General features: G+C 41.6%; 4 protein-coding genes across 5 annotated transcripts; 3 read left to right on the top strand and 1 right to left on the bottom strand.

Moving 5' to 3' along the window:
* Positions 1 to 5,324: 5,324 nt before the first annotated feature.
* sdc4 (syndecan 4) lies at positions 5,325 to 17,540 on the top strand. Of its 2 annotated transcripts, none has more exons than XM_033966182.2 (5): positions 5,325 to 5,636; positions 14,135 to 14,318; positions 14,408 to 14,451; positions 14,533 to 14,731; positions 14,931 to 17,540. In XM_033966182.2, the coding sequence occupies exons 1-5, from the start codon at positions 5,583 to 5,585 to the stop codon at positions 15,080 to 15,082; spliced, it is 633 nt and encodes a 210-aa protein (XP_033822073.1). In that variant the 5' UTR covers positions 5,325 to 5,582; the 3' UTR covers positions 15,083 to 17,540. The 2 variants fall into 2 exon arrangements, with proteins under 2 accessions (XP_033822073.1, XP_033822072.1); XM_033966181.2 differs by having other exon boundaries at positions 5,362 to 5,636; positions 14,132 to 14,318.
* A 28,743-nt stretch (positions 17,541 to 46,283) lies between these two features.
* oser1 (oxidative stress responsive serine-rich 1) lies at positions 46,284 to 48,869 on the bottom strand. Its single transcript, XM_033966005.2, has 4 exons — positions 48,486 to 48,869; positions 47,945 to 48,054; positions 47,744 to 47,860; positions 46,284 to 47,510 (listed from the first exon to the last, which is right to left on the bottom strand). The coding sequence occupies exons 2-4, from the start codon at positions 48,019 to 48,021 to the stop codon at positions 46,643 to 46,645; spliced, it is 1,062 nt and encodes a 353-aa protein (XP_033821896.1). The 5' UTR covers positions 48,022 to 48,054; positions 48,486 to 48,869; the 3' UTR covers positions 46,284 to 46,642.
* A 4,333-nt stretch (positions 48,870 to 53,202) lies between these two features.
* manf (mesencephalic astrocyte-derived neurotrophic factor) lies at positions 53,203 to 55,928 on the top strand. Its single transcript, XM_033966006.2, has 4 exons — positions 53,203 to 53,426; positions 53,896 to 54,023; positions 54,724 to 54,865; positions 54,947 to 55,928. The coding sequence occupies exons 1-4, from the start codon at positions 53,339 to 53,341 to the stop codon at positions 55,129 to 55,131; spliced, it is 543 nt and encodes a 180-aa protein (XP_033821897.1). The 5' UTR covers positions 53,203 to 53,338; the 3' UTR covers positions 55,132 to 55,928.
* Positions 55,929 to 56,192: 264 nt separating this feature from the next.
* rbm15b (RNA binding motif protein 15B) lies at positions 56,193 to 60,407 on the top strand. Its single transcript, XM_033966004.2, has one exon. The coding sequence runs from the start codon at positions 56,432 to 56,434 to the stop codon at positions 58,919 to 58,921; it is 2,490 nt and encodes an 829-aa protein (XP_033821895.1). The 5' UTR covers positions 56,193 to 56,431; the 3' UTR covers positions 58,922 to 60,407.
* Positions 60,408 to 71,238: the final 10,831 nt, after the last annotated feature.

The raw sequence follows: 71,238 nt of genomic DNA, 5'->3' as shown, positions 1-71,238 counted from the left end.
ATCTTTAATGTACAGTTTTATTTTCAGATGAACAAAACAAAACAAACATAAGACTCAGTGGATCTGCTTCAGTCCCAGCACTACAACAAACTACAAACTACAAACTACAAACTACAACTACAAAACTACAACTACAAACTACAAAACTACAACTACAAAACTACAACTACAAACTACAAAACTACAACTACAAACTACAAAACTACAACTACAAAACTACAACTACAAACTACAAAACTACAACTACAAAACTACAAAACTACAAAACTACAAACTACAAACTATAAAACTACAACTACAAAACTACAAAAGTACAAACTACAAAACTACAAACTACAAAACTACAAACTACAAAACTACAGATGTGAGACACTGATGTGGTTCTTTTTAAAATATAAATGTTACTGTTTGTTTTGTCTCTGTCCTCGTCTGTTTTAAAAATGGACCATGAGTCTGGAATAAACATGAAATGAATTGAAATTTTAAACAATAATAAACAATAATAAACATAATTAGTCTGATTTTTTAGTCTTATCAAATAAACATGTGATAAATAAACCACTTTATTTGATTAATAAAACATGAAGTGAAGATCTGACCTGCTGTGAGTTTATTTATTTGTGGCCTGTGCACATTATAAAGTAAATGTTATGTTCTGTTCTGTTGTGTTTCACTCAGGCACAAAAACAGTCAGATCATTAATAAAACGTGATTTCATAAACATCATCCCATTTACCAGCTGATTTCACTTTTCTGCCTGCTGTTTTAAACTCTATTCAGTGTTTTCTATTACATTTACAGCTCTAAAATGTGAGTAATGGTGTGAGAGTTTGTGGATATAGAGCGCCACCTACAGTTTGTACATAATATACACACAAACAGACACTAAACAAATGCTCTGAGCTCTAAGTTTATCACAGAGGGACAGAACACTGCAGCAGATTTTTGCAGTAGATGTTTTTTTTTTCTTTTTTAGTACAAAGCAGAGCGTTATTAGACTCTGCACATGTTCATGAAACACATCAGGGACTAAACTGTTTCTGGTTTATTCCAAATGAACACTCCTCCTCAGAGTTTTTAGTATATGCATGTGTAAAGAGACAATTAAAACTGCATTAGTATTTATTATTTACATGGCAGAATTACAGTCTGTTGATGAGGCACTTTATTCTGCAGGAAACTTTGAGACAGTGTAAAGGTTTTGAGCAGGTGATTAGATTTTACATTTGGTACGTTTTACAGATTAAGAAATGTCTTTATTGTTAAGCTTTAAAACTTTCAGTTCTGATCAAAGAAAAGTCCCAAAACAACTGAAAAACTGAGGAAAAACTTTTAAAAGTACAATGGCCACTTTCTGCTGTTGTGACCGTGTGTGACCAGAGGAGGGCGCCCAAGAATCACAGACTGTGTCCTCTCCAGGTCTGAATAAATGAATAAATAATATAAATAAATATAAATAATGTAAAATAAATTAATAATACAAATAATATAAATAATGTAAAATAAATAAATAATACTGATAATATAAATAATGTAAAATAAATAAATAATACAAATAATATAAATAATGTAAAATAAATAAATAATACAAATAATATAAATAAATATAAATAGTGTAAAATAAATAAATAATACAAATAATATAAATAATGTAAAATAAATAAATAATACAAATAATATAAATAATGTAAAATAAATAAATAATACAAATAATATAAATAATGTAAAATAAATAAATAATACAAATAATATAAGTAAATATAAATAGTGTAAAATAAATAAATAATACAAATAATATAAATAATGTAAAATAAATAAATAATACAAATAATATAAATAATGTAAAATAAATAAATAAATAAATAATACAAATAATATAAATAATGTAAAATAAATAAATAATACAAATAATATAAATAAATATAAATAATGTAAAATAAATAAATAATACAAATAATATAAATAATGTAAAATAAATTAATAATACAAATAATATAAATAAATATAAATAATGTAAAATAAATAAATAATACAAATAATATAAATAATGTAAAATAAATAAATAATACAAATAATATAAATAAATATAAATAATGTAAAATAAATAAATAATACAAATAATATAAATAATGTAAAATAAATTAATAATACAAATAATATAAATAAATATAAATAATGTAAAATAAATTAATAATACAAATAATATAAATAAATATAAATAATGTAAAATAAATAAATAATATAAATAAATATGAATAATGTAAAATACATTAATAATATCAATAAATATTAATAATATAAAATAAAGAAATTATATAAATAAATATAAACCATGATCAAATAAAAGGGCATTAAAATAAGATAAATAAACTTTTCTACAATCTCATTTTAAATTCAGACCTATTGACTGTGTGGTATTTTCCACCTCCAGAAGGTTACATACTATGACTTTAACTCACTCACAATGACTCATCTATGAAGTATTGGTCATGAGCTTGTTCCTTTTTTGTTTTCCTTGATATTTGTAATTTCTTCAGTTCTTGTTCTTGTTTCTAAATCCTGAGCTCAGTTCCACTTTCCACATTTGACATGAAGATAAACCACTGACCTTCAGCAAAAGCAGATGCCAAAAGGTCACATCACAAAGAATTATTTATTTTTTGTTCCAGTTGTAACTTAGTATTTTGTTGTATAAATGTTACAAGACATTTAAAAACACACAAAACTGTTTTCATATTTATGGAAATATCACAAACATTTGCACTTGCACTGCACGTATCATGTTATGACTTTAAATTCTGATCCTTTTGGGTGTTTCCCTAACATTCTGAAAGTTTTATTCTTTTAAAATTACTATACAAATATTAATTTCTAAATCTAAATTGTTGTGATTGTTTATTTGTTAGTTGCCATTGTCTGAAGTTTTATCTAAAAAGCAAAAAAACAGATGTATATTTTTTTTATCCTTTTGTTCTTAATTGTTGTGTGAATTTCATCAATTTCAACCATGTCAATAACCAGTTTATCTCACATCCAAACCCTCTGTCGTTACACCCACAGAATCTGCAGCCAGGACTAATCAGATGATGAAATTAAAGAGGAAGTAAACACAGGGAAATGGTGTTTTCTGTGACGTGGCTGTGGGTTTTACTCATTAGAAATGCAAATAAACAGCAGGTATTATGCCGTTTCATAACCTTAGGTAAATAGAAATAGGCTTTGCCGGTGGAAATTTAAAAGTGCAACACGACACTTGGACTCTTCTGTCACACGTTTAATGAGACAGACTCGGGTTTTCCCAGCTCTGTTAGATCAATGCTGTGTTTGTTGTAGAATAAAGCTCCTAATGCAACATGGGAATTAATGGAAATCCCCACCTTTAGGGCACAATGCAGCATGAAAATAGTAAACTTGCTCCAGTGTTTATGTGTTTTTGTGTGTGTGTTACTGAATTTGTCAACCTCAAATATCTTCAAGTTTTCAGTAGGATAATTGTATCAAAATATACAGTGAATAATAAACACAAATAGAAATATTAAGGCAGCGGAAAGGTTAAATAATAAATACGTTATACAGCCAACACATTATATTATTAGTCAATTAAAACCATTAATTGGCTTATAATATAGTGAATGGGTTTGAAAACATGGGACTATTGTGTGTTTCATCATGACAAATCCTCGTTCATCATCGTTTTATTCCTGAATGATGAAAGGAGATCATGCAAACAGGGATTATAAAAGGCAAATGTGTTTCCATGACAGATATTTGAAGAAAATGTGGGCTAAATGTGTGATAAAAATGTTTTTTATTGGATTAAAGTGTGATTAAATGTGAAAAGAGCAGTTTATTGACATGTGTGGGTCAACCAAACATTATTTTCTATCTACAGTTGACAGAATAGATTTTTTTTTTTTTTTTTTTTACTACAGATATTTTTACAGATATTTATTTATTTATTTATTTATTTATTTATTTATTTATTTATGTGTGGGTCAACCAAACATTATTTTCTATCTACAGTTGACAGAATAGATTTTTATTTTATTTTATTTTTCTTTTTTTTCACTGTAGAACAACCTGGATGATGGAGGGATCACACAGATATTTATTTATTTATTTATTTATTTATATGAAAATGTAGGCTACATGTGTGTTAAATAAGTTGTTTTTTTATTGCATTAATGTCAAATATTCACTTGTGATTAAAGTGAAACAGATGTTGACTTTAAGATGATTTAAGAGAGTGTTTTGTGTTTTGGATTTTCCTGATTTTTATGCATAAAGTTGATGAAGTAATAATAATCTTCTTAATACTTGTATTTTGTTTAGTCTAATAAAAGAAGAATGGTCCACAGCACAGGTTTGAGGAAAGGAAAGAGGATCAACAGGAATAAAAAAAAACAGAAAGAGACGTTTTTTGCATTCCGTAGAGTTTAGAAAGTGAAATGAAACATGTGTTAGAGTGAGTGCTATTCATAGAAAAAAGATCCAGGGTAAGAACCAAGAGGAAGTTTGCAGGAGGAGGGACTTTTACCGGAACATGACGTCACAGCCAAAGCCTTTCCATGTAACAACAAAAAAAAGTCCCCAGGGAAAGTTCATTCCCGAAACGTTTTTATAGAAAAAAAAAAAAAAAAAAAAAGCATGCCGGATGTATATTGTTAGATGTATATTATCTTGATCAACATGGATTTTCAATGATAAAAAGCATAATAATAACTACTATAGGAGTGATTTGTCCCATAAAAGTTAAGGTTAGTATATAAAAGATGTGTTTACAGCTGCTGGAAAAGATAAACAGATAATTTTCACTTTCACCATGCGATTAAACGTGAAAAGGCCAGGTTATAGGAGCGTGTGGGTCAACCAAACCAAACATTCTATCAACATCTACAGTTGATAGAATAGATTTATTTATTTTTTATTTATTTATTTTTTTTACTGTGGATCAAACTGGACGATGGAGGAGTCACGTCGATATTTATTTAGTTATTTCTTTATTTCTTTCTTTATTTGTTTGTTTGATTGGGACAGTGCACGTTAAGGACAGACGTACGTGTTCACTTCAGCGCGAGCTCTCTGCGTACTTCCCACGTGCTCACTTTTCCTCGTTGAATATTTTAATAATTGAATAATAACCTTTAATAATCTAATCGTATCTGTTAATCATTTTTCTTGGTCACCCGGTGTATTTTTATTAAAACAGTTGGGGTGGAATAACCAAAGGAATCTGCTGAACGTAACGAATGTACTTCCCGTAAGCGTGCTGACGTCACGCCGAGGCAACGCGGCCGCTGATTGGCTGAGAGGCAGGAGGAGGAGGGGGGCGTGCGCGTGAGATATAGCCCGTGATGATTGTGTGTAGTTTAGACTGTTCAACGCCCCGAAAAACACACACCCGCTCCTCCTGCTCAAAGTTTGAAGAAGTTTGGAGGTTAACCGAGCAAATTGGACTATATTTTTCCTCACAGAAGGGCTTCGTGAACCAGCCGTGCCTTTGTTAAAGCCTAAACGTAACGTGCCTCCGAGTTTGTGCTCTTTTTGTTGTTTTTTTTGTTGCTTTTCCACTGCTAGGAGCCATGCTGAAGCTGTTCATCGTGCTCTTTTTGTCCACCGCTGTTCTTTCCGAATCGGTAAGTTGTTTACTGAAAGTTTCTTATCATGTGAGCTCTAAACTTTGCCTTAGGTGTGGTGTGGTCAGCCTCGAGAGCGCTGGGATTCGCTCCTGCAGATTCGACTGTGATTCCTGTCGACTTGGAGTGATGTGAAGTGATTATTTGTGGATTAAATCGGCGTTTTTTTTAGTGAATTTGTGAAGGAGGTGAACATATCCAGCTGGGGCCCACACGGGGAGGCTCCAAACACAGAGTCATGTGGATCTTCTGTCATAAATCTGTGGCAAAGACAGTGATTTCCAGTTTATTCTGTGATATTTCTCTTTAAAAGTCACAGGCGTTACTCAATCTCATGTCAGGAGCCAATGTACAGTCCATGGAAGGAGACAGTCTGTGAAATGCTCCAGTCTGACTCAACTCCCAAAGAATGTGTGCACCAGGAGTCACTCAACTGGAAGTGGCTCATATTTGTGAATGTTATTTCACAAGGAGCTGAATCTTTTCCGCTTCTTATCGTTATTTCTCTTAAGACTACAGCCTTTGTTAAACTGTAAAGCGTTATCCTATATCCTATACACATGAAAATAGTTAATAGTTATGTGACAAACGACTAAACATTGTGTCGTGTCCCCTCGACTTTTGCTAAAGAAACTCGCACATTTGACTTGTTTCACTATAATAACAGATTAATCATTGCCGTGTCACTCTTCATTAGGATTCTCCAGACTGGTTGTCTCTAGCTGTTGTTTATGTTGTCCTGATACCACCCACATTCAAACAGCACCCTGCCCCCCAGTTAGTCCCAGTTGCTCAGTCACTACATGTGCAGTGAAGAGGCAAAGCACAATGATTTTACCGGTAATGTGGATTAAGCACGGTACTTAGCAAACAAATAAGACGCTCATAATGGAGATTTAGGGATGTGTTTGAAGAGGTCACATGTGCTGGCTGTAACATGAGGTTCTCACCTGATGTCAGCAGCTCCGACCTGTGGCACTAATCCCAGATTGGAGTCTGTCTTGAGGCTGTTCTTTTAGGACTCGTTCTGTCATGAGCCAGTGGCCACTCGAGCAACACACACTCTTACATTCCTTGCAGTAATGTAGTTTCTGCTTGCTCACTGCCTCATCATGTTGTCCAACTTCTCCTATGGCTCTTTTTTGATTGCTCTCAGGAATGTGACCTCTGCTGACCTTGATCAGACCTCTGAGGGATTTTGCACACTTGGAAGGTTCTCAATAGGGCCAAGGGGTCTTTTCATAAGCCAAACTCTGTTCTACGCTTGCAAACTAGCCCAAAATGAACTTACTTTCCACTCAAACATGCTTTTAGACCTCTAAATTCTCTTTTTGGCCACTGTCCTTTGCCTTTCTGTGATCAATTGTCCTTCTGGTTTCCTTTGGTCCCTTTTTGCCCCTTTATCCCTTTTTGCATCACTTCGCTTTGATGGATACTTAGCCTCTGAGCTATGACAATTCATCTTTTCACCTCCCTCCCTCTCTCTTTCCAGCCTTTTCTTATCCCTACCCACTAAGGTCATTATTGGAATGCGGGTTTGTCGTTCCCATCTAATCGATAACAATGTTCTGCTACTGGACAAAGGGGCCGCTCTTGATACAGAGACATTTTTGGGAGTCCCAGGTATGATTGGAATGTTTTTATCATCTCTAAGCTGCTGATTCAATTCTTCAGTTCAGTGATGGTGGACCAGACCTCTTCTCTTTTAACTTTTAGTCAGTTTTTCAGCTAAACCAACCACATTAACGTTAAAAAAATGTATTGTTCAAGAATAAATACTAATCAGATTAAGTGTTCATTTAATTTACACAATGTTCCAATGTTGGGGAGGTAATTAATGGAGCAATAAGAAATCCTCTTTCCATCAGAGTTAATCCATGTTCCTACTTCCAGATCTCAGCTTGTTGCCTTTGGCGTCTTGGGGTGTGTGCCCATTTGTCATATCTTGTTGGAATGTGACTGGTTTAGCCCCCCAATCATTTGCAAGAGAATGAGCTTGGTTTGTAGGAAGTTTTTTTTTGTCTCTTTTTGCATGATGGGGTGCACTGAATGACTGTGCAGTGAAAAGAACACAGGGAAGGAGGGAGGAACCACGGAGCATGATAAATAGTATCACTAGGATGTAATAATGGTTCCTGCATTGCTGTCCGCTGGTCTATAAAATCCCTTTGGGCCATGGAATGTTGGCACAGAGAGAGGAGGTTTTTGTCCTTCCTGCTTGGGATGGAGAGCTGTTGAGAATCTGATTCCCCCTGGCCTCCTCCCGCCCTGACCGCTACATTTTCTGGCGCTTGTAACAGGAACTATATGAAAGCATTTCGGGCAGGAGTCAATCATGAAATCCCTGCTGTGTTGTTATATCACTTCAACACATTTCTAGGAACCTTCTGTTCTTGCACGACACCAGGGACTGCAGGTGTCCTCAGACTTTTTAACCCCTTCACAACAAATAAGTTGAGTGAATATGAAAGCATGTGGGCACGCTAAAGCTACCAAACCTGTTTCTTCACTTTCACCTCCCCCACACCGCTGAAGACTGGCGCTTGTGGCTTTGTGGTGTGAAGTAGAGTTAAAGGACAGGAATATGAGCATTGCCATGTTTCCATAGGGGAGTCGTATCATTGAGCCCAGAGGGAGGCTGTTTGAAGTCAGGCTGAAGTCCCCTGTCTCAGGTCGCCCTGTCGTATGAAAACAGATGGATGTCCCAGGCCCCAAGCCAGGCTCCTAGCAAATGTCAGCCATGATGTACTCAAATGGCCTTTCCCAGGCAGTATGGGGCCGCTTCAAACATTTTTATAGATGAGCTCAAATCTGCTACTATCTCTTGTTCGGTCTTATCTTGGTGGCTGTTCTTTGGGTTGCAGCATATACTGTTTTGTATCTTGATGTACAGTATGTTTCATGTGATGTTATCAAAAAACTGACTGAGGGATTACACAGACATTTTATCAAAAACAAAACAAAAAATAAACATTCTCAGGTGATCGTCCCCTAGCTAGAAACTAGTTAACAAAATCTGTTATTCAGTGGCTTGTATGTGTTTGTTGTGCCTAAAACATTTGTGCCTAACCAAGTGGATGTGTTCAGGACATGGTGTAAATGCAGTAATCTGGCTCACGTTTGTCTGTATGAACATTTGCACACATGTGACATGGACCTGTGTGTGGGGTCTGGAGTAGACCACCAAAGGCTCTGTGTGCCACATGGGCACCACTCTCCTGTCAACAACACAGTGGAGTGTTGCTGTTAATCCACAACTTTGCTCTAGTTTGTTTCTTCTTAAGAAATCAGACGTCTTTACATGGAAATTCTTGCTCACATGTTTAGTAAAAATGTTGTTTTTGTCTTTCGCTGAATTATGATGCAATATTAATTTGTTGAACAGAGTCTGTTTATCTTCATGAGGAAAATGGTGCTTCTGTAATGAAACATTCACATTATTTCCCATGAACAGCTTTGTAACCAAATTTCCACTTACAATAAAAGACATCGTCATTGCACTGGACACCCATTTGTTTTCCATGTAATTTGTGTTATTTTTAGAGATGGTTCCTGTTTTCTCGTTACTCTGGCCTCAGTCCGGTCCTGTAGACGATAACTTTCCAGTAGCGTACATTTGGTCTGTTTGCTTCTTAGATCCAAGTCGGTGATATACTGCCCGGAGGGGCTGACTTCAAAGAGCAGGAACACAAGAGGAAGACATTCAAGCGTTTGGAATGAGAATGTGAAGCTGACTGTTGTCTGTCAGAACTGCAGATAGTTTGGACATTACAGCGTTGTCTGAATGGTATTGGGTAATTATTCGGGTATCATCTAGGCGTCCCATAAAACACAGGTGCTTTTGAGAGAGAAGCACTAAATCATTCACGTCTTTCACATGTGCATGTTCATTTATAAATTGCAACTGTTCGTCAGCTGTCTCTGTTTAAACTTCAACTCTTTATCGACCTACGCTGCATCTGAAAGCCGCTCAGGATCAAAGTTGTTGTTTGCTTTGTTGCCATAGAGTCTCACACAGGCTGGTAGGTGGAAACTGTGCTAAACTTAGACGCAGTGTAGGTAGAAGGAATCTAGAGGTGGTCTGTCAGAGCAAAGCTTGGATTTCAGCCCTGCGCCAGGTGTTTATGGGAAGGCAAATGAGGCCTACATGCAAGCAGTCAGACATGAGGACTTTGTAAAGGTGAAGAACATAATGATCCTAACATAGACGCTCATGTGCCCCCCTCAGTGTGTGTAATCTCTGTCTGGAGTGGTCACTCTCTGCTGTGTCACTAGTCACAAGTTCATCTCTCCACAGTCGACGTGGTTCAAATCCTGTGGAGTTTCATCTGGCACTAGGCTAAGAGATAAGTGGAATCACATTTGTACACGATACTGTTATTTAATCATATCTAAAGTGGAAATCTGTGTTGTGAACAAAATTGGATGGTTACGTTTTCTTTTTCTGGAAGAGGTCAAAAGATTGCAGACATGACAAAGAAGAAGGAAGCACATTCCAGCGCTGGTGCCCCTTTTCTTCCTTTTCAGGGTTTGATCCTCCTCTGAGACGCCGTGTGAATGGAGCAGATGCCTCTGTGTCGGCAGATGGAGGGATTGTTTGGGCAGCCTAATGAAGGGAGGCTGGGCCGGGCCGATTCGTGGTTACCTTGGTCATTGATATGCTCTTGAGGCGTCCATGGGTATTGTTGGGCCTCAATAGAAGGGACAGAGCAAAAGGCCAAGTGGCGGCTGGTCCAACAGAATGTCAGTAACTATAGTCTAAAGGTTTAGCATTTATGAAAACACTCGTCACCGCGTCTTTTATCATGTTTGTTAAATGTAGTGTTTTCTCATGGTTCACCTCCAGCACGCTACAAAGAATTAATGTCGTGTTTTGCTATAGCGCTCTGTAAAGCAATGTATACAATGTCCTTATGTCCCAATTTCAGACAGAAGCTCGGGCCAAACTTTTGTTGTGTCGATGCTTCTAAGCAGGAATCCCTAAAGTGCATGTGGTTAACTAAAACTTTGCTTCACATTAAGGAGATTTTATGACTGTTGAAAGGGCAAAATGTTGACCTGAGGGAAAAGTGGCTTTTTAAAAATGGCTGAGGCAGGACGTGGTGAACCTTTGCACAAATAATGAGCCACAGACTCTTTAGATGAGATGCTCAGGTTTTGGTCGATAAATATCAGAATATATACAGAATGTACTGTATTTGAGTACAATGGGTTTACGTGGATGTGTTAATCCTGTTTGTGCAAATACACCACATGTTGTGTGCTGCTCCCAGGGGCTGGCTCTTGTGCTCACGTTACAGGGTGTGTGTCGTGTGTTAGGTTTGAGTTGGATTAAATAACTATGATTTTGATTCTGTGGTTGTGTTGTCTCAAATGAAAACTTAATCTAGACAAGACTGATCAAAGTAAGCAGTTCACGTTGAGTCGGCCGTGTTTGGATCACACTCGCTCTCTCCTTGTTGGCCAGTGAAACCAGGAGACTGATTTTCGTGCTTTCTCTGTTGCATAACCGCAGCTCTGGCACGGGCAGCAGGCCTGTGTTCTTTACCAGTCTCAGCTGGTTTAGAGAATAGTCGGTCTGAGCCGGAGGATTTGATTTTGATTAGATTTTTTCAACTTTTTCCTCACTAGTGACTCAATATCTGACATAAATATGAAAGCTGTAGTTCAGCAAGTGTTTGTAATGAAAAAATGCATTTCCTCGTTGCTTATTTTGCTTTTACATGAACAAAAATCCCCTTTCTCCATCTGCTGTAGAGCCCTAACCTGTCCAGACAGGCCGTAGTGTGCCTGAAGGACAGTACAGTGTTGTCTGATCTCCTCCGTCATCATGAGGCCATCAGATCATCATCTTTATCAGTCGGGGGTAAACGAGACGCCTCTGCCTGATACTCACAAGCAAATGCCCCTCTGAGGCACACTCTGAATCTGTGCAGATTCTGTGCCCAAGGGGGCTGTAAACCAGAGAGTATAAAACCAGTGACTCATGTTGACTGACTCACTCAAAACTCTTTAACTTTTGTGATTCCAACAATGTGACTCCTGCAGCAACATGCTACAGGAAGCAACATGCTACAGGAGCAGCCTGGATCTGACCTGCCCTGTGCCTTTATCCCTGAGCCACTGCTGCCAAAAGTGCAAACTCAGGAACCTTTTAAACATTTTTATTAAAGGACTGATTGATCATGAAGCTGTTGGTGTCGACTTGGGCTCTGTTATTCTGTCCATACTTAAGAAACATTGACCATATTCTAATTCTAACATATTTTGAGCTTGTCTTTAATATTTTACTTCATTGTTCCGTGTTACTGGTCACTATGTCGAGTCTCTGTAAAAAGACGCGGCTGGGAGGCCCTCTCCACCACTTCTTAAGCAGGCTTAATTTTCAGGGTTTACGAGACTCACATGGAAGTAATTATGAGGTGCGCTCATGATGTCATCGGCGTGCTGTGAGAAATGGATGTGTGGGATGTCCTGGCAAGACTCCCAACGTGAAGTCAGGTCATTAAGCAAATGAAGGATTATTATTGAAATACTTTTGTAGGGTTCCCCCGTTAAATGATGATGGCTTTTCATCAGGCGTCTTTTAAGCTAGAGAAGCAAACATTTCACTTTTTCAAATAAACGTGAGTAATATTTCAGCAGAAGTGAATGGTTTCGGTGGAATTTCTCATGGAGACGCATCGTCCCGACTGACCTGTGGGGAAACGAGTCATTAGTCATGTGTGTGTCCTGTGGGGGTGGCACTGGGTCATGTGACATGTTTTGGAAAAGAACAAAATGAACAACAGAGTGTCCATTGTATCGTCTTTTTCTCAGGCCAATATTTCATCCATAAAACCTAAGATTTTGTTCTGAAATTGCAGAATCTGCTGTCACGCCTTCCATAAAATATGCTTTTATTTCTAGTGTGCGCCTGTAACGTGGTTTAAACTTGTCTAGGAAAATACAGCACACTTTAATAACTAAACTAAACTTTAACTGAAATGTCGACTTTCAGTTTGGTGCCACTGTCTGCACTGACCTCGCTGATAATGGGCAAAAGTTACAGTGTTGGCCGTGATCCAGAAGAAGCGTCTCGGAGCTTTTCTCACCTCGTTTCACCTCCACGGTTTTGTGCTTAATGTAATGCTGATTAGCCTTCAGTACACACAGAGTTTTAATCCCATTCACACTCCTTACAGAGCAAATGGTCAATGAAATTAAGTGTGTTAATGTGATTAAAGGAGCTCCATGACTCTTCATTATGTGAGCTTTCACAGTGATTAAACGAGCTCCACACTGACAGTTGGGGCTCGTCCTTTTCAACAGGCCACACACACAGATAACTTTATCGCCAAGAGTCTGCACTTTTAATGGCAGAGGCACATGAGTCAGCTCCTCCTGGGCGCTGAAGCATCGTGTCATGGTGGTTACTGTCCTGGACAAAAGGTTAGCTCCAAGTCTTTGAAGTTTAGGGCCATAACTCGCCATGACCTCCTCAACTTTTGACACGAGGAGTTTATTTTGAGAACAGTGAAGGTAACGTTCAATTATTAGAGCCAAGCATGAGTGTGCAATGTGTCTGTGCAACGTCCACATGCAATAAAAGAGTATTAAGATTTGAGCTGGATGTAATGACTCTTAACATGACTCTATAGCGCCACCTTCAAATTTATTAACTCATAACAGGAACAATGTCCTTCTAAATGTTATCGTTTGAGTGTAAAAAATGGAAGAACAAATGGTATTATTATTCCTTTCCACCAAGTCAATCGCACCTGAAACAACAAAAATATGCTCCAACTTGGGTCGTCCAAAATCTTGACTTCGTACTTTAACAAACTTGTCGTAGGGTTTTGATCCGACGAACTTCAAACTGAGACGGCATCATCAGGACGTATGGGGTCAAAAGTTGTTAAAAAAAATGTGATGTTGGTAAATTATAGCTGCAGGCGGAACTTAAAGTGTTTGACAGTCGCCCTTTAGGTGAGATTCCCAGACAGTTTTGCAGAGCTCCAGGCACAAACTCATTTAACTTTCTCATTGTCCTCTTGTGTCTCTATATCGTAACCAACAAGTGAAAATATCCTCTCGACGCTGTGCTGTTGGTGCCGCTCGTCTGGAGACAAACTATTTACAGATACTGGAAATGTCTGTCTTGAATTTGAATCAAAGAAGTTAAAATGGGGACCAATTTAGTTCCTAAAATGCTTAACAGTGCTGTGTTTGTGGTGCTTAAAAGTGCATTTGGGTTAGTAATATATGTTTAGCTGTGACAGAATTTCCGGGTGTCTTGACGTATGTGACTACGGCGCAGTTGGGCTCAGTAATTACTGTTTTTCTCCTTATTCATGTGCTTAACAATGTAGCGACGGAAATGGCCTTCTCCTGCCTTCCTAAATGTTTGGTTTGTGGTTGTACAGACTCTTAATGATCTGGTTTTGACTCTTTTCTGTGGCTCATTATAGTAAATGTTAAATGTTTCTCTGACCCGGGGTGTCTCTGTGTCCTAGCAGGTGAGGGAGACGGAGACGTGGATGCCCATGAAGACGACACAGAAGGCGTCCATGTCCTCGCATGAAGACATGGAGGCGTCAGGAGACTCCCACAACGGATCAGACTTTGGCTTTTCAGACGATGAGGATGATGATGACGTGTCTGACCCCTATGACGAAGAGTTTTCTGGCTCCGGAGATGGAGGTGTGTGTCTCACATTTCTCAATCTTTTATAAATCTGTAGCTTTTATTTGACATAATTATAACTTGGCATCTTTGTTTTCCATCTACAGAACCAACAGATCCACCTAAACCCGAGGGAAGACCATCAGAGAAGGTAACAAAAAGATCTTAAATCACACTTAAATGACTTTAAACTTTTGAGGATATGTATCTAAACGTCTTTGTACCGTTTTAGCCATTTGTGAACGACAACAAGATCCCAGATTTGGAGCGTCCGGTGCGACCCACTGTGGACGAGAAAGAAATCATCAAAAAGAGCAACGAAATCCCAGGGCACAGAACCAAAACGGAGCCCGGCGAGGACCATCCATCCAACGTTCTCATGTCCCACGCCACGGAAGACAGCATCTTCAACAAAACAGAGGTTCTTGCAGGTCGGTAGCAGATCGTTTGTGTTAGAAATAGTTCCAGATTGTTGCAGGTCCATGTTAAATTAACGAAAACCTAGTCATTTTAATTGAGTTACAGCTCATTGAAGGTGTTTGTAGTCGTCTCTAGCCCGGCACTGATGAAAACGTGCTTCATTTTAACCCATTTCCAAATCTAACCATGCGTTTTTGTCTCGTTTTGCAGCTTTGATTGCGGGCGGTGCTGTGGGCCTCATGTTCGCCGTTCTCCTCATCCTCCTGCTCATCTACCGCATGAAGAAGAAGGACGAGGGCAGCTACGTGGTGGGGAATAAACCCATCTACAAGAAGGCCCCTACCACAGAGATCTACGCATAAACTCTGGCCGCCTCAAGAAAAAAAAACACACACCCTGACCCTTTAAAAAAAACCCAATCATGGCCAGTGTTGTGGCCGACAGTGCCTCATCTTCATCGTAACCATACCTCTTCCTCCTCATCCTTTCAGCTGACCGCACGCAGCCTGGTCAGCGACGCGGCGCTCGGTAACCAATCGGGAGGAAAAGCCCCATCGTCACAATCAATTGACTGACTCCTACCTTGGTGCTGTTTTGTCCAATCAGAAGCCTTGACGGTCCTCGTGTCCCTCTGTTTCTGCTCGTGGAAAAGAAGCGGGGACTTTTTTCAACTGCCACTTCGTGCGGTACAAAGCGATTTTGTTTTTTCTCCTGTAATTTTTTTTTTCTCCCCAGTCGCAGAGGACTCAAAAAACCCTTTAAATCGCTTTCTGTTCGTTTGGTTCCAGTTAAAACACTAAACACTGTGCAATGTTTTGTCTCGGTATGGTAGTCCTCACCAGTCCAGTTATTTATTTTACCGTTTTGTTCGTATTGTATCGACCCCGTTTCCTCCTCACGTCTTCCTCGATCCGATTCCTGGACTCTGATTCAGTACTGCGACTTCAAACTTTGCTGTAGCATGTGAATTTAAGTTAATTTTGTTTTTTGTCTTCTTTTTTTTTTTAACAACTCCTTGTAAAGCAGAGAGATTTCATATTTTAGATTTTGTATTAAAGATTTCTCATGATGGGAAAGATCAGATTGTTCGGTGAATTTTATTCTTCACAAACAATCAGTATTTCACTTTGTTAATGGTACTTTTTTGTTTATTGTAGTTTTTCCACGCAGTCTGTTGGATATTGTGGCCTAAAGTAAAAATGACTCACTGAATATTTGTTTAAAGGTGTCAGATTGTGATTGGACCCTGAGCCGCTTAAGCCCAAGGGCCATAAATGTGAGACGGGAATGAGATGTACAGTATGTATGTAAAGTACTGTGTAATACTATATAAAATACTATAAAAGGGCGACGTTACAGTTTAAGTAAAAGCGCTAGCCTAAACTAATCCATGTCACCTGGTATGTGCAGTCGTCCTATGTAACAAAAGTCCATCCCCAGACGTGTAGGACCAGATAAACCAGATCAACTCATAATAAAAAGGGGATTTGCCAACTCGCCCGTCACACTTCCTCTGCAGCGTGTTCTTCTGTACTTCCACATCAAAAGCCTAACATACAGTTTGTTTTACTTCTGTACTAATTGCCGCCGTGGCTCCGGGGTTCTGTGATTTACCAAAAACCGAAATAGTCGACGGCCCGACACACCTACATTCCACGTGAAGCGTAGTTCAGGCTAGTGTCGAACGCCTCTAACCGCAATACAAGCTGATCTTTGCTCTGTCGTACTCGCCTTACTCTTCATATAAATGGTTAACTTAACACACAAATCAAACCTCTATGATCGGACAAGCTGGTAGTGACCTTTAAGAATAAGCTACAGTTTAAAGTTCTCCATTTTTCAGGTGTAAGAGCGGTCTATAAAGTCAGTTTGTTCACATTATGTAGTCAAAAGCTTGTAAATAGTAACTAAAAAAAAGGTACTTAGCCACGTTCTTGGCAGCCAACGATCTACCAAATATTTAAAGCCAAATGTTTTTCTCCATCATCTGACTGTGCAGGAAGGTGTCCGAGTCTAACGCACCTCGTCTTTCATTCAACTTGTCCCTTTTGTATTAATTTAACTGTCAAATTATTTTATTGCATTCTTTCAGGTTGGGGTACTGTCCCCTTAAGCTGATGTACATGTGATTTAAAGTTTTATATATACATTAGTTTGGGATTTCAGAAGACAATAGTTTTGAAACTTTTTGTAAGAATTTCTATCTTTTAGACTTGTTTGCTTTTGTATTTATGTTTTTGTTTGTAGAAGAATTGTGGTTGGCTGTCGTCCCGTCGGTCGGGGGGCGGGGGGGATGAGCCGATGAGCCGTGCTGCCTGAATTGCGCTGGGGTTGATCACCATGAGAAACTTAGGCCAAATAACGAAAGAAATCTGAATTATGGAAACGTCTAAGTGCTAAACTGGTCTGTGTGCGCTCAAAGCTGTTAATGCACATGTAAAACGACACAAGGATAAAGACGTACAGTCGCTGGCTTTTACCCGAGACCGTCGATTATGAAAGTTTTGGTGCCTCAGTGCGACGATCTGACGGCCAGCGTTAGCAAATGAATCGGATCCTTTGTGTCAGTGTGGGACCAGGCCTGCTATCTGGAGTGGGCTAAGCTGACCCAGAATAGAACAAGGTGGAAGCATTTCAAATGGTAATCAGCCTCGGCTCTGCTCTCTTAGCATGGGGGAGATATTACTGCTGCTTAATGTCACAAACACCACATGTGAATCACCAGTGGAGTGGAGAAGCCAATGAATCATTGGTTTCTGCACGCATGTTTTGATTTATAAATGGAAATAAAGCTATTTTTATGCACACAAATATTTTAAACCATCGTCTTTGTCTCGTTCTTTGTACAGTCCATCACTTAATGCAAGGGATGGGTGCGGTACCAGTAATACCAGTATGAAAACGTGTGAAACTTAAGGTATATTTCATTTATTTATTCATTTCGAGCACACGTATCAAAGCACATCTCACTAATTAGTTCCTATACAAGCTCGATAAGGAGTAGGAAGAAGAAAACGTGTTAAATCCCACTGGTTTCTTCCATTAAAACACAAATTAAATGCTTCTTTTATGCTTCCTATTCCTACATTTGATAAAGTCTGCACACTCTACATCATATAAACTCAACATTTCAACATAATTCAAGTATTTTTTCATTCAAAACCAGCAGCTCAACATCCTGTAATCCACCAGTAACATCTGATTTTAGCATCATCAGCTATTTTCTCGTCTTGTTTTAGTTCATAAACTTCCGTGTGATGACTTTCCCAGCTCCCTGACGCCTTCTCGGTGTCAGATTTCCTGCGTGTTCTGCCCACAGCTCACCTGGGCCTCTTTGTGTCCTATTGGCTCGCACACAAAGCGACATGCAGGCGTCCGATTCATAAGATAATGCAGTAAAACAGGCTGGATCGTGTTTTTTTACGGTTATCGCCACCTCCTGGGACGCCATAACCGTCGCTATGGTGTCCCAGTCCAGGGTTGGCAGATTTTTAGACGGAAATAAGTGACAAAACGTTTGGGGAAAAGTCTCAAACAAGGAACCAACCCCAGCCTCATTCAAATAAGTGAAAAAAACATCATCAATTAGTCAAACGCTGTTGTTTTTCTGCTAAACAAGAGCTAATAACACATTTAACACTGCAAATTGCTTTAAAATCCACATTTAGCAGCTTATGTTTCAGTATTTCCTGGGTTTGTTATTGTATAAAAATGAAAAAAACGCAAAAAAAATCACATCTTGACATGAAAATGCAGCTCAGGAACAAGCCACAATTAGCGAGAAGTGACTTTCCAGAAAAAGAAGCCCAAAGTCGCTATAAAATCAGAAGCGGACTGCGGTGGAAAGGAGATCTTAAAATGCTATTTGTGTCGTGTGTTTCAATATATAAATAAGCTTTTGATAACTGTTCATGCACATAAGGCTTTGATGCAGAGAAAACTCACAGTGAAGTTTTAATTACTGCAATATTTGTCATTTGCTGTTAAAAATAATCGTTTAACGTGGTGTGTAAACCAATAAAGGTTCTGTAATGTTGGAAAATAGATGATATTTCCAGACCAGGAGCGAAAAATGTCCCAAATCTGTGGTTTTAACTCATATTTTGTGCAAAAAAAACAACGTGAAAACCCCTTTACAGCTCCAGAGCCACTACATTGCCCTTTATTTAATGTTTTGTTGTTCCGATTACATAAACTTCAAATAAAAAATCAGATGTTACTCGACTTTTCACAAATACTCTTCTACTTTTACTTAAAGCTGAGATATTATACAGTTTTGTTGCAGATTTCTACCATGTTTATACAGTAAATTTCCTTCTTAAAACACGTCTGAAGTGATTTTAGATTCCGTTTATCCGTGTTTGAGTAATTTAGCGATCTCTCCTGAGCCTTATTCAAACCCTCTTTACGTTCAGCTGTGAGATTCAGTGCTTTTAATGGTTCAAATATCAGGAAAAGCTCAATTAGCATGCTAGTTTTACAGCCAAACTCCGCTCTAAACGGATTACAGTGAAAAATAAAGCTGCTCTGAGTTCACCTTTAAGTTTAAATTAAGTTTGAGACATTTTAAAAAGCTGAAACATTCCTTTATTTTTCGTCAGGTTCGCTCCAGACTCCCCGCGGTTCCTTCTGTTGTTTGGGGATTTCCAGAGCGTGTTTGTTGCAGATTTCTACCATGTTTATACAGTAAATTCCCTTCTTAAAACACGCCTGAAGTGATTTTACATTCCGTTTATCCGTGTTTGAGTAATTTAGCGATCTCTCCTGAGCCTTATTCAAACCCTCTTTACGTTTAGCCGTGAGATTCAGTGCTTTTTTTTTTTTTTTCCAGTGCATTTCTAGACCCGATGCTATGACGATAAAACAAACGGACCTGTACGAAAGGTGTGTCTTGACAATTACGCTAACCTTTTATCCCACGACAAAAACATAAACAAGTGAAAAAATCCCAGTAGTATTTCATAATGGGCGATGATACGTAACAACAACACCCAAAAAAATGCGTGAGTCACTTTATAAACCAGATTAACTGAACAACTTTTGGTTAGCGGACAGAAATAGCAGTCCTAATTTGTGCTGTTGACGTACTTTCAGAGCCGGTGGACAAGCCGCTGCCTGTCGCCCTCGTCGCTTCGGGGAAAAACACCCTTAGTGGGAAAACACTGGCAAAGGCAACACTTCTGGGAGTGTCACAAACTAAACACGCACTTTAAAAAAACTCCAGCTCCACCGTGCGCTAACTCAGACTTCACTTTGACACTGAGGTTATATCACGGCTGTCGGACGAGGTGGTTTTTTTGTACGTTCTCCTAAAACCAACGAGAAACAAATCCGACGCTGATTATTACAGGGTTTGGGTGATATTTGTCCCACTCCAGAAAAACTCAGACAAGACTCGAGTCATAAAACACAGAGAAAGTGTCAGCGTCTCCTCCAGTCTCTGTCTCTAAAACCTTCAAATCAGGAGAGAAATCTAGAGGTAATAATGGACTCAGACTTGAACTTTAACAGACACATCAAATCAGTAACATCTGCAGCTTTTTACATCTAAAAACACGTCAAAAATCAAAGGTAAACTGTCAAAACCAGACTCAGACTTATCCTGCATTTGTGTCCAGTAGATTAGACGACTGTAACGTCCTGATCACTGGACTCTCCAAACGAGCCACAGAACAGAACATCCAGAACATCCAGAACATCCAGAACATCCAGAACATCAAGAACATCCAGAACATCCAGAACATCCAGAACACTGCTGCTCGGGTCAGGACTAGAACTAGTACTTCACACCAGGACTAAACCAGGACTAAACCAGCTCTAAACCAGGACTGAACCAGGACTGAACAAGGACTGAACCAGGACTGAACCAGGACTGAACCAGGACTAAACCAGGACTAAAACAGGACTAAACCAGGCCTAAACCAGCTCTAAACCAGGACTGAACCAGGACTGAACCAGGACTAAAACAGGACTAAACCAGGACTAAAACAGGACTAAACCAGGCCTAAACCAGCTCTAAACCAGGACTGAACCAGGACTAAAACAGGACTAAACCAGGACTAACCCAGGACTGATCCAGGACTAAACCAGGACTAAACCAGGACTAAACCAGGACTAAACCAGGACTAAACCAGGTCTTCAGGGGTCCACCTCTCGCTGCAATCGTGCTTTAGTCCTTGTTTAGTCCTGGTTTAGTCTGGGGCCTCCTGCTGGAACCCAGAGACAGGACTAAACCGGAACTAAACCAAGACTAAACCAGGACTAAACCAGGACTAAACATGGGTAATCAGCTTTTCAGTTTTCATTTTTTCTGCAGCTAAATCCTGGATCTCTCTTCCTGTAGATGTGACTCAGGCCTCGACTTTGACGATGTTTAAATCCAGACTCTGTTCTGTTTATCTGTGACTGACAGGGGTTTATTCTGCACTTTTGTCCTTTAATGTTAATCTTATGATGATTATTTGTGATTATTTATGTTTTGATTTGTGTGATTTGAACGTCTTTCTTCTTCTGTAAAACACTTTGAATGACTTTGTACAAATTGTGCTGTTCAGATAAACTCGTCCCAGTACAGATTAAAGTCAGAATAAGTTTGTATCTAATCATAAAAAATGTTAACGTTGACAATATGAAATCATTTGTACGTTTGTGTTTCTTCAAATACGATTTTGTTCCTCATTTTTATGTCTGTCCTTTGAAAACACCACATTTTGCCCTTTATTTAATGTTTTGTTGTTCCGATTACATAAACTTCAATTAAAAAATCAGATGTTACTCAAGTTTTCACAAATACTCTTCTACTTTTACTTAAAGCTGAGATATTACGCAGTTTTGTTGCAGATTTCTACCATGTTTATACAGTAAATTCCCTTCTTAAAACACGCCTGAAGTGATTTTAGATTCCGTTTATTCGTGTTTGAGTAATTTAGCGATCTCTCCTGAGCCTTATTCAAACCCTCTTTATGTTTAGCTGTGAGATTCAGTGCTTTTTATGGTTCAAATATCAGGAAAAGCTCAATTAGCATGCTAGTTTTACAGCCAAACTCCGCTCTAAATGGATTACAGTGAAAAATAAAGCTGCTCTGAGTTCACCTTTAAGTTTAAATTAAGTTTGAGACATTTTAAAAAGCTGAAACATTCCTTTATCTTTGGTCAGGTTCGCTCCAGACTCCACGCGGTTCCTTCTGTTGTTTGGGGATTTCCAGAGCGTGTTGCACCAGGTTCAGCTCCGCTCTGGCGCTTTTATCTCGCACATCGCTGATAAACCTGTGCATATCTTAAATGTGAAGAATGTAACACTATCAGAACGACCGGAGAACGTTTCACCTTCTGCAGCAAAACAGATAAACTTCAGCTGAATTTCCAACGAAAAATAAAAGATTGACCTTTAATAATGAGTCATCTGTTTATTTGAAGTTAACGATAACACATAATAATTTAAATTGGTTTGGAAACATCATTTATTGGACTTTTTGATTGTATTTTCCCGCTAATGTCAATGATGAACTGTTATTTTTATAATGTAATCGTGATGAAATGTGCGTTTTAATGTGTGTTTGACGTGCGCATGGAGCTAAATCTGGTACAAATCAACTTTTCTTTTGTAAGATTAATACATTTGTGCACGGTCCCTGACAAATAAATAAAAAAAAAAAACAGATAATGAGACTTAATCAAGCTTCACGTTTCACACTGTGTTCGAGTTTAATCAAAAACCTTCCTGTTATCAACATGTAAACGTCGACACACTGACGCCCGACGGGAAGTGACTTTGCAATACACTGGTCCCTGGTTTATCTCAGGGTCACGTTCTAAAAATATCCGTGAAGTATCAGCTTTATATTTTACATTATTCTCTCTGTTTTTGTCTGTAAAACCCCTCACCACACACTTTATACACTTTTCTCACACAGGCGTTAACATTTTCTCACATTTCTCTCTCGTTTAAACTCTCTCAAAGTTCAAACCTTCGTAGGCGTCTTTGTCGGTGCAGAACGTTTCATCGACATTGTGGGTTTTGTCGGGGAGAAAACAAATTGCAAACGTACAGCACTTCAGAGTCACACTGAGATCCAACGTTTATGTAAATTTGACTCTAATATTTTGTTCTGTTCAGTCTCTTGAGGCTGTGGTTTGTCACATTTAGATTTAATTTGACGTATTTTCTTGCTTCTTCTTTGCTTAAATCGACCGACAGCAGGACAGTTACAGCTCGTGTGCGCTCCTCAAATGTGCTGTACTGAAACAATAAGTAGGAACCAATATTATTATGAAGAAAGAAAATAATGTGTCCAACATAATATAATAAATAATATTCATTGTTAATAAAATAAGTACACATAATAAAATAAATACTAATGAGCCAAATAAAAGCTAATACATAAAATAAAATACGTCAAATAAATCAAAGGTTACATGAATTTGTCTGACAATGGTCTACAGTCCAACAGCCAATCAGGACACAGAACACAATGCATGTTCATACTCTGTAAAAAAGCATCCAAAACTTTGCTAAAAAAATCTGCAAAACAATGAGACCGTGAAAGGTGAACCACGATAAAGCGAGGGACAACTGTAAATCCCTTTTTCTGAGGCTGTATCGCTTTGGCGTCTTTGACCTACGGACAGTTCTGTCTGTAAATGTGGAGCGCTGACCCAGGTCCCGAGGCCACGGTCCGAAACTGGAGACGTTGGAACTACAGTTGTCCCTCAATATGTCACAGTTCACCTTTCGTGGATTTTTTAATGCAATTTTACATGTTGTTTTTTTTTTTTTTACAGCGTATGAGCGTGCATTGTGTCGTGCGTCCTGATTGGCTGTTGGACTGTAGACCATTGTGTCGTGCGTCCTGATTGGCTGTTGGACTGTAGACCATTGTGTCGTGCGTCCTGATTGGCTGTTGGACTGTAGACCATTGTGTCGTGCGTCCTGATTGGCTGTTGGACTGTAGACCATTGTGTCGTGCGTCCTGATTGGCTGTTGGACTGTAGACCATTGTGTCGTGCGTCCTGATTGGCTGTTGGACTGTAGACCATTGTCCATCAGTCTCCTCCGTGCCGTGTCTCCTGTCCAGTACAGAATGTGTTCAGACAAATTTACATAAACGTTGGATCTCAGTGTGACTCTGAAGTGCTGTACGTTTGCAATTTGTTTTCTCCCCAACAAAACCCACAATGTCGATGAAACATTCTGCACCGACAAAGACGCCGACGAAGGTTTGAACTTTGAGAGAGTTTAAACGAGAGGGAAATGTGAGAAAATGTTAACGCCTGTGTGAGAAAAGTGTATAAAGTGTGTGGTGAGGGGTTTTACAGACAAAAACAGAAATAATGTAAAAAAAATACAGTTTCGCAGATTTTTCTTATTATTTTTGGACTATTTTTGGAATGTAACCCACGATACATCAATGATATCACTTTTTTGTCTCTTGAACATTACATAAATGTGGGTTTTGTGTCAGTTTTTGTGTTTTTTTGGCGTTTGTGGCTTGATCCTGGTGTTGGTTTGAGTTTTTATTTGGCTCTGTCTTGATCATCTGTGACGTTTTTAGTGCTTCGCTGGATGTAACAGTTTGCATAAGTGTTTCCACATCCCGTCGACATGAGCGCCCCGCACGCCGCAGATCACAGACGCGCAGAGGAAGTCGGGAGTCTTAAATCTATCAACACCCTCGCAGGGGTCAAAGGTCAGATGACAAGGGATTACAGGAAATGAGGTTCTGTGAGCGAGAGAGACGAGCGCAGACGTTTGTGCTCACGTGTGTTTAAATAGAACTTAGAATAGAATAGACGACACGGGACGACACTGGACGACGCTGGACGACACTGGACGACACTGGACGACACTGGAGGACACTGGACGACGCTGGACGACACGGGACGACACTGGACGACGCTGGACGACACTGGACGACACTGGACGACACGGGACGACACTGGACGACACTGGACGATGCTGGACGACGCTGGACGACGCTGGACGACACGGAACGACGCTGGACGACGGTGGACGACACGGGACGACACGGGACGACGATGGACGACACGGGACGACACTGCACCACATAAAACAAACTGGAATAAGGATTTAACTTAACTCAAGATTTATTTCCTCCTTTTATGTTCCTCATCTCTCTCTTTGCCTCCCCACATCTCTCTCTGTCTTTCATTTCTCTCTGTCTCTCTCTTTTTGCCCCCTTCTCTTCCTCCCTCTCGCTGCTCTCTGTTCTTTCTCTCTTCTCTCTCTCTCTCTCTGGCCCCCTTCTCTCCCTCTCTCTGTCCTCTCCCCCTCTTCTTCCCTCCCTCTCTCTCTGTGCGAGTCATAGTCCACCTTTTGTCTCTATCTCCCTCTCCCTGCTCTCTGTTCTTTCTATTTTCTCTCTCTCTCTGCCCCCCTTCTCTCCCTCTCTCTGCTCTCTGTCCTCTCCCCCTCTCCTCCTCTCCTCCTCTTCTTCCCTCTCTCTCTGTGTGAGTCATAGTCCACCTTTTGTTTCTACCTCCCTCTCCCTGCTCTCTGTTCTTTCTCTCTTCTCTCTCTCTGTCTCTCTGCCCCCCTTCTCCCCCTCTCTCTGTCCTCTCCCCCTCTCCCCCTCTCCTCCTCTTCTTCCCTCTCTCTCTGTGTGAGTCATAGTCCACCTTTTGTTTCTACCTCCCTGTCATTGCTCTCTGTTCTTTAGCTCTTCTCTCTTTCTCTCTCTGGCCCCCTTCTCTCCCTCTCTCTGTCCTCTCCCCCTCTCCCCCTCTCCTCCTCTTCTTCCCTCTCTCTCTGTGTGAGTCATAGTCCACCTTTTGTCTCTACCTCCCTCTCTCTGCTCTCTGTTCTTTCTCTTTTCTCTCTCTCTCTCTCTCTGCCCCCTTCTCTCCCTCTTTCTGCTCTCTGTCCTCTCCCCCTCTCCTCCTCTCCTCCTCTCCCTCCCTCTCTCTCTGTGCGAGTCATAGTCCACCTTTTGTCTCGATGTAAAAACTCAAATTCCTGCAGCCTGTGCCCACAGTTACACACACAGAATTCTGCCCGGCAACAATGAGCTCTTTGTGTCGCACTCCGCCCGTGTTTTCATTTCATTTTTTATTGCTTTTGAGCTCCTTGAGTGGAGAATTTAATCATCTCTCTACTGGTTCCTGAGCTTGGTTTTGAAAAGAATTTTCTTTGTTGTACGGTGGTCGTGGGGAGTCGAGCAGCTGAGAGAGCGTTTCCCATGAAGCCCAGAGTCTGCAGAAGTTTAAACCTGTTTACTCTTTAAACTCTTACTGTTTCTATGAGCTCAGACCTAAACTGAAACTGAAAGAAACTGAAAGTGCACGTCACAGCAGCCACTTACAAATAAAGCTCACTTTGGCACCTGCTCATCTCCATGGAAACAGTACTGAATGTTTGACAGTGCAGCATTAAACTTACATTTATTTTGGGTGATTTGCTCTGAGGTTTTGCTCGTTCCTTGATAAACACTTTCTTACTCTGAGTGCAGGGGCTGCCTCTCCACAGATCTGACCTGTGACTTGAGCTGGTGGCATCACCTACTGGTCTCCATGGATATAGTTTATGTTTAATAAGTTTAATAATGCTATAATGTGGAACATCCCAGTCAGAGCAATAACATCTTTATGGAAACAACCATATGTGTCCACCAGAGTCACACAGTGAAATAAAATACATTTAAATAAAACATTTAAATAAAATACATTTAAATAAAAACATTTAAATAAAAACATTTAAATAAAAACATTTAATTAAAAACATTTAAATAAAATACATTTAAATAAATACACTTAAATAAAAACATTTAAATAAAATACATTTAAATAAAAACATTTAAATAAAACATTTAAATAAAAACATTTAAATAAAATACATTTAAATAAATACACTTAAAAACACAGATCTGTCAGAAATAAACCACTAAATATATTTTCCTTTCCTTTTTTCCTTTAGTCTGTTTACATGTTTGTTCTGTATCTGAATTATTACATTTTAAAATAACAGTGGACTGGTTAAATTTAATTACATAAAACCATTATAATCACCACTGAGCTGATAAATATAAACATGTTTGTATCTAAAACCTTTGCATTTCTGTAATAAAGACAAAAACACACGACTTTTAAAAATCATCCCACAGAAAATGTGAAAGATCTGAGGAAAAAACCACCAGCCTGATCTGATCTGACTCAACAAAACACCAAAGAGGATCAAGGCTCCGCTCCACAGATCAGACCAGTGACAAAGAGAAGCTTCATCTGAAGATCCTTTTGTTCAAACAGACATGAATGCATTTTTCAAAAGTAAAAGAAATGAAACGACTTAAAAAGAAAAAAAAAGAAGCTTGATAAGAGTTTTAACAAAACAATGATCACAAAAGGCTCATCTTCATCATCTTCTTCATCTTCATCAGTCCTGTGTCTGATCATGTGACACTCGCTGCTTCATAAGACCAAAAAACACAATTGTGAGGGTTTTTTTGTTGCACATTTTGGACCATTGTGATTTTAAAAGATTTGAATTGAAGTCACATCAGAGACATGGACCATGAGTGTGAGGAAGACGAGCAGAAAGAGTCAAACACACTGAAATCGATGAAGAGGAGATGAGATCTGTGGCCCTTAAAACTTTATCTGTGCCAAGAAATTGTGTCCATAAAAACACAAACACTGAACCACGTGAATCTGGATTTATACAGTGATTTTATTTGAACAGACGACGGCACATTCCACATTCTCAAGAACATCTACATTTGTCTCTCACCTCAGGACAGAACAAACTCTACACCTGCGACGAGTGTTTGAAATGTCAGCGTCCAGCTTGACAAAGGCGCGTTGAGGAGCGAGTGTTCAGACTGAACCCAGCTCCAGGGCCTCCTGCCTCCTGCGCCTCTGGCTCCGTCTCAGTGTCAGGCCTTTATGACCTCAGCCTTTCAACTTTTATGGGGATTTCTCACAAACAAGAGACAGATCCATATTTTATCATTTAGATTTTTATGTCATCCATGTTTTTTCTGTGGTTTTTACACTTCTGTCTTCAGATTTCACGCACTACAAGAATCTGAATGTGTTAATTATGAGCAGGAATCATTCTTAATAAACTATATAAATGTTTTTGGTTCTTTAGCAGCGACTGAACGTATAATTCTCTGTGTAAGATCAAACTCTAATCCTCTACGGCAAAACTGTCTAAAGTCTGTTGTTAAACTGTAACTAATCGTCGGTTTATAGTCGACAGATGTGGTCACTGATTCACAGATTAAAAAGTATTTGTGAATAAATGACCATATTGTTGGAAACAGGATGAGTTCAAATGTTCTGTTCTGTAGGTTTTTTTTTTGTGATTTTAAACATGCACCTCGTCCGCTGCTTGTGTAACTCTGTCCTGTGTTTGTTTACAGCCTCATTTCTGCTCTTACTCCTGCAAAGTGCGAAAACAAATGTGGATAAACGTCCAAGTGTGAAGTCAGAGCATGAAGCGAGCTCCTCGTGGCACAGTGGGGTGTTTCAGCTGCTTCAAAGTGGAAAGAATGAAGAGACGTCTGCAACAACACGATTTTAGAGTCTGCACAAACACCGGGTCGTTACACCTGTCCCTCTGTCACGCTCCAGGACGCTCTCTTTGCCTCTGAAATGTTCCATATAATAATTCAAAAGTTTGTGTTTTTGTGTGAGTGAAAGGTTTTTGTGACCGAGGAGCAGGAGACGCACCAGGAGACGCACCAGGAGACGCACCAGGAGACGCACCAGGAGACGAGGATGAGACAAAAACACAGACCTTATAATCACAAATGTTGGTTTTCTGTTCTGCTGCATAAAAAAAGACACAGAGACACAGAGACACAGGGACACAGAGACACAGAGACACAGGGACACAGAGACACAGGGACACAGAGACACAGGGACACAGAGACACAGGGACACAGAGACACAGAGACACAGAGACACAGGGATCTTTCTGTAGATGTTTACTGTCGGTTACAACGAAATAGTAAAAGCAACACAGGGTGAGACTGTACCAGAGTCTGACAGAGTCTCACAGACAGAATAGTGTTAATTACCTGGATACACCAAAATGCTCCATAAATGTACTTTTTGAAGAATAATTCGGACAAAGTAAAAAAGAAGTATTTTATATTTTCCAGCCCATGAGTTAAGCTTTACCTCTGGTGTTGTGTGACTGGAGTGTGTGACTGGAGTGTGTGACTCGAGTGTGTGACTGGAGTGTGTGACTGGAGTGTGTGACTGGAGTGTGTGACTGGAGTGTGTGACTGGAGTGTGTGACTGGAGTGTGTGACTGGAGTGTGTGACTCGAGTGTGTGACTCGAGTGTGTGACTCGAGTGTGTGACTCGAGTGTGTGACTCGAGTGTGTGACCAGGTCATCCTGATCTGAATCTGTTCCATCTCTCGTTTATTAACTCACTTTACTTTTATTCAGTTTGTGTTTGAATCGACTGAATCATTGTCAAAACATATTTTCTCGCTGGCTGATTTCTGGCAAAGTTATAATCTGATAATCCTTTTAAAATCTTTTGTTTTCGATCCGTTCGGTCAAAGCCTTTTGTGTGGGTCAGTGTGGCGTCCGCCCCGTCCTGTGCACTGATTTTCCTCCTAAAATGACTCAGGGCCTGAGGTGGAGGGCGTGGTGTTTGTTTAACACTGAACATTACACCAACCTGAACTTTGGACCGAATCACCTGAGGCACCGGCTCCTCTGGGACGTCCTCATGGCGTCCTCATGGTGTCCTCTGTGTCGTCCTCTGTGGCGTCCTCATGGCGTCCTCATGGTGTCCTCTGTGTCGTCCTCTGTGGCGTCCTCATGGTGTCCTCTGTGGCGTCCTCATGGTGTTCTCTGTGGCGTCCTCATGGTGTCCTCTGTGGCGTCCTCATGGTGTCCTCTGTGACGTCCTCTGTGGTGTCCTCATGGTGTCCTCATGGTGTCCTCTGTGGCGTCCTCTGTGGCGTCCTCATGGTGTCCTCTGTGGCGTCCTCTGTGTCGTCCTCTGTGGCGTCCTCATGGTGTCCTCTGTGTCGTCCTCTGTGGCGTCCTCATGGTGTCCTCTGTGGCGTCCTCTGTGGTGTCCTCATGGTGTCCTCATGGTGTCCTCTGTGTCGTCCTCTGGGACGTCCTCATGGCGTCCTCATGGTGTCCTCTGTGACGTCCTCTGTGGTGTCCTCATGGTGTCCTCATGGTGTCCTCTGTGTCGTCCTCTGTGGCGTCCTCATGGTGTCCTCTGTGTCGTCCTCTGTGGCGTCCTCATGGTGTCCTCTGTGGCGTCCTCATGGTGTTCTCTGTGGCGTCCTCATGGTGTCCTCTGTGGCGTCCTCATGGTGTCCTCTGTGACGTCCTCTGTGGTGTCCTCATGGTGTCCTCATGGTGTCCTCTGTGACGTCCTCTGTGGCGTCCTCATGGTGTCCTCTGTGTCGTCCTCTGTGGTGTCCTCATGGTGTCCTCATGGTGTCCTCTGTGGCGTCCTCATGGTGTCCTCTGTGACGTCCTCTGTGGCGTCCTCTGTGGCGTCCTCATGGTGTCCTCTGTGTCGTCCTCTGTGGTGTCCTCATGATGTCCTCTGTGGCGTCCTCATGGTGTCCTCTGTGGCGTCCTCATGGTGTTCTCTGTGGCGTCCTCATGATGTCCTCTGTGGCGTCCTCATGGTGTCCTCTGTGACGTCCTCATGGTGTCCTCTGTGACGTCCTCTGTGGTGTCCTCATGGTGTCCTCATGGTGTCCTCTGTGTCGTCCTCTGTGGCGTCCTCATGGTGTCCTCTGTGGTGTCATCTGTGTCGTCCTCTGTCTCGTCCTCCGTCCTGTTGCTGGAATAAACTATTAAAACATTATCAGGTAAATTGTTTTAAATCATTCAGTTTTTTTTCTTTTTTATTGCATTTAAGGGAAAATAAACCTTGGATGTTGTGACTTTTCATGTGGAAACTTCAGTGAGGCCTGTGATTTTTTGAGTTAATCTAAAGACAAATAAACAAAACGTCTCTGGGAACGACTTTGTGACAAATGGAGCTGCTTTTTTTGGTTTGTGGAGTTTGTTTTTTTGTGGAGTTTGTGTCTCGTTGCACATTTGTCTTTATGTTTTACCTTTTTTTTTTTATACATTAAACATCTTCCTTTTCCAGTTTTGGACGCAGGCGACTGGAGTTTGTGGTCAGCTTGTCACAGCAAAAGATTCACAAACTCATTTCAGATTTGTGCGTTTTATCAACTACAAAACAAAGTACCTGATTCTATAATAAAACAATAAAAGCAAAGAGTTTTTAATCTCGTTTTTTATCCTTTTTAAAGCGTCTAAGCCTCTTCTCTTCACTCCACCGACCACCGCTGCAGGGAGTCAATCACTTCCTGTTATTAGCTCCCAGTTGGGGTCAAAGGTTAAAGGGTGAGAGGTGGAGCGCAGACACAGCGTTGACAAAACCAGAGCTGTACAGACAGAGCTTGTTTTTCTCTCAGGTCCGACCGTGGAGACCAGAGCTGTGATGATAAGACGAATCACTGAAGAATCCCGTGAATGTCCTGAATGTTAATGACACAACGCTCCCAAAATCCACTTTTTTCCTTGGATTTCTCTTTCGTAATCTGTTCTTGTAACTGTCACAAACGCTGCCTCGTCGCTGTGGTTACATTTCCAGAAAGAACAACGAAACTGAAGAAACTAAAAGCACATTTTCTCTCCAAAAGACTCACTCAGTAATGATTGTCCCAAATAAACAGTGATGCTAATCCAGGAAGTTTTTATTTTTAGCACAGTTTGTCTTTGACACGACAGCAGTTAATATTTCACTTGTGTAAAACTGGGCCATTGTTTTTTTAAATTTAATACACAAACCTCAGTCCTCACACCAGTTTTTACCTCAGATATTTATTAATAATAATAATAATAATAATAATAATAATAATAATAATAATAATAACAATAAAAATAATAATAAAATAATAATAATAATAATAATACAAATAAAATAATAACAATAAAAAATAATAAAATAATAATAATAATAATAAAATAATAATAATAATAATAATTAAAAATAATAATAATAATAATAATAATAACAATAATAATAAAAATAAAATAAAAATAAAATAATAATAAAATTATAAAATAATAATAATAATAATAATAATAATAATAATAATAATAATAATAATAATAATAATAATAATGAATTTTATTTATAAGCACCTTTCAAAACACCCAAGGACACTGAAGATAAAACTAGATTAAAAAAAAACATTCAAATACAATAAAACATGACAAAAAAATGATAAACGAAGTGCGATCGGTTACAAGAGGTATTTGTTATTTAAAGCTATAGTTGCAATACTCAAGTCACTTTACGAAGATGTTATATCAGAGTCTATTTTTAGTTTATTTTTAAGTCTATTTTTAATTATTTTAAACTATTTATCTATTCTCTTGTTTTATTGCATGTTCCATTTTCCTTCTGTTCTGTAACTGTGCGGTGCAACACTGGAATTTCCCCACTGTGGGACTAATAAAGGCAGATCTTATATTCTGTAAAATACGAAAGCGAAAGTCTGAATAAAACACTTTTACTTTTCTCTTTCTGACTTTACAGTAAAAATGAAAGTCCATCTCGTCAGTAAACTCAAATATGTGGGATCATATTGTTCCCGTGGAGGCGCCCGGGCCCATTATCAGCCGAGTATGAGTTACACCTCCTCCATTGTCGTCCAAATGAGCCCGAGCCATGAGAGGGTCTGGTTACACCGTAGTGTGACCTGCCAAGCCCATACAGAAGTGCACAAACAACAGCACGGCCCTCCTGCTCCTACACGTCGCCCCGGCTTCATAACAAAAGCACAGAAATGCCATATGTTCATGTGGGTCAACGTATGATTTTACGCTGCTTTGTGACTTATTATCTTCAGTGTGAGAGGTCCACAGGAGTTTCACGGTCACTTAACAACAAAAAGCGATGCTACATTTCAGCGTTTCATTAACACACGGTGCAGATCACAGCAGCTCAATAAATAATGAATAAAATAAATGCTCAGGGTTTAGATTTGGGGAGATATTTTATTATTTATCATTCCACATTATCCTTAGTAATTGTCTTGGTGATCCTTTGTTTTACAGTCAAACATAATTGTCTCATGGTCTGAAGCTCAAACCATATGTTCACCACCGCAGTTATGTAAAGTAAAAAAAAGAAAAGAAAGAAAGAAAGAAAGAATGTGCAGTTCACTGTGTGGCCACTGGGGTCCACAGTCTGATGGACCTGACTCTGTGGACATGACATTCCTCACAAACACAACACATGATTTTACACAGAGTCGAGGAAACGACGGTCGTCACGTCGTCCTGAGCAGAAAGTTGAGAAAAGCAGCAGTGCTCTGTGTAAATCTGTGTGTGTGTATGTATGTATGTGTGTGTCGTGTGTATCATGTGTATCGTGTGTATCGTGCGTATCGTGTGTATTGTGTGTATCGTGTGTATTGTGTGTGTCGTGTGTATCATGTGTATCGTGCGTGTCGTGTGTATCGTGTGTATCATGTGTATCGTGCGTGTCATGTGTATTGTGTGTATTGTGCGCATCGTGTGTGTCATGTGTATCGTGCGTATCGTGTGTATCATGTGTATCGTGTGTGTTGTGTGCATCGTGCGTATCGTGTGTGTCGTGTGTATTGTGTGTGTCGTGTGTATCGTGTGTATCGTGCGTATCGTGTGTATCGTGTGTATTGTGTGTGTCGTGTGGATGGATTTAATCTGTGTATATACTCATCTGTGTGTGTATCGTGTGTATCGTGTGTATCGTGTGTATCGTGCGTATCGTGTGTATCATGTGTATCGTGTGTGTCATGTGCATCGTGTGTATCATGTGTGTCGTGCGTATCGTGCGTATCATGTGTGTCGTGTGTATTGTGTGTGTCATGTGTATCGTGTGTATCGTGCGTGTCATGTGCATTGTGCGTATCGTGTGTATCGTGTGTGTCGTGTGTGTCATGTGTGTCGTGTGTATCGTGTGTATCGTGTGTATCGTGTGTGTCGTGTGTATCGTGTGTATCGTGTGTATCGTGTGTATCGTGCGTATCGTGTGTATCGTGTGTATCGTGTGTGTCGTGTGTATCGTGTGTGTCGTGCGTATCGTGTGTATCGTGTGTATCGTGTGTATCGTGTGCATCGTGTGTATCGTGTGTGTCGTGCGTATCGTACGTATCATGTGTGTCGTGTGTATTGTGTGTGTCATGTGTATCGTGTGTATCATGTGTATTGTGTGTATCGTGTGTGTGTCGTGCGTATCGTGTGTATCGTGTGTATTCTGTGTATCGTGTGTGTGTCGTGCGTATCGTGTGTATCGTGTGCATCGTGTGTATCGTGTGTGTCGTGCGTATCGTGTGTATCGTGTGTATCGTGTGCATCGTGTGTATCGTGTGTGTCGTGCGTATCGTGCGTATCGTGTGGATGGATTTAATCTGTGTATATACTCATCTGTGTGTGTGTCGTGTGTATCGTGTGTGTCGTGTGTATTGTGTGTATTGTGTGTGTGTTGTGTGTGTCGTGTGTATCGTGTGTATCGTGTGTGTCGTGTGTATTGTGTGTATTGTGTGTGTGTTGTGTGTGTCGTGTGTATCGTGTGTATCGTGTGTGTCGTGTGTGTCATGTGTATCGTGTGTGTCGTGTGTATCGTGTGTGTCGTGTGTATCGTGTGTGTCGTGTGTGTCGTGTGTGTCGTGTGTGTCGTGTGTATCGTGTGTATCGTGTGTGTCGTGTGTGTCGTGTGTGTCGTGTGTGTCGTGTGTGTTGTGTGTATCGTGTGTATCGTGTGTGTCGTGTGTATCGTGTGTGTCGTGTGTATCGTGTGTGTCGTGTGTGTCGTGTGTGTTGTGTGTATCGTGTGTATCGTGTGTGTCGTGTGTGTCGTGTGTGTCGTGTGTATTGTGTGTATCGTGTGTGTCGTGTGTATCGTGTGTGTCGTGTGTGTCGTGTGTGTCGTGTGTGTCGTGTGTATCGTGTGTATCGTGTGTGTCGTGTGTGTCGTGTGTGTCGTGTGTGTCGTGTGTGTTGTGTGTATCGTGTGTATCGTGTGTGTCGTGTGTATCGTGTGTGTCGTGTGTATCGTGTGTGTCGTGTGTGTCGTGTGTGTTGTGTGTATCGTGTGTATCGTGTGTGTCGTGTGTGTCGTGTGTGTCGTGTGTATTGTGTGTATCGTGTGGATGGATTTAATCTGTGTATATACTCAACTGTGTGTGTGTCGTGTGTATTGTGTGTGTCGTGTGTATCGTGCATATCGTGTGTGTCGTGCTTGTCGTGTGTGTCGTGTGTACCGTGTGTATCGTGTGTGTCGTGTGTGTCGTGTGTATCGTGTGTGTCGTGTGTGTCGTGTGTATCGTGTGTATCATGTGTGTCGTGTGCGTTCACATTCACATACATGTGTTTGTGCAGATGTGGTTTTGATTTCACGTGTTTGCCTGTGGATGGATTTATCTGTGTATATATTCATCTGTGTGTGTATCGTGTGTGTCGTGCATATCGTGTGTATCGTGTGTATCGTGCGTATCGTGTGTATCGTGTGTGTCGTGTGTATCGTGTGTATTGTCTGTGTCGTGTGTGTCGTGTGGATGTATTTATCTGACACGTCTCACATAGAGAAGTTATTTTGAAGTATCTGTGTCGAGTTGTGAAAACCTGAATTCGACTTTTGGGGGATTTTCTTGTGGGTCGGGGCCAAACGAGCTCCATGTGTTTGGGGGGACAGTAAATCCAGAGTGTTGACCCCAGGTTGGGCTGAGGGAGGGTGGGATCAGCCTGAGATTATAAACGCGCTTCAAGTCCTCATCCTCCGGGGAGACGTCGCCCGTCAGCAGAAACATGAGTCCGGTTCTTTCTCGTTGACGTTCTGGACGTGTGTGGGGACCGGGGCGTGGACACACACTGTTTATGTTTACAGTCATTAGCGCGGCTTTGGCAGGGATTGTACAAAGATAAAATCATCACATTGGTATTTATAATTATTTTGAAAACTATGGGACTGTTTACCTAAAGGCGAGTCCCTCTGATTCGTCACTGTGCAGTTTGAAGGTCGTTCAAATCATTTTAAAAGTCGAGAAACGAGACTCAGACTTTGATGAGCTTCTAACCTCAGCCAGTATTTTTTAGACTCCACTTTTACCTGAATTTATAATATTACAGACGGTGATTTACGCCTTAAAGCCTCAGACTGTGTAAAGAACTGAAGGAGTGTGACGTCACCTCAGCTCCAGCTCCAGATGAAGCTCGTCGAGGAGCTTCATCTGGAGCAGGTGGAGAGAGAATCTGGAGAATCTGAGTTTGCACATTAGGAATTCTGATTGTGAGTCTCCTAGCAACAAAAGAGCCAATCAGGAGTGAGGATGTTGAAGGTAACGCCCTGTCCCGGCCACAGCGCTGTCAATCAAACCTGTTGCTAACGCTAACAGGAGCGACCTCGGGGAAAGAAGGACCTGATTTGTCTGTTATTAATGTTCATATCTTGATTTACAGACACAATAGTGAAATAAAAACCCCAGGATCATGTAGAGGGTTAATACGAACATTTAAGACCAGAATGAGTCTGAAGCAGCAGAGACAGAGAGAGGACAAAATGTTTCAGTGTGAAGTGAATTGGAGCCAGAGTTGATGGAGCTGGACGTGCGCCCATGATCACTTCCTGTTCGGAGTGCGGCGGCGGCAGGTGAGCTCTGTCCGTTTATATAAACACCACGTGCTCTCTGATCTTCTCTCAGGTCACAGTGTCAGACTGCAGTAATGTAGATGCCATCTAGTGGTGACATGTGAGAAGACAACAGTCTAATTACAGATGGTTGTTAGGGCGGCGTGGAGCAGGGGGCGCTGTGGGGCTGTGATCGAGGACTCGTCTCCTGATCTGGGCCAAAGTTTGGTCAGGACTTTAACGGGAGAACTGGAGTCACTGTTTTGACTTGTGTGTTGTTCTATGTTAAAATGTGGATTTCAGAATATAACTACTCCTCAAAGTGAAAAACAAAAACAAAATAAATATCTGGCTCCAAAAATCTGAAGAGCATGAACTGTAAAAAAGTGAAAAAAACACTCTTTCATTTTCATTCTGAGTTAATGACGTCCTGATGGAGCCTCCTGAGTCTGAGCTTATCACGTCTGTGGAAGTGTTTTTGTGCAGAGTCGAAGATCAGACCCAAAGCCGCTGTGACAGGCAGAGGATCAGCCTAAGTCTAAGGTCCACACGGCGCAGCGTGCGAGCCCCCCGCCATCAAAGAGCCCGTTCAAGCCCTCCTCGTGTTTGTGCAAATATCTGCCAGCGCCATGGAGAAAACCCAGCCGCCTCCACAGGAAGTGGCTGCACTTAGGTGACGTATTAAAGACCTTTTTCCCAGTTTCCCCTTAATGCAGCAAATTCCTCTCAACTGGGTCAAGCTGTGGAGCTGCAGTGTTTACAGAGAGACACATGTGAACTCGACTGGTGAGTTTTTATCAACAGTAGCTTCATGCAGTGATTATGACACACAACAACACACAACATACAACAACACGGCACTTCAGTGTGAAAACGTTACACAATAATTATAGAACTGACTCCTGATATAAACCCGTGTCGTTTTGAATTGATCGCAGGAGGAAAAAAACATCCGTCCACGTTCTTCCTCTTATCCGGAGCAGCAGGCTAAACAGGGACTCCCAGACTTCCCTCGCCCCAGACACGTCCTCCAGCTCCTCCAGTGGGACCCCAAGGTGTTCCCAGGCCAGAGAGACATAGGACATGCTGTCTCCCCCTGTCCCACCAGCAGAGGAAATAACAGTAAAACAAACATGACTCCGTAAATGTACAGTATTTTTATCCACACAGAGGGTTATTCATAGTGTACAGCTCCGTCACGAGAGCCGGGGGGAGGATCATACGGTTATTATTCCTTCTAAAAATGTAACCACAGCGTTGCAGATGAGCCGTAGTTTCATCATCTCTTTAACAGTAAGTGAATTAAGGCGAGTCGTAACAGTGCAGCGGTTTAAACTCATCCATGACAGTTTGAAATATCTCCTGAGAAATGTCGTGTCGCAATCACATGACAGATTTCTTCACACTGACTGGAGACACAACACTTTGGCTCATTAGAATGACTAATACTGTGCTCCGGTAAATGTGAAACTGGTCACACATCACTGTTTTTATCACTTTTTTTCATTTACGTAAACACAAAATGATGTTTGTTTAGCTCTTTTTGACATGGGATGTGGGTTTATTTGAAAGTTTTACATCAAATATAGTTCTTGAAGTTGAAATAATGCATGAAAGGGGTAAAACTATCATAAAAAATATTTAAAAAGCAGTGCACATGTGTCATTTGAGGCTGTGGGGGTGTGAGTAAATCAAATCCGCTCTGGTTTGGACTCTAACATATTGTGTATAATGCGTAAATAAATGGTCACTGGAGTTTCACTTTTGACAGGCCTGTGCGGAACCAGGATTTATGATTTCTTCCATGTGTCTCAACTTCTCCATCTCAACATGTCACAATGTTTACAAGATCGGGCAGGAGAGTCTAATTGAACCCAGCGCTCCTTTCGACAGTATATCATTCTGAGTGGTTTCAAACTACGTAATTACAGTTTTAACAACACGGTTATCAATCCCATTTGTCTTACACTCCTCATACTCCGGCGAATCCCCCATTATTTGATCATAAATAGTCCGCAACCCACAAATCATGTCCTATCAGAGAGATTCTTTGCCCCGCTTTTCCAGATAATGATAATAATACTCGTCTAAACGCGAAAGTTACGCTGAGAAACGCCAGGGTGAGCATGTGGAAGCGTTTAGGGTTCGCAGTCTGCAAAATAACCGAGTCCCATGTCACCCCTGAAGTGAGCCGTGAACCCGGGGAGGGAGGTCAGAGGTCAAATAAGAAGGGTGAACGTTAAGATGGAGTCCAGGCCCTATAGCGTAGCAACAGTAGAAACAGAAAACGAGAGCTTAAGAATGTTTTATCAACAGTTTTACGTCTCCGCAAGCACAAATATTCAACGTTAACCAGTTTTATTCACTTATAAGAGTCAAAAGTTAAGGGAAAACTGTTAAATAAAGCCTCAAAACTCCAAAATAATGTCATACGCCGAGGAAAAAGCGCCACCTACTGATGTTTTAACACTGGCAGACTTGAGTTATGGTCGAACCTTCAGAGTATTTTGAGTTTTGGACAAACAAAGCGTCGTGTAAAGAGGAGGACGCAGGCGTGTGGACCTCTGCTGAGGGGAAAGACGCTCTCAGAGGACAAGTCTTTGTTTCATTGTCCAGTCAAAGAGCAAACGAAACACGATCTGTCTCCCTGTGCACTTTGAGTTACAGTTTTACTTCCTCCTAAAATAAAGGGCACCGTAAAGAGGAACGAGGTTTTGTACAGTCCTCGTTTCTTATAAATGCACCAATAATAACGGAAAAAAACAAGAGTCCTGAGTGTTATAGTCGATGATCCAGTTTTGGAGAGTCACAACACGGGTTTTTTTAAGTTGATGACTGGACAGAGCGATGACAAGCTGATATAAAAGGCATTGTTGACTCGTTTTTGTTACTGATTTAACTCAAATATTCATAGATTTGTGGGGAAAAATGAATGCTCGATTTAAGCAAAAGCAACAGAAATTAAGAACAAAAAAACACGTGTATCCAGCTACCTGATTCTCCCCAAAAGACTCACTTGTCCTGCTTATAAACCCTCTCAAACCTGAAGCTCCGCCTCCAGGTAAACGCTATTTACTTCTCAGGTGCGGCAGGTACAATTTCAGCAGGATCGTCACACACTCTGGACTTAACTTTAACTCAAAAAGTGTTTAAAATAAAGCTATAAACACTTAAACATTACAAAACACAAACAGACATCGAAACAAGACATGGTCCGGCACACGACCACACCCCAAGGCTTTAGACCACGCCCCCTCTGCATCTGGACCACGTGGAGATTCAGGTAAAAACGGATGGATGTGTTAAACTGAATTAACCAAATATAATCCAATAAAATATCTGTAAAGTAACAAACGTGTGTGGTGATTAAATAAAAGGTCGACTAACTGAAAAGTAAACCAAACAAACCCGGGATTGTTCTGTTTTGTGTTGAAAAATGATTGAAAATGAACAAACGTGTGACTATAAACACAATTCTGCTGATTTTAAAGAGACAGACGCCCCACTTTGTCACAGGATTCATCTGTTCTCATTTGTTTTCGTTCATATTCCTCCGTCTCAGGTGCAGCTCACGTACGATTCCTCTCTCTGCTCATGTAACTTTATCAGCTTCTCTTTTCATTTGTGACACTAGAGCCACCTGATATTTGAGGACCTACATTCCACTGAGAAGAAAAGAGACGCTGAACGAAGGAAGAACCGAGAAGTACGAGTGCGTTTGCTTATTTCCAGTTCCTGACGACTCCAACGTTCGCCCTGATACGTGCAGAAACATTGGGTATCTCCTTGAGCTTCTGTCTTGAGAAAGTACTTCGATCACTGTCAAAATACTACAAAGTTACACAAAATCAAACCGTTGTCCATGTTTTACTGACTACTCCACGACGAACTTCAGAGAAAACGTCAAAACAGCAGTGCACGTTTAACCCGAGGTGATCCAGACACAAAAGATGTTGAATACTTTAAGTCAGTACTAATCAGGTGTATTCTCTACTGCATAAAGTACCTCCCCTTCAGCGTCTTTGTCCAGGTACTCACTTTGATCCTTTTCTTTTCGCACGTGTATTTCATCGGAAACACACAAACACGAGTAAGGCCCCGGTCTGGTTCATTCATCTGCTGTTTATCGAGCGCTCTGGAAACACTAGAGGCTCAAACTCACGTATTTATACACGAGTACGGCCAAGTAACGCCGAGCAGTTCGCCATGTGCCCACAGATATTTACCCGACTGAACCGCTTTTTCATTCCGACGCTGAGTCCACATCAACACATGAATCACTACAGTCGCAGAAAAGCTGAATATACACAGAAAGAACGTGTAAAGTTTGACTAATGACATTCGTCCTACTGAATTTTGACAGTTTTAAATGTTTAATGATTGTGTTTATGTTGAGGAGACGTTGTTATACATGAAATATTGTAGTTCGATGTGCTTTTATAGACTCTTTAACGTGTCCTCTACCTGCAGACGGAAAGTTAATTAACGTTTTCTGTGTTTTAAATAAATAAATGCATAAAAAAATCAGTCACGCCCTCAAATAATCACATATAAAGACGCTGCATCTGGCTTTTTCCATCTTAAAAAGTGAAAAACGACTTCATTTTCACGGTTTGCGTCAGTCCAAAGTTGTTCCTCACTGATTTTCTGCATCAGAGCATCTTAATTCTTCACTGCAATGAGTTTATAAGTGATTTTCACACATTTCAGACAATAAAATGCTTGATAATCAGCTGCAGACAGAGCACAAGAGTTTGATTAATACGATATTTCTGCTTAAATACACGGATAAAACGCTCTTTTATGAACATGTGTGAATAACTAAATGCAGCCGAGTCATTTCTGCACAGGCACAACTCAAGTTTATTACATTTTATTGTCTTTTTGGCCACACCTGTAGATCATTTCTCTTGTATTAATTATTGTTATAGATTCTGCATCAAACTGCGTGAAAAATCTCTCAGAAACACTGTCAAAAAACACAGATGACTCCAGAGAACGACTGTCAGAAGCTCCTTTCACATCAGACTCTTTGTCGTTGTCGCTGTGGTTTCGGTCGGACTTTTATGGCAGTGCATTTGTTCCCGGCACAGATGAGACTGTAGTGGTGCAGAACTTTCAGAAACATAACTGTGAAGTACCTCGGTGGCCGTGGTTTTTCACTGCGCTTCTACAGAAAGGATAAAAAGTCAAAACAAAAACTGAAAGTAGAGTAGCAGCGTTTGATTGGTGCAGTGTGGTTTGCTCCACAGCGGAGTTCCCCACATATTTCATAATAAAAAAATATATATATATCTACATTTCCTAAAGTTAAGCCACTGAACAATGTTTTTATTGTCACATGAATTATTTAGATTATTTAGACAACACTTTTTTTTCAGAAATAACTTTAAATCTGTGGTTCTTGTAAGTTTCACGTGGTTTATCGCCGAAGATACAGTTGAAACAGAAGATTAAATTAAAAAAAAAAGACAAATACGCTTTTTTTCTCACTGACTGACATGAAATCAAACAAAAATCAAACTGTTTTAGATCAATAAAGATCAACAAAATTATGTTTATTTGCTAAATAATAATGAAAGACTGGAGCCGGACACATTTTGCTCAAACACACGGGATAATAATCATGTATAAGCCCTTTAAAGCTGCACTGTGTAACTTTTTTGACGGGGATCAGCTCCTGTTTGTCTCCATGGAGATTTTATTGTTTTTACTGGAATGTTCCAAACTCTGGCATTAAACCTATGTATCTTGCATGTGTCATATTACTGTATATTATGTAAGTATTCACATAAATGACTCAAAATAACCTGGAAAACCTGCATTCTTACTGTGAGAGGGCTCGCTTCTCCACAGATATGACCTGTAACTTGGCCTGACCGTGTTACCTTTGTGTTTTCATGGAGATAAATACGTTTAATGCCATATTCCAGAACATTCCAGGCAATGTCTGTGCACAAGATTGTATTATTGTAAAATGTTTAGTTACTTTACCTTTGTTTTATTTGGTTTAATTCTTCGTAAATGTTTATGTGTTAATTAAATGACCTTATTTGACCATTTTACCATTTTACCATCTTGGATTTCTTTTTTTGTTCCCTCCCTCCCCACACGAGCTGGGTCGTAACATGTCCTTCATCAGAAAAGTTACACATTGTGGCTTTAAAGGTGTGATACTGGGTTTAGGTACAGACTGAATGTGATGGTTTTATATTTGTTTTATTTGAACAGATGAACGTGGCTCCTTCAGGATGAACCGGACGTGTCACTTTTATCTTCCTGATTCTTGATTCTTTGACTTTCCCCCAACGTTACACAAAGAAACAGTGTGTCCCAGATGCGTTCCAGGTGTGTGTCCCAGGTGTGTGTGTCCCAGGTGTGTGTGTTCCAGGTGTGTGTGTCCCAGGTGTGTGTGCTCCAGGTGTGTGTGTTCCAGGTGTGTGTTCCAGGTGTGTGTGTCCCAGGTGTGTGTTCCAGGTGTGTGTGTTCCAGGTGTGTGTGTTCCAGGTGTGTGCGTTCCAGGTGTGTGCGTTCCAGGTGTGTGTGTTCCAGGTGTGTGTGTCCCAGGTGTGTGTGTTCCAGGTGTGCGTTCCAGGTAGGTGTGTTCCAGGTGTGTGTGTTCCAGGTGTGTGTGTCCCAGGTGTGTGTGTTCCAGGTGCGTGCGTTCCAGGTGCGTGTGTCCCAGGTGTGTGTGTTCCAGGTGTGTGTGTGTTCCAGGTGTGTGTTCCAGGTGTGTGTGTTCCAGGTGTGTGTGTTCCAGGTGCGTGTGTCCCAGGTGTGTGTGTTCCAGGTGTGTGTGTGTTCCAGGTGTGTGTTCCAGGTGTGTGTGTGTTCCAGGTGTGTGTATTCCAGGTGTGTGTGCTCCAGGTGTGTGTGTTCCAGGTGTGTGTTCCAGGTGTGTGTGTGTTCCAGGTGTGTGTGTTCCAGGTGTGTGTGTCCCAGGTGTGTGTGTCCCAGGTGTGTGTGTCCCAGGTGTGTGTTCCAGGTGTGTGTGTTCCAGGTGTGTGTGTTCCAGGTGTGTGTGCTCCAGGTGTGTGTGTTCCAGGTGTGTGTTCCAGGTGTGTGTGTGTTCCAGGTGTGTGTGTTCCAGGTGTGTGTGTTCCAGGTGCGTGTGTCCCAGGTGTGTGTGTTCCAGGTGTGTGTGTTCCAGGTGTGTGTGTGTTCCAGGTGTGTGTTCCAGGTGTGTGTGTCCCAGGTGCGCGTGTTCCAGGTGTGTGTGTTCCAGGTGCGTGTGTTCCAGGTGTGTGTGTCCCAGGTGTGTGTGTCCCAGGTGTGTGTGTTCCAGGTGTGTGTGTCCCAGGTAGGTGTGTGCGTTCCAGGTGTGTGCGTTCCAGGTGCGTGCGTTCCAGGTGCGTGCGTTCCAGGTGTGTGCGTTCCAGGTGTGTGTGTTCCAGGTGCGTGTGTCCCAGGTGTGTGTGTTCCAGGTGTGTGTGTTCCAGGTGTGTGTGTGTTCCAGGTGTGTGTTCCAGGTGTGTGTGTCCCAGGTGCGTGCGTTCCAGGTGTGTGCGTTCCAGGTGTGTGTGTTCCAGGTGCGTGTGTCCCAGGTGTGTGTGTTCCAGGTGTGTGTGTTCCAGGTGTGTGTGTCCCAGGTGCGCGTGTTCCAGGTGTGTGTGTTCCAGGTGCGTGTGTTCCAGGTGTGTGTGTCCCAGGTGTGTGTGTCCCAGGTGTGTGTGTTCCAGGTGCGTGCGTTCCAGGTGTGTGTGTTCCAGGTGTGTGTGTGTTCCAGGTGTGTGTATTCCAGGTGTGTGTGTGTTCCAGGTGTGTGTGTTCCAGGTAGTTGTGTTCCAGGTGTGTGTGTTCCAGGTGTGTGTGTCCCAGGTGTGTGCGTTCCAGGTGCGTTCCACAGGTGAGTCTATATTTACCTAAAAAATGTTGTCAATAAACCAATCAGAAGCTTCCAAACATATGACATCATCCTCTGGGCTTTCCCAAATTGTTTAAAGTCATGAAAAAATGTTTTAAAAAATCCTTCTCTCATTATTCTGGCATTTCACAAATAGAAATAATTTTGGTAAAACTAATTGACCTAAAACAAAAAAGTTTAGTCTGATTTCATGTCAAACAGTGAGAAAAAAAAACCCAACAACAAACAAAAAAACAAAAAAAAAGTGTCTTTTTATACAGTGCAGTGTATTTGACTCCACAGGTTCCACCAAATCTAAACTTGGAATAAATTAGGTCTGAATTTGGTCTAAACTGAAACTAAACCAGGTCTAAAATGAGACTGAACCTGATAAAGTCATAATAAATAATGATTAACAAAAACATACATTTGTCTTTATATAAAACAAATGAACTGTGAGGGTCCAGGGGCGGCCGACGCACCAGTGACACACAAGCGGCTGAAATGAGTTTTTTCCTCCGCCGGGTGGGTGGGTCTCTGAGTCTCTGGGTCTCTGGGCTGGGAACACCTCGGGGTCCCACCAGAGGAGCTGGAGGAAGTGTCCGGGGTGAGGGAAGTCTGTGAGTCTTTGCTTAAACTGACGCCTCCAACTGTGACTCAAGCAAAACTATCAGAAAACTGTGCTCCTTCCACGTTATTAACTTTGGGTTTTATGCATTTATCAAGAAAACTTTAACATCAGGAGCGTTTGAACTGAGAGAAAGACGAACTGAGTCACGTACAGCCTCGATTCTTCTCATTTTCTTCCAAAAATACACAACCCTTTGGTAAAAATGTTACTGAGACTTGATTAAATAATTGAAGTGAGATCTGCACAGACGCCTCTGAACACCACATCTCCATTTACAGTATAATATTTTGTTTAGTTCTAGTTTCTGTGTGCAGAACCTACAAAGTCCTGCTAAAAAATCCCATCACGCCGCAGCTCCACTTGAACAAGACTATATATTATTTTTGTTACAGCATATGCACAACACTCTGCAGCTCCAGGCGACGTGGGAGCTGAGGTGGACTCCATTGTTTGAACAGGTCGTGTACATTAACGTTCACTGGAGGAGCTCAGGTTTGAGGCATGTCCAGTGTTGATCAGAAGCAGACGCAAAGCTCGTTCTCAGATATGAAACACTGGTGTGGGACATATGGACACGCACAAAGGAATGTGTCTGAGATTAGGGCAGAAAACCACTGGCATGCACTTATTCTGGGTCTGACCTCAGGCTCTGCTGCATATTTGGATTTTTCCTGCTTTGATCGTCTTGATTCGAGCTGCGGAAGTCAAGTAAGACCAGGTAATACTCGGACTGGACACGTGGACGATGAACAAAGAAATAGAAGAGTCTTTCGAAAATTAAGTTTACAGGAGGTGGAAGAGGTCACACCAAGAGAAATGTGCGTCTGGAGGAGACAAAGAATGTTTTCAGAACTGGAGAAAAAGTCTGGTGAAGTGTTGAAACTTCACTGTGCACATTGGAAAGGTCAGTGTCTATTTGAACAGGCTCGCCTTTCCACAGAGCTAACCTGTAACTTGTCCTGTTAGTGTCAAACACATCTCAATCAACCTGGATCTGCTTAATTCAACATTCAGAGTGAAACAAACTGCAATAGCGCCCTCTCCTGGATGCAGTTATTATTTCTGCTTTAATGATTTCTAATAATTTTACCGTGAAACAAAATATGATATAAATGTATAAACAGCAGAAATAAGAACAACAACAACTACCGTGATGAAGCAGCATCTGAAGTAACAGTCAGGTCAGGAACTCGGGTTCAGCTTCATCTCATACGGCAAAAGTCCTCATTTTTTATACTTCTGAAAACCATCGATTGTTATTTGCACTTAATGGTATCACTTTTGCATTTGTTGTAACTTGCATTGCGGTCTCTAAACACACACACATTTATTCTATCTTAAATCTAAGCACACTGTGTCGTTCTAGTTGTCAAAATGTATCTGAATTTACATCACATTGTCTCCCACGACCTGGATCCCAAATCAAATAAAAATTAAAAAAGAAAGACAGTTTGAACAAAGCGAGTTTATTAAGTGAAATTAACCCAGACAGATGAGTTTTAAAGGACACAAACATAATCACACTTGGCGTTACAAGTTTGCATATTCCTACAACAGTATCATGTCCGACTGAACCCTGCACCAAAACCTTTGGCAACTTCTTATGTAAACTCAAAAACAGAACAAAAAGTCAGCCATAAAGCAACTGCTGTGTCTGCAGCTGTGAAACAAGAGAAGCTTTAAATAAATTCATCAATTATTATTGTATATTTATTTTTTTCATGCCTTAAACCACTCTACAACTGACAATCAACATGGGGTCATAGCCCACTTCAAATCAAACATATCCTTTATATTAGACAGATTAGTTCAAGTATACATCATCTCAGCCATGTGAGACATTTTCTTGGGGATGTACAGATAATACTCCAGGTAACCTGAAAGGTCTTCTATTGTGATGTCGTCTACATAAGCTCTGGCCTGTTCTGAACACGAGCGAGGGGAGCCTGATGTAGTGGCTGATAAGTTACTGTTGGTGCTGACAGTTCTCTGAGAATCCTCTGGACTCAGTGTGGCTCTTTCACATTCAGTGACAACGTTTCGCAGCCCTGTAAAAGAATACACCTCTACATCATTCCAGCTTGTAGGATTATTAGGCAGGCAACAGCACTTGGGCTCACAAACACTGGTCTCCTCACTGCCTTTTGGAGTTTCCACACATTTGTTGTGAATGCAGGAACATTGAGCAGGAGAAGCACACGATGAGCTGAGCTCTGATAATACTCTGAAGTCAGAGGCCTGAGCCTGTGCTAGACGTGCTCCACTCTCTGCTCCGTCACAGGCACTTCTCTCCGCTCTGCTCTCCTCACTTGTCTGCACGTCACCAGAGACTTTGATTGCAGGGACAGTTTCTTGTAACGAAGAAGCTGAAGCAGCAGGTGCTGTGTCATAAGCAGCAGATGTTCCAAATATCAATGCAGAGATGTGACTTTGTGCATGTGAAGAGGAAGGCTCTTTCTGGGCCACAGAGGACAGAGTTTCACCCTCCCCCAAGGGACCAGGTTCTGGTGGCTCCAGACAGGCAAGGAGCTGCTGTTTCAAGCAGCCACTAGAGGGCGACAGTGCAGCCGCTGTAGCAGAGCTACAATATGTGAACTTTGGGGGCTGGAGAATGGGGGACTTGGATCGGCGGCGCCGCTGTGTTCTCGAAGCTCCTCTGGAGGTTTTCCTTGTGCATCTACAGATAAAGAAAACAGTGAAAACATGTTCATGTGCAAATAAATTAAAACATTAAGAGGTTTAAATACATAATGTCAGACTTATGTCATATACTGCACATGTGTCTGTGTGAAATTACAGTCTTATTTTAAGAATAACAGTGACACTCTGTTTAATGACATTTAACTTCAACTACTTAAACAGAAATGGATGGGAAGTACAGATAAAATACACAAGTGAAGTTTCACGTACCCGTGCCAATTGTCCTTTTGGCAGACAAGTTTAGGTTTAGCACCATTTGTGTCAAGACAGGCACGTGAGGCTGATCTTTGAGTCACAGCTTCTGAGGCACTCACTGCTCCAGATAAACTGTAAGAAAAAAAATAACTTTAAACTTTACAATAACCCCACATGGTTTACATTTACAAATTAAAACAAACATCCAAACCGTACCTCTCTGCATCGACCCTCAGCTTTTTAAAAGCTGTTTGCAGAGTTTCCTCTTCACATTCCTTTCCTCCTGCCTCCATGGTGGAAGGAGGCAGCTCTGACCAGCCACCCAGCTGAAACAGTCAAACAGCTGAAACAGTCAAACAGCAATGAACTGACAGACCAAACACCTCCTGCTGCAATCACTGCACAATGTGCACAGGTTTAACTCAAACACACAGAAATGTGACTCTGGAGAAAAGAAACGCTGTGGTAAATGACATCAAACTGATACGATGTTAACATTAACTTTTCCCTCCAAAATATGAACAGAATGAAAAGAGTCTGATGGTCAGAGGCCCCTGTCCCAGATACAAACTCAGACAAGAGAAAGTGAGAATGAAAACAGCAGAATAAACTCAGTCTCAGTCGCAGTAAACAGCTGATTTCATAAGAGCTAACTGTGGCTAACGGCTAACTGCCTGAGATAGCAGCTAAAGCTAATGCGATATTGGACGAAAAGAAACAAACAGTTTATAAAATCCAAAAACATGACAATACTCACGGTTTAAGAGGTTCTGGACGCGTTAAAGAAACGAATGACCAGGACATAAAGTATTTTACTCTCTGAGGATCGTTACTTGTTCCAGCAAAGCTGTGGACAAATAAGGCGATCTGCAGAGGCTAACAGAGCTAACAGCGCTAGCTCCTTTAGCTCCTTTAGCTTCTTTAGCTTTAGCTCTTTAGCTCTTCTGTTTTCACTAAACGCGTCTGGATTCCGAGTAAAACTCATCAAATCCTAATCTTGAAAAGTCTGTTAGAGATTAAACTGTTGTAAATGTGTCTAAATGTGTCTAAATGTGGCGCAGCTCGGCTCAAACTCTCCCCTCGGCCTTGTTTACAGTCAAACCTTTAACAGTGACTCTGCAACACCACCCCGTGACGTCACAGCGGGACTCACGTGACCGGGGCTGTTTTTTTCCTCTCAATAATAATAAAAAAAACATGAAGGAAAAAAAAAAACATATATTACTAGTTGAGGGAACGCGATCATCTTACGAGGGAACACAGTCTAGATCTTTTGTGAGAAAAAAAACAAAAACACACACACTTTTGCAAATACAAATGCCCCCACTGAGGGCACGAGTTTATTTATCTGTTTTACGAGATAATATAACTTTATCAATTATAACTTTATCAATTAAGTATCTTGCTGCATAAACATTACGTCTGGTGTCGGTCCAGTGTCTATGGCGCCCTCCAGAGGACACAGTGAAAATAAAACATATATTACAATGTCTGTGGCGCCCTCTAGCGGACACAGTGAAAATAAAACAGACTATTTAGGCCTATTACTTACGAGGGAACATAAAACTTTTGTGAGGGGAGGCAAATTCAAATGCAGTGTGTCCGGATGTTCACACTGTTTCCTACTTAGGGCATAATTTAAACTATTTATCTCTTATGAGGTAATATAACTTTATCAGTCAGGTAGTTTGCTGCGTAAACATATGGCCTCTATCAGCTCGAGGTGTGGTGCTTTCAGGTGCACTGGACACACACTCCCTGTGGTGCTCTGCCCTGTGCCCTGCTCTCCAGAACAGAGATGAACAAATTTGCAGCCCAAGTTCTCGGTCATTTCAGCCCCGGTCAGTGTGTCCACAGCAGCAGCTGAAGTCCAGAGTGCAGGTCACACAGAGCACATCAGGCAGTAGTGGCACTTTTAGTTCAAGTTTTCAAGTTTTACTTTAATTTAGGTTCGGTGCCTTAGCGCTGGTGTTTTCCAGACTGAGTGATGGAGCTCTGTCCTCAAGAGAATGGGATGAAAATCCTCCAGAGAGTCCAGCCTCTGGATCAGTCACACAAAAAGAACAGGACAAAAAGCTCGGTCCATGACGCCAAAACTGTTGTGGAATTTCTATAAGAAAAACAACCAAAGAATAAAATGAACTGAGAAGTAATGAATAAAAGAGTCTGATTTATTAAAGTTGTTGTGCCACAGTAAAGAGCGTCTGTCCCTGAGACAGAGCATCAGGGACAAAGCGTCAGGGACAAAGCGTCAGGGACAAAGCGTCAGGGACAAAGCGTCAGGGACAAAGCGTCAGGGACAAAGCGTCAGGGACAAAGCGTCAGGGACAGCGTCCGCCCTGAGCTGTGTCAGTGTCAGGACATACAGCACATTTGTCCCACACAGATAAGACATGGACCAGAAAAACAGAGTAAACCCGTTAAAGCAGCATCACAAAGGACACAGTGGACAGTGGACACAGAGCACAGTGGACATAGAGCACAGTGGACACAGAGCACAGTGGACACAGTGGACAGTGGACACAGAGCACAGTGGACATAGAGCACAGTGGACACAGAGCACAGTGGACACAGAGGACAGTGGACACAGAGCACAGTGGACACAGAGCACAGTGGACACAGTGGACAGTGGACACAGAGCACAGTGGACACAGAGCACAGTGGACACAGAGTATGATGTACTGGATCTTGAGGTCGAATGGATCACATATAATTGAACTAAGAGTAAAGACACTGACTCAGAGCGACACCAGCCACAAAGACAAATAAAGAAACACAACACGCCCCACACATCAGAAACACACACAGCAGAACACACACAGCAGAACACACACAGCAAAACACACACAGTAAAACACACACAGTAAAACACACACAGTAAAACACACACAGTAAAACACACACAGCAAAACACACACAGCAAAACACACACAGCAAAACACACACAGCAAAACACACACATATCCCAAGCCCATAATGCAGGTTTTGGATCCACATGTGGGTGAAGCCTCGAAGAAGGCGATACCTCATAGAGTCATGTGACACACGGGAGCGTGCATGTGGCACACGGGAGCGTGCATGTGACACACGGGAGCGTGCATGTGACACACGGGAGCACACCTGGTGTCTGGACTCTCCATGGTGTGTATTTTGTTCTCGTCCAACATAAAAGCTGCATGTTCCTGTTACATGAGGAGCGTCTTGTGTTGAGCACAGTCCTGTCCTGAGGCCTCACGGGGAGCACGTGCACAGAGCACCAAGGGCCAAGCAGCTGTGGTGCCCACATGTGAGACGCCCGATCCTCCACACAGCAGAGAGTGACCAGGACCATGTGACCAGGTCGCACTATGTCTGAAGCAGGTGTCTCGTCTAAAAATGCTGCCCTGACTCACGAGGTGCACATTCACAAGCAACACAGGCCTCGCTATGAAACTACACCTTTTGTTGCCCTCCCAAACAATATGGATCATATGAGCCTAATATAAAGTCAGACGGGACCCTAACCCAGAGCAGTCCGGTGCCTAAAACTTTTGGAAATAATCCCCTAGTAGTTTGTGCATCTGTCATCAAACTCTCTGTTCCTTGGAGCTTGTGTGTAAATACATAGTTTTATTTTCCAACATGAAACGATGAAGAGCTGTGCCATAATTTGACCTTGTATGGCCCAGATTCAGCCGGAGGAGGTGGGTCAAAGCTCAGCAGGGCCACTCGTGCACGCGCACGTGCAGTGCTTTAATGCTGGGGTTAGTGCTGCTGGATGCTGTGTCAGATGTTGTGTAGGTGAAAGAAAATAGGCCCATTTTACAGATTCAAAGGATATAAAGGCTGTTTTGTTTTACATTGTTAATTGCAACGATTTTCATAAAACCCACGATCATGAATAGAAACATGTGGGCTACACCCATCAGCCTTACCACCGACACTAAAGTGGGCTTCATGTGCCCCATCCATGAGTTTCACGATGATGAAACTCACTGCAATATTGATTAAACATTTAAAACGACATACTGTATATTTTATTTTGACGAGGAAAAGTTTTTGTGATTTTGCATTTAAGCCAAAACCCACAGACACTTAGCAAAAGATGTAAACACGTCTAGACCTACCTGATTGTAATACGCTAAAATATCACACCAAGGACAGGTTCAAGGACACAAACCCAAAGAGGACAAGGACGTGGGTAAAATGGACAGACCCTGGATCAATGGATCTGGGGCCTGGACTCTGTGAGATCCATGTGTCTTAAACCACCAAAGCCAAAGTCACCACAGACCTGACTCGTGCTGCATCTCAATGTCCTTTTCTTATTTCCTCCTGTTCTCGATTCACGACCAAACAAGTTTTCCTGAATCTCCATAATGTCTGTGCATATTAATAAATGGGAAATTCACTCCTACATTTCTGAGGGCAGTGACTTGGGACTTCAGGACGTCCAGGCGACAGAACTCAAACCTGGACTCGAGGAACAAGGACTGGGCCAAGGACTGGACCAAGGACTGGACCAAGCACTTCTTAAATGAGCTGGACTTGTGTGTCAGACCCGGTTTTGAATGATAACAACAAGTACAAACTCAAACTCGCACAATGAGGCTCTTTGTTTATTTGTCTACAACAGATACTCATCATAGAGGAAAATCAAAACTGAACAGAGAGGAAGTTTAAATAACTACAAAATTAATGAACAGTAAACTGAATAAGCTTTATTTTTCTGAATAATTAAAGTAAAGTAGTGACTCTTTAAGAACCTAATTAATGTTGAGGTTTACTTTTATGTTAAGACATTTTTATGCCTGTTTTAAGAAATTGGCAAAAAGTGGCCAAATAAAGACTAAACTCATCGTTAGTCCTCAAAATAACTGCCTTGGCCTATTTGCATTCTACAGAGCCTGTACTGTCAACTTTGCAGATAAGACATATAAAAAGCAGGCCTGGCATTAATCAAGAAATAGTAAAAAGTTGTGGTTTTCGTCAGTGCTGGAGTGGGACACTATTGATACTTATTTTAGTACAGTTTATATTTTTTGCTCTTTGTTATAATGTTGTAATGTGACAGCTGCTTTATCAGTGTGTCCAAATCATTTTTAAGTCTAAAATAGGATCTAGGATAGTACCTTGGGCAAATATGAAAATAACATCTGTTCATGAAGTTAATAAAAGCAAAGGTTTCAAGGAAGCAGCTCAGTCCACAGACTTAAACTTTAACTGTATTAATAAATCCGACTGTCATGTAAATATGTGATATAATGTAAATATGTGATATAATGAGGTGATATAATGTAAATAAATGATATTATAGTGAAATGCCTCATGAAAACACAGCGCGGCGCTGGACCAATCACACTGCGCCAACTGGACGTTGTTCCCTAAATGTTCTATCTCTGTCCAATCACAGCGCACGGCGTGGAAAACTACAGGAAAAGCGCGGCCCGTGGACCAATCAGGTGAAAGAAGCGTTTGACGTCACACCGGAAAACCCGCTCAATCCGGAAGAGACGCAGTGTTCGCTTCACCCGGTTCCTCCAGAAGCGCCTCATGAGCGCAGAGATCACGTTTATTCAGCTGTTTCTTTTCTCGTAGTTTAAAGTGCGATTATCCTTGAACAGGACGGACATGTTTTGTTTAGGTGGGCTGTCGGTGGCCCTCGCTTTGGCCCTGGTGCCTGGAAGCTCGGATGCCCTGAAGGAGGGAGAGTGTGAAGGTGGAACAGCCTCTGATTCAATTGACTAACTTCTACTTCAGATTACTAACTTCTACTCTCTAACTTCTATTTACAGCTTGGTTTTATAGTCGGATTAAAGTAAATAGACTGTGGGTGGTTAGATTATTTCTGAATTCTGCCAAATAATTATAGATGTAACATGTTTTTCATTTGCATCTTTGTTTCCATCTCTGTTCTCATTGTCTATGAAAGATGGGTTAAACTTTTGGCATTTGTTTCTTTGATTAGACACATTATATTTGTGTTTTTGCTGCAGGTAGAGTACAGTTTAGTGCTGTAGTTTTACCATAGTCGAGCGACAGGAGGCTATTTTAAAATTGTCACACAAGCTGTTCCTGACACTGGATGGTGTTAAAATAGCTTTTCCAAATCCAGAAGTATTTCTCTTAATGTATTTTTTTTTCTTTTTAACATTTAACTTTAACACATGTTTGCTTTTCTTTTCCAGTGTGTGTGACCTTTCTAGGAAAATTTTACGAGTCGTTGAAGGAGAATAATGTAAAGTTCAGTAATGGAGATATAGAGACGGCCCTGATGAAAGTCTGCAAAGACGCCAAGGGCAAAGACAACCGCTTTGTAAGTTCACAAACAACAAACAGGTTATTTGAGCATTTTCAGACATGTCTTATTATTGAATCACAGAGAACTGATCTGTAACAACACATCACTGTTCAACAGAACTCCGTCCAAAGAAGCACTTTTCTATCAGCGTCACATTCTGTACATTTGGCTTTAGTGTTATTGTCAAATGTGTCTCACAGGGACGTCCGTGACCACAATTAGACAATGTGAGGTGCAACAATACCATTATGTTTGGGCGATAGGAGCTACTTTCCTGTTAATGGTTAAAACATTTCTTCTACGTGTAATTTAAATATTTTTGATTGAAAGGTTTAATGACACATTTCATGAACGCTAATAATGTTGTTTTTATTATGATGCATTGGATTTATATCACGCCTTTCAAGTCACCCTTTTACATTGCTTTATTCACTCGCACACCAATTTTATTCTTGGCAATTTGGTAAAGTGTCTTGCCTAAGGACACAACAACAGTTTTGCCACTGGCAGGTATAGTCAGCGGTCTCTTATCCAAGCACAAACCCGGCCCAGCCCTGCTTCACTTCTGAGGATGATATCAGGCTTTGACAAGCCTCCGTGTCCACAAATAGTTACTCATTTGTCAGTTACACTGAAGTCGAGGGTGAAACTAAATTAAACTAAACCCAATCAGCCAAATGTGTTCTTGATGACTGAAAGTTTTTCTGTTGTTTAGTGTTATTACATTGGGGCAACAAGTGACGCAGCTACAAAGATAATCAACGAGGTGTCCAAACCACTGAGCTACCATGTTCCAGTTGAAAAGATTTGTGAAAAACTCAAGAAAAAGGACAGTCAGATTTGTGAACTAAAATACGGTAAGGACATTTTTATGAACCTTTTAATATTGTATTGTTCTACAAGAATGAAATGTCATCTATTCATTTTGTTTATTTTAGACAAACAACTGGATCTGAGCACAGTGGATTTGAAAAAGCTCAAAGTGAAAGATTTGAAGAAGATCTTGGAAGAATGGGGAGAATCTTGTAAAGGCTGCGCAGAAAAGTCTGACTTCATTCGCAAGATCATGGAGCTCATGCCCAAGTATGCACCTTCAGCTGCCAAAGCACGGACAGAACTGTGATGACGGAGCACTAAAGTACCTTGTAACTTTGGACTTGACTTGGATGTATTTAGTGATGCCGAGATTCACAAGAAGATAAAGAGGACACTGTTTTCATTTGTCTTTGTTTCTTTTTTGTTATGTTATTTTTTTCAAGTTTAAGTTTATTGATTTTTAATAGAATTATAAACTTTTTTTTGAGAATAATGGTCTTTTGGTCTCAGCAGTCTTTCTATCACCATGTAGTGTTTGAGTTTGACACTACAAAATAACTGCAATCTACACAAATCCTGGAAACACCTAATGGGGAAAATATTTGACTCAGTGAAACAGTGGAACCACACTTTTGAAATAGGCCACATTATGGCATCTTGTCTATCTGCACTTTGAAAGTTTCCTGTCATTTAAACTGCAAAAGGTGCTTTTTCTATCCGTACGTGATGAATTTGTTCATCTAAGGCTCTGGTCAGATTGTGCATTTTGGATGTAACGACACATCTATTTTGCTGAGCTTGTTGATAAATGATGACTGTTTGATACGTTTAAAAACTCCATATGCTTTTTGTTAAAAAGGAAGGAATGAAATTCAGATTGTTTTTTTTACACAGCAGTTTTTTCAGGTCCCTTGGTTCTTTCAGAAGGGCTGCAGTTTGGCTGTTTCACCCGAGTAAACGGTTACTTCTTTTGCTTTCTGTAAATGACAGAAAGTAAAAACACTGGAGAGTTGCAATAGGTCAGCAACCCTTTACATTGTGTTGTATATGGATTTAATTTCTGTAGATGGGGTCATTTATTAAAAAAAATCCTTATTACATTGTAGAGGTTGCCTTTGTTTTTTGACTCTTGCAAATGTAAGTCGTGCATTTATTAGAATTCTACACAATTTAACTTTTTTAGCGGTTCAGTTGCTCACAAACTCAATGAAGATGACAGGAGGGATAAACATGATTATCATAGACTGTATATATGCATTCTTGTTCTTTATACACTCTATGGTCGTTGTATGTAAGAAAAATGTGACGTACGTAACGTCTTACGTCGATGGAAGTGCGTCACTCAGGCCCCGCCCCCTGAGCCAGAGCGCACATTCCTATTGTCCAAGATGGCGGCGTCGGTGCAGGAGCCGAGATGCTGACATGTTTTTAACCTATTTTATATTTTTAGTAGGACATTTCTGCACCATTTTTCTCTGCTTTTTGGCTCTTTTTATTCCATTAAACCTTCGGGGCCGTTGTGGTTTTGTTAACACGCCTGGAATTGTCTCTCCGGGAACGATTCCCATCCGAGCACCGAAAAGTTTGAGCTCCATCCTCCTTTGAAAATGAAGAGACAGGCCGCGAGAGAGACGAGTCCGTCCAGGGCCATCGCCAAGCGGATGCGAGAAAGAGAACGAGAAAGTGCGAGGAGAGACGAGCTGCCTCCTCCTCCTCTGGCTCTGCTGCTGGCGGAGAGCCGAGGATATCACCGCCGGAGCCGCAGCAGAGAACGAGAGAAGCCGCGGGTCAGGGAGGAGCGAGCGGCCGCTCTGGAGCTGCACCACCGCCATGAACTCAGCCTCCTGGGACGTCCTCCTCTGAGAACCACCGCTGCAGAGCTCCCCGCCACCAGACCCGCCACTCTGGAGTACAAAACCCTCCTGATCAGTAACCTGGGCTCGCAGGTGTCGGACGAGGACGTGGAGGACACGCTTTTCCACGAGTTCAAAAAGTTCGGAGACGTGAGTGTGAAGCTGTCCCACACCCCGGAGCTGGGCAGGATCGCATATGTGAACTTTAGACACCCAGAGGATGCTAAGGAGGCCAGACACGCCAAATCCTCCAGGTTAATGTTGGGGGAGCGCCAGTTGAAGATCGAGCCCATGTACGTGAGGAAACGCAGCGTGACGCCCCCTGAGGTGGGATACCTGCCCCTGCACGCGCCTTACCCCTACAGACAGCGCTCTCTGTCTCCTCCTGGGCCTGGGGTGAGCAGCATGAGGGATCTCAGAGCCAGACATTATGCTCTGGAGACTTTAGGACTGAGCAGAGAGAGGGAAAGGCTTTTGGATTATTATGGCATGTTGGATGAGAGGGGCAGGCCCTATGGCTTCCCCCCAGTGCCGGTGGTGGAGGACTTGAAGCCAGAAGACGACCAGCGAGCCACCAGTAACCTTTTTATAGGAAATTTAGACGGAAATGTCACTGAAGCTGAGTTAAGAAGAGGTTTTGACAAGTATGGCATTATTGAAGATGTTGTAATTAAACGACCTGCTCGTGGACAAGGCGGGGCTTATGCTTTTGTCAAATTTCAGAACTTAGATATGGCCCATCGAGCGAAAGTAGCTATGCAGGGACGATTGATAGGAGGCAACCCTATAAAAATCGGTTATGGGAAAGCTAACCCTACGACCCGGCTCTGGGTGGGAGGACTTGGACCTGGTAACTCACTGGCTGCTCTGGCCCGAGAGTTTGACCGGTTTGGGAGCATCAGAAATATAGACTATGTTAAAGGGGACAGTTTTGCTTACATTCAGTATGAGAGTTTGGATGCTGCTCAGGCTGCATGTACACAGATGAGAGGTTTCCCTCTGGGGGGCCCTGAGCGGCGCCTCAGAGTTGACTTTGCAAAGGTGGAAGAGAGTCCATCCCGTCCATTTCCAGCTGGTTACCAGCCTGCTGTTGCACTCCCTTCCCATTATGAGCTCCTTGGAGAGGCATACAGCCGCCATCGCAGTCTGGAGAGAGAGTTACGAGGCAGCAGGGACCGTTCCTCCCCACCAGCACACAGCCTCCTGTCCCAGAGAGAGCGGGAGAGGGCCCTGCTGGACAGGGACTTCCCCAGCAGCCCCACACGAAGCCTGGAGAGGAGAGCTGAGGCGTTCGGCCGGAGGAGGAGTCGGAGCCGCAGTCGAGAACGCTGGCTGAAGGAGCGGGAGGAGAGGAGGAACCGCAGGAGGAGCAGGAGCCTGTCCCCTGATCGACAAGGTGAGGAGCGCGAGCGGGACCGCGACAAAGACAGAGGAAGGTCCAGGCTCCGGGGACAAGGAGGGGTGCTGTCTCCTGACGCCAGCCCTGACAGAGCACGTGTCCGTGCCCCAGACTCCACTACCGAACCGAGGGACCACACTCCAGACAGTGGCAGGGCGGGTCATTCTCTCACCAACGATGACGAGCCTCCCTCCGGTCGCCACCACAGCAAACGGACGTCCAGTGACCTCAGCAACCACCACCATCGATCCAGCGAGTCCACAAACTCTCCTGCACGGCACACCGACACCCACGCGTCTCCCACAACATTGTCTGACTTTGCACAGGCGACACTTGCCAAAATGTGGCACGGCTTTTTTGCCCTAAAGAACAGCAGCTTTCCCACCAACTTGTACATGCTGGAGGGCGGGACCTCTTTCTTTAATAACATCATGAAGGACAGTCTCAAACAGCTGAGCCAGAACCAGCCCAGTCAGCTAAAGATTGCCCAGCGGTTGCGCATGGACCAGACTCGTCTGGATGAAGTCTCACGGCGCATTAAACTGGGCCGCCCAGACGGTTTTGCTGTCCTGCTGGCTCTCCAGGGCAACGTGGACCGCCAGGCCCCTGCCCCAGAGCCCGGGCTCCAGGTGCGTCTGCTCCGCCACCTGGTCACATACCTGCGCAACAAGGAAGCGGCGGGGGTGGTGAGTTTGCCCGCTACTAATGAAGGGGGCGTGGGGGCCATGCTGTACGCGTTTCCTCCTGGAGAGTTCTCCCAACAGTTCCTCCAGGCGGCCAAAAGGACTGTGGGTAATCTGGAGGAGGAGCACATGGTTATTGTGATTGTCAGTGACACTAATTGAATTGTCAATGTCAGTGTAGAGAAGTGTAGTCCAAGAGCCAAAACAAGGCTACAAAATACTTCCAAGTAGTTTTTAGTAGATGCATTTTATTATTTCATTTGTTTTTTGTAAGATGCTTCAAGAGACACTACATCCATGTTTATGATCTGTCATGTTGGGGGAATTTTAGCTTCAAACTACAAAAGACAATTTATGTTCACTGCACATTTTCAAACTGTAACATACAACACTAAATCTGATTATTGTGCTTGTTTACTTTTTCTGAAATTGACCTTACCAAGATGCTATATATATATTATATGAACTCAATGGGACTGGGTATTATTCCTGTGGATTGTTCTGTAAACTATAGGAAGAGGCTCTAAGCTCCAGTCGCCACGGCCAATGACCTGTGAGTGTACATTAGACATAGGTAGTGTTTTAACTATTGGACCATTCCTCTTAAGTTTTTGTGTGTTTTTGCATGCAGGAATATGTCTCTTTGGTCTGTTAAATGTAGCTTCCAGTTACTGTAAACACTAATATGGACTTTCTACAAACGTAGTGTCATGGTGCAAGGTGTATTACTATAAACGTTTTATTCTATTTTGATTTATATTATTCAGTAACCAATACATGACTCCATCCATTTTCTATCCTGCCATGTGTATCATTTCTCATTTTATTATTATTATGTTTTACTTTCCACTTTCATTTGCAGAATATTAACTAGACACAGCGAAGGTAAAAACATTTTCAAAGTGATCTGCTAATTTATCATCTAAAAGTACAATCTTTCTCCAGCTAAAAGTAGATATCGATTTGCTTAAACATTTGACGAAGTAGATCAAATATTAAAATAATGATTTGTTATCTGACGTAAGTATTCATCAGCATAAACAACTTTGACACTACTTCACCACGTGCCTGATTTGCAGAAGTGAATAACACAGGACAATTAATTAAACAGAAGTGTAGAAGTAGATGAGCAGAAAAATAATAATGGACGTAAAGAGTTGGAGAAAAAAACAAACTCAGTAACTGTTAAAATAATATAAACCAGACAATTTCTTGAGCCAGTTGTTTAAGTAAATACATCCATTACTGCCTATGTTGTGTCTCAAAGTATTTCCCGATCTGTCAGTCTGTTGTCGTTGACTTATAACATATTTTATCAATACAGTAGCTTTTTATTTTTGGGATGTTGCAAGTGTATGTAAATGTGTATCTGACAAAACAAAACACTGCTGTACATATGACCTGGATCGGTTTACTCACTTCTAATACACTGTGGAACAAATAAGACTTTCAACGGGCCCCAGACTTTCTCATATTTGGAGAACGATGGCGTTTGCCCGTAAATCATTGTAGTGAACTAACAATCAGGTCAATCAAACCAGTTAGAAACATTACAAATCAAACACAGTCTCTCTGCGGTTTTGTTTCTGTCTCAAGGGACATGTATAGTGTATCGGGGAAAAAAAATGTAATAAAACATTTTATGATTTCGTAGTCTGGCTGTGGCTGTTTTTTGTTTGATTTTTGCTGTGTATACGCCTTAACAGCAGTAAAATGAATCAATATATGACGTGTGCAGAGGTAAATCAAATAGAAAACACATTTGTTAACAGTTCAAAGTAAATATATTCAGGTTATCTTGTTCAATATGTTGTAAATTTAGCAGATCTAATTCTTACAGCTCACATTAGTTGCTGTATTTTGTGGACGGCGTGAGTGTCAAATGGTGAATACGTGTTTCTTCCACCAGAGGGCGATGCGTGACAACTTTTACTCAAGTCTGCACAGATGAGTCAGGGGCCTGCAGGCTGAGCTGGACAGCAGACTGAGCAATTCACACATGAACGTGGAGAAAGCCACTGCAGAGCTCTTCAGTGTACGCTTACAAGTGTGTGCGAGGTCTGAACTGTTTCATTCTGTAGAAAAGCCACTGCAGAGCTCTTTAGTAGACACATCCTAGTCTGTGCACACTCAAAACTGTTTAATATGATACAAAAGCCACTGCAGAGCTCTTCAGTTTACACCTCCTAGTCTGTACGAGCTCAGAACTGTTTCATTTTATACAAAAGCCTCTGCAGAGCTCTTTAGTCAACACCTCCAACTCACGCTCAGAACTGTTTAATATCAGAATCAGAACACTTTTTATTTCCATTGTCAGTGAACACACATCACAAACTAGGAACTCTCTTTGGTGATAAACTGCAACATAAAAACACTGAATAAATACAAATAAGGCGATGTATAAAGTTAAAAAGATATGTTTAAAGATAAAATACTTAGAGGTAGATATATATGTAACAACAACATCAGAACAACAGAGCAAACATGGATTATTAAGGTGAGCGGTGTCGTAAAGTGTCCAGTTTAGTGCAGATGTTATAAAGCACATGTGTCAAACTCAAGGCCCGTGGGCCAAATGCGGTCCGCCACATCATTTTATGTGGCCCGCGACAAAGTAAATTAAAATATGACTGTTTTAAAATGTCAGTTTATCATTAGATACACAGTTAAACAGCCATTTTTTCATATCTATGCAAATCCATCTGCAGTATTTGTAACTTGAATAAATAATAAATATAGAAACGGTTAATTAACACGATTCAAAAGTAGTTGTATTTATTTCACATTAAATTTGGTTACATTTAGTGACATTTATCTTACAGTTAGTCACATCTGGCCCTTTGAGAGCGGCCATTTTGTTGATGCGGCCCTTTGTGAAAATGAGTTTGTTATAAAGCGTCAACTGGTACAGATATTATAAAGTATATATAATACAAATATAATACAATACAAAAGCTACTGCTGAGCTCTTTAGTGTTCATGGTCTGTTCATGGTCTTAACTGTTTCATATAAAGGAAAAGCACAATCCCAGCTTCAATTAAGTAGATTTTACCAAACAGATTCTTTTGCGTTGGGCATTTTTTGCTGTGTCCATGACCGTAACAACACGCTCTTTCGATGTAACTTCTTCTTACAAAAGCCTCTGTGTGGTTATTGAGCAAAACAACCAAAAATCTTTCCTAAAACAGAAGAGTTTACAGTTGCACTGGCACAGCATCTGGTCCAGACTCCACCAGAAAAGCTGCTGCTGCTACTGGAATCAATAGACTAAATTCAACTCATTAGACGCTCCATGGGTGATTCCGAATTTCCCCAGTGAACGGCTCGGTTTATTAAAACTCTGCATGTCTTTCACTCATTATGAAGCTTCCCCAAATCGTCTTCTCCTACTCCACCTCCAGCGCTTCCACCACACCCTGCTGCCCTGGTAATGTTGCAGAAATCCAGCGACATTGTTGAAGGTGAAGGCGCTCCTGGTCGGCTTTTACATCAGGAAATGGAAAACTCCTGAAATATTAATGTGAAATCATAGAAGGTCCAATGAAAAGTGCGGGAATGTGTGAGCGTAGGCACCGGGCAGCAGGGTCACGTTATAAACACCTCAAGATTTATGCCAATTTCTACGGAATATAAAAATACATTAGCATAAGGAAACCGGCTTCATACAGAATGTACTTTTCCCTGTTTCAGCTGGAAAATCTTTCTTTTCTTCCTCCAACAACTTGCACAATCCTTCAACCTTCTTAAAGCGAAACTAGTGGAAAAGAATCATTACCGTGAGTGTTTTTGTACTTCGACTGGCATCACTTTCTTTCCGTCCACCCTTGAAGGTCAAAAAATGGCCGCGTAATGTGAGTCTTTCGTTTTTTTTAACAGAATCCCCTCATTAGATTAGTGCGTTGGGTAATTAGACGGGCAGAGGATGAATGTGTGTTGGCAGAGCGAGACAGGGCTGGTGGGCAGATGTACTGAGGAAGCCGGGTAATTAGACGGACAGGCCGACAATTACGTGGGCTCAGTCGGGACGCCGGTGTGACCAGTGCTGATCCGGTGTGTGGTCATTTTCACCCTGCACTGGAGCTGCTCACAAACTGCTTATGTATTATTGTCATGAAAAACAAATGAGGATTAATTATCACAGATGACATAAGACTGACGTTTGAAGCTGGACTCAAGCAGGTTTACTTCGTTTAGTTGGGTTTAGTTGGGGCTTTTTGAAAATGTAATAGTACAAGACAAGGTAAAAATATACTTTATAATAGCAAGAAGTAATAATTAGTTTACAAACACACATTCCGGCGTGGTAACTGCTTAATTAATACGATAACTCTGATTTTTCATAAGGAAAAATCATGCTTTTGTTCTTGTTTGTGCTTTATTAAGACTAATTAGGTTGTGGTTTTTATTATAAAGTGCAGCCACTACTGGTTGAAGGTGCACAGACGTCTTTAAGCACTCAGGTTTTCGAAAGCGCCAAAAAGAGTCACAGCTGCAGTTAATTTATTTGGTCCCTTTGTCACAATAACACAGTGGAACATCTGTGTCTCAGTTCGACGGTCTTTAACACTTCGGCTGCATTTGAAGGACACTCCCAGGTCCGTCCCATTTCATGCACGCGACGAATTCGGGCGACAAATGTGCCCCGCATGACCCTGGAGAAACAACGTGAACAAAGTGTGCGTCCGAGCAGACGTCTTCTACGGGAGAAGCAGGATATTTTTCATTAAAGTTATGTAATACTCACTACAACTGGGAAGAAATCAGCTTGAACGTCATATTTGTCTGTCGATATTTAAAGGGAAATGTTAATTCCTTTATTCATTCAATCTAAACAGAAATAAACGGCTGTGACAACGACACCTTGACACATAATTTAAAGTAAAACTGTATTTATTTCGGAGTCTATTTGAAACGACACGACAGAGGTGGAGGAGCAGCCTTCGTCGGCCGCGTCCTTCAAACGGTACTTCAAAGTGCGCAACCGTCGAAACGCGGTCAACAATCACACGCCTCTGCAGATTCTTACACCCGCTGCCAGTTTCCTGCGCTCTTTATACCTGCAGTTTCCTCTCCAAACATCTAAACCACAGCGCCCCACAGAGGCTGGAGGTGCACAAATAAAACGCACTCAAAATGGCATCTGCGTAAAGTGTTACCTGATGAATTACAGTGGTATTTCTATTGAGATGAGAAGATTTGGAGCAAGCACCAGGAAGATGTGGGAGGAAAAGACTGATTGTTCTCAGCGTGATGCACCAGGCAAGAAGCACACAGCTCTCACAGTTAAACGCTACAGCTGCAACTCTAAAAGGGAAGAGATGAGGCCTGGTAAAAGAAATGGACAGGTTTTAGACGCATAGATATAGGCTCCTAAATGTTTATTCGTATTGAGGAAAGTTGGTGACCTTTTGTGCGGATGGAGCAGAGAGGAACAGCGGCGAAATGCCAGCGCTGTCATCGAGACGGGAGACGCGGAGATGCGGCCAACTGAGAATCATCTGGAGTCCTCTCAGGAATAAATGCGTTTGGGATGATTATTGATTGAATGAAGCAGGTTTGATGTCGTGCGGGTTTGTTTTTGGTTCCGAAATTGCAAAAAAAAACACCAAAAAATCCTCCATAAACTGTTAAAAATACATAGAGTTCTGCTTTACTCTTCCTCATCATGTATAATTGAAATATTCCTCGGATATAATCATAAGTGAGCACTTTTACGGTGATGTTCTCTCGTGTAAAAGTGATTCACGAGGCCGGCTCTCGTTGCCCTCTATAACGCCTTATCCTAGCGTCACACATAATTACATGTTACAATCCATCCTGGTGATTTTCCTCGCAAATTACATGTCTCGTATTTTCGATTAAGTTCGCTGTAAATGTTTGATGGGCTCCTGAAAGGCCGCACCATCATCATAAGATTAAGATTGCGCTTGTGGCAGATCTGCGTTCACCAAACCTACTGTCCCACGTGTTTGAGTCGCTTATACCAGAGGCGTCAAACTCATTTTCATCGAGGAACACATCAGCAAAATGGCCGCCATCGAGGGCCAGATGTGAGTGTAAAGCAGGATAAATGTCACTAAATGTAAACAAATGTCATGTAAAATAAATGCAACTACTTTTTAACTTGTTTAATAACTTTTTCTGTATTTATTGCTCTTATATCCTCTGATAAAAGTGTGTATCTGGTCAGAACCTTCAGCGCTGCTTCAGAAATAGCCTTTTATTATCGGACAATTTGTAGTTTTTCTTGAAGCCTAACTTTTGCACACTTAGCTCCGTGTTTGGTGTCAAAATGCCGACGTAGATTGTACTTTTTCACGACCAACCCCGCCTCATAACACAAAAAACATACAGGTTTTGAACCACAAACTTGGTTTCACCTTCACCTTTCTTGAAACTGTCCTCCACGCCGACAATTTTCCTCTTCCTGAACATTTTGGGATCATTATTTGCAAATATTTCTCAGTTTCACTTGTTGGAAAAATCGTATTAGTTTATGGTCGATGAACAAATTAAAACAGCACAGATTTATTTTAAAATGACACTCCTGCCTTTTAATTTACCTTCTCGCCAGCCACATTAAACGACGTGGCGGGCGACATTTGGCCCCTGGACCTTGAGTTTGACACACGTGGCTTATAGATACTGAATGCTATTACAGATATGCTAATTTATACATTTATCTAATAGGAATTATGCTGGATTTATAATGACTTCTGAGGTAAAACAGGTTTGAGACAATGTCGTGACAGAACTGCACCTGCTGATCCTCTGGTGACGGGACGATGGAAGTGAAATAAATGTAGAACTTTGAGGAATTACTTGAGGAACTATTTGGATTTGAAAGCAGCACACGTTAGAGTTACACGGAGTTGTTTCTGCGTAGCCTCCGCTCACCTGACGGGGCGACAGGTGCGTCAGAGGAGAAGCACTTGATTCAGAAACGTTAAGAAAACCCCCCGGCACCGTCGAGATCCCAGTCTGTCCCTGTGTCTCTGTGCCGTCTTTCCTCCTCGCGTCTGTGTCCGGAGCTGGGCGGAGACTCTGGCGCCGCCCACTACACACCTGCATCCACCGTGGTGCAGTTCCACTCGGCTCAGTCTAGTTTTCGTGTGTATGATCTCGATACTCAGCTGTTTTTTTCTCGTTTTTTAACCAGATCCCGCTCCTTGGAACTACCACCCTGCACCTCAGCCTCCGACCCAGCTACCTATGACCAGTTCCAAGATGTCAGCCTCAACTTTCACATTTCCTTTTTTGCGATAAACTCTGTCAAACCTTTACCCCGAGTCTGCGTCTTTGATCCCCCAGACGTTACGACACGCACACACACACACACACACACACCCACACACACACACACCGTCTCACTCTTGGTTCACTTTTATTCATGCAACGTTTCGCTGTGACCTTCCTGAAGTCTGAGGACAGCCCCTCCCACTCTCCTTATGTAATATAAGAGACCGCCCCATTAAGAGTAAACAACCAATCACAACAGAGAAAAAAACAAACAAAATATTTACAATTAGACACCAATAAATTGCGCATAATTCACTTTACATCCGTCTTTTGTGACTTAAAACATCGACAATGATTAGAAACATGTAAAGATTATTATCACACTAAAAAGGTAACAGCTTTGTACCATAAATCTGACGTTTCTTAGCAAAATAAGCGATGGAGTTACCTGGAGAAACGTATTCCCAGTGTCCATATTGTCACCAGTGTTAGATAATAGTTTCTGACACGATCTCAATCCTCTGTCATTTTTTTCCCATCAAATCTCGTTGTCTCTGCTTTTTTGTGGAGGACGTCTCGGACTTTTACACTTTAAACTCCTCTTTGCACCAGTACAGAAAAGTTATTAACCCTCCTCCTTCTTTTTTCACTTTTTTTACAAACAAAACTTAGATTTGTTTGATACTGTTGTTTTTTTCACCTTTGAGGTTTGATGGATCGTTGTCATTTTTGTCTTTTCCTCCTCCGTCTCATTTTACGGTATTTGTGGGAAATGTCAGTGTAGCTGCAGGAGGCATTAGACTCGCCTTAGCACCTCTCGTCTCAAGATAAGGCCATTTGTCCATCCAGCTCCAATTTCCGGTGTAACTGCAGAGCGCTCGCCTTAAAGTCGTTTCTCTGACTCTGGAAAAGACCCGCAGTAACTTCAACGCCTCAATCACGTCGAGCAATCACACCTTTCACTCCGCTCCTTCACAATGAACATATTTCAGATTTTGCAAACAATTCTCTTAAAGTTTTTATATTCCAGACCACACTTCTTCTTCTTCTTGTTCTTGTTCTAGATTTTAGATATTTAGACTCAAGTTTAACCCAATATTGCCGACACCTAAAATAGACTAAACCATGGATAAGGTGGTTCAAATAATAATTAACCCAAAAGAAGACAAAAAAATGAATGGATTTTAAATTTTTTTTATTAAACAATAACTCAAAAACCTTTTTTTTTAGTTATTGTTCATGTGCAGAACAGGGTGGGGGGTTGAGAAAGGGTCTACACTAAATATATATATGTGTAAGTGTATAATATAAGTATAGTATGTATAGTAATGTATAGGGGTATAGGAATACATATATAATGTGCATGTGTATATATATATATATATATATATATATATATATATATATATATATATATATATATATATATATATATATATATATATATATATATATATATATATATAATTTTTTTAATCTTGTACATGTGGAGCCCAGGGAGGGGGGGTAGGATATCACCATGAGCTCGGGATGTTTTTGTTTAGTTTTTTTTTTTGTTTTTTTTTTTTGGGGGGGGGGGGGGTATTGTGTTTTTGTTGTTATTATGTAAACAATAAAACAATTTGATCACAAAAAAGAAAGGGTCTCAACGTGGAACAGTCTCCTGTACCATTTCCTCTTCCTCTTCTCCAGCTCGTGCTCCAGTGTTATGCTCATCTTCTCCAGCAGGGAGCGCTGTTCTTCTGTGCTCCTCAGCTGTTTCTCCAACGCACTGCAGCTTTCAGCCTGTAGGGAGCTCTCTGCCTTTAGCTCCTCACAGGTCTTTAAGAGAGCCGTCTTCTCCTCCTCTAGTTCGGTTTTGATTTGTTTCTCCTCTTCTATCTGTTGCTGTAACACGTTGTTCTTAATGACCAGCAGGGAGCGCTCTACCTCTGCTCTTTTCAATTGCTGGTCTGATGCACTGCATCTCTCCATCAGCAGGGAGCGCTCTTTCTGTGTCTTTCTGAGATCCTCCTTCACCTCCTCACAGGTCCTCAAAGTGGCGTCCTTCTCCTCGTCCATCTTTCGGATGTGCGTATCTTTGTCTTCCATTTGCCGCAACATCTGGACCTTCTGGACAGCCGCCTCTTGTTTTTTGGTTTCCAGTTCATGTTTCAGAGCAGACATGTCCGTTCTGAAATCTGCCAGTGCACGCTTCAGTTGAGAGTTCTGCTCAGTCAGCTCTGTATTTTCTGAAGATTTTTTGTGGAGTTTGGATTTCATATTGGCAGCGTCCGTCTGAAGATTCCGTTTTTCCTTTTCCCACTGTTTGGATTTTTGTCTGGAATCTTTTCGAATTTGCTCCAACATGTCTTTCATTTCAGCAACTTGTTTCTGCAGTGCGTCCATAGTGCGATCTTTGGACTGAAGCTGGTGCTTCAGTTCATCTGACTGGTGTATAAGTGCTGCTCTCTCCTCTTTCACATTGTTCAGTTCAATTTGGAGTTCTTGGGTTATTCTGTCCTTTTTCTTCATTTCAGTGTTATGATCTTGAATAATCCGCTTCATTTTCCTCTTGTCCTCCTCATGCTGTTCGACAAGCTGGTTTACGTCTCCATCTTTGATCTTAATCCTACGTTTCAGCTCCTCAGATTCTCTCACTAATTGTCTGTTCTCCTTTTTCACTGTGTGCAGTTCAGATTTGAAGCCTTGGAGTTGCTTCTTATGACCTGCAATGATCAGCTCAGTTTTGTTCAATAACTTGAGCTTCTCCTCCTGGTGCTGTTCGTGGTCAATTTCTCGAACATGCCTGAGGTCTTCCAGTTCTTGGAGAAGACGTTCCTCTCTGGCATCTAAAGCCTGAGCAGCTTTAGAGGCCTTTTCAAATTCGAGCATGTTTAAGCTCAAGCTCTGGTCTTCTTCCTCTTCAGACCTCTGTTGGGTTTGAGGCTCCAACTGCTCCCTCTCCAACTCTTCAAGAGTTACAGAGGTTTGGACCACCTCCTCAGATGGTCCAGAGGTCTGGTCCTGATTGGCGAGTTCCATCTCCAGGTCGAATTCCTGGCTGTAGAGGAGTTCGTCGTCCTCAGAAGTATAATCACACCAGTTTTTGGACATGTTTGCTTCAGTGAGTTCTGTTGCTGTTCCCTGCTGCTCTAGAATAGCTGGGTTCAAACACTGAGGTATTTGGGGGACACTTGTTTCTCCTACATTAAGTGGTTCATTCCAAACTGGATCTTCAAGGCCAAAATAGAAAAACCCATTGACGTACTTGACAGGTTGCATGTTTTCCTCGTTGTCCATTGGAGTCTCTAGAATACCCTGGTTGAAACACTTTGTGTTGTCTATGTGCTCCAGTGTTTGCGTGGGTCTTATTGCTTCCTCCTCATCCCAGAGCGGCTCTGGTACATGTTGTGGGACGTGTGGACTGGGCTGTTCAGGAGGGCTCAAATCAGACACAGTGGTGGACCCTTTAAGAGCTAAGGCCATGAGGCCACGAGCGTTCTCACTGTATTCACTGTCATCACCGATCAGATGTTCCATCGTCACAAAGGGGTGATGGAGTGCCTCCTTGGGAGTGATTCTCATCTCATCGTCCAGGTCCAGAAGTCTCTTTATGAGATCAGCAAAGGCCAATCTGTCTCTGTGCTCTGGGTCTCCCGTTCTTGTATGAGACCCCTGAAAAACACTGTCTAAAGAGCTGAATATTCCAGCTAGACAATCTGAGACCATGGGCATGTCTTCTCTCTGTCTGCCATAGTACTCATCTAAGGTTTGAAGTCTCCACTGTGTGAAGTCACCAGAAGGGCTTGTAAAGTAATCTAAAGCCATATGTGCTTTTTGGAGCATTTTTGCACTTGGAAGTCCTACCAGTTCGACGATTGTCCTGAGATTGTCGTAGGCTGAGTGTCCACTGAAAAGACGGTATCCTGTGAAACACTCTGCCAGAGTGCAGCCTAGAGACCACATGTCCACAGCCTCAGTGACGTCGCAGCCTAGAGTGGCCTCTGGAGCTCGGTATGGAAAAGGCTGCCATATGTTCAGGAAGTCCATCATGTCTGCATAACCAGCAAGGCCAAAGTCAATGAGTTTGACTTTAAAAGGCTGCTTACTGTGGTTCACCAGCATGATGTTGTCTGGCTTTAGGTCTGCATGAATGATCCCAGCCGTCTTGAGACCGTCAAAGGCCACCAGGAGCTGCTGTACCACTGGACGGAGCTCACACAAAGACAATAGCTTTCCTCTCATGTTCATAAAGTCGAACAGGCTCCTGTCTAATGTTTCAAATACCATGCATTCGGAGTCCTGTTCTGCAAAGTATTCAATGAACCTGACAATATTGTACTTGTCTGGTTGTAAGAGGCGCAACTCCTCCAAGATCTCAACTTCGTTTTCGAGACTGCTACTGGCGTTCTTCAGGGTTTTAACTGCCACGATCTCTAAAGTCTGAGGGTGAAAGCATCTAGTGACTGCACCAAAATGCCCTTCCCCAAGTACGTCCAAGACGATGTACTCCCCTAACTTAAACAGGGTTTGATCTAGTCTGGAGGGATATCCTGAAGCCATTTCAGTATGTATTTAGGTTGGTCAAAAAATTAGATATCTAAGCAACAGAAGAGCAATACACGAACAATACACGAGCAATACAAGAGCAATACAAGAGCACTTGACTTTGTTGTGACCGTTGAGTTTGATCTAACAAGTACTACAAATCGATTGCTTTGTGTCAAAGGATTTCTTTGTCACCGTGACGAGAACACCATGGCAACACTGGTTGCTAGGTGAGTGTTCTAGAGCTGGTCACATGACTTCATGACAACATTATAGAATGCCTCATTTAAATGTGAGCTGGAGAACAGTCAGGATTCTATGGTAGAATTTGCTGTTTAAAGTGGCTGTACCTAGTTTTCATATAATTGAGCTAAATCTGTCTTGCTCATTACAGATATATTGTAAACCACAACATCACAAGGGGAGACTGAGCATTTTGAGCATTGGATATGTAGACAGACTAATAAACCAGTTTTTTTGTTTTGTTTTTGTTTTTTCAATAAAGTCAATGACACCCATGCTTTTTTTTGCACCGTGTTGCCATAGCGATGCGCCAAACTGCCAATGTTATGCTAATGGGAAATCTCCAAATTTTTCCCATTCATGGGAATAATATTAGTTTCATGGAATAATGTGAAATTTGGCACCATGACTCTTCATGTCATCCTGATCAAAAAAGTCAATCAGACCCAAGTCATATTTTTCACTG

This window comes from Periophthalmus magnuspinnatus, chromosome 5 (assembly GCF_009829125.3).
Source record: "Periophthalmus magnuspinnatus isolate fPerMag1 chromosome 5, fPerMag1.2.pri, whole genome shotgun sequence".
NCBI classification, from domain to species: Eukaryota; Metazoa; Chordata; class Actinopteri; order Gobiiformes; family Gobiidae; genus Periophthalmus; species Periophthalmus magnuspinnatus.
This window is presented reverse-complemented; position numbering and strand designations above follow the sequence as displayed.

What these genes read in the sequence shown, in the direction of transcription:
- sdc4 (XM_033966181.2), top strand. Translation starts at nt 5,583, where the DNA reads ATGCTGAAGCTGTTCATCGTGCTCTTTTTGTCCACCGCTGTTCTTTCC. An exon ending in TTCTGGCTCCGGAGATGGAG is followed by an intron (nt 14,319 to 14,407) that starts GTGTGTGTCTCA and finishes TTCCATCTACAG; the next exon opens with AACCAACAGATCCACCTAAA. An exon ending in AGGGAAGACCATCAGAGAAG is followed by an intron (nt 14,452 to 14,532) that starts GTAACAAAAAGA and finishes GTACCGTTTTAG; the next exon opens with CCATTTGTGAACGACAACAA.
- oser1 (XM_033966005.2), bottom strand. Translation starts at nt 48,021, where the DNA reads ATGGAGGCAGGAGGAAAGGAATGTGAAGAGGAAACTCTGCAAACAGCT. An exon ending in CTGAGGGTCGATGCAGAGAG is followed by an intron (nt 47,861 to 47,944) that starts GTACGGTTTGGA and finishes TTTTTCTTACAG; the next exon opens with TTTATCTGGAGCAGTGAGTG. An exon ending in CAAAAGGACAATTGGCACGG is followed by an intron (nt 47,511 to 47,743) that starts GTACGTGAAACT and finishes CTTTATCTGTAG; the next exon opens with ATGCACAAGGAAAACCTCCA.
- manf (XM_033966006.2), top strand. Translation starts at nt 53,339, where the DNA reads ATGTTTTGTTTAGGTGGGCTGTCGGTGGCCCTCGCTTTGGCCCTGGTG. An exon ending in AGGGCAAAGACAACCGCTTT is followed by an intron (nt 54,024 to 54,723) that starts GTAAGTTCACAA and finishes TCTGTTGTTTAG; the next exon opens with TGTTATTACATTGGGGCAAC. An exon ending in GATTTGTGAACTAAAATACG is followed by an intron (nt 54,866 to 54,946) that starts GTAAGGACATTT and finishes TGTTTATTTTAG; the next exon opens with ACAAACAACTGGATCTGAGC.
- rbm15b (XM_033966004.2), top strand. Translation starts at nt 56,432, where the DNA reads ATGAAGAGACAGGCCGCGAGAGAGACGAGTCCGTCCAGGGCCATCGCC.